Source organism: Dromaius novaehollandiae, chromosome 8, assembly GCF_036370855.1.
Source record: "Dromaius novaehollandiae isolate bDroNov1 chromosome 8, bDroNov1.hap1, whole genome shotgun sequence".
NCBI classification, from domain to species: Eukaryota; Metazoa; Chordata; class Aves; order Casuariiformes; family Dromaiidae; genus Dromaius; species Dromaius novaehollandiae.
Genome location: NC_088105.1, coordinates 14,933,829 through 15,005,917, shown reverse-complemented (window position 1 = coordinate 15,005,917; position 72,089 = coordinate 14,933,829).

Genomic DNA, 72,089 nt, shown 5'->3' with positions numbered 1-72,089 from the left:
AAAGGTTCATGGAATTATCTGAAATAAATCATGATCCCACCTTAGCTCTGACTGGTGTGATTCATTATAACATTCCAGTACTTTTTAAAACCAGGACAATACAAGGGAGTTCATGTTGTCTTCTAATAGCATTTAATTTCTGAGGTGCTTTAGGTCATTAGCCACTACAGGAATGTGACACATTTATGTATTGCCAATTAAGATTTTTGGAGTACAAGTTTCAGCACAATGAACACAAATATTTAACAAACTTAACAGCAATGTCACATAATTACCAAAGACTGCATTTTAAGGTTGAAAAGCCCCCCATTTTTTGATGTATATATTTTCAAAATCCCATGATGGAAATTTAAATCCCCAAAACTAAAGATGACACAAAAAAATGATGTTAGTGTGCACAGCTAACACATATCTAATGTAAAGATTCCTCATCAGCGAGGCAGAGATGTACAGCTCAGGTGACAGGGGAGCTGGGGCTTAGTAGAGGAAAGGCAACGCTGGAATTTCTCCTCCAGCCCCAGCAGGAGCCACCCACCTGCCAACTGGCCCCTCAAGACCCCAGGACGATTCAGCCACACCAACCTCCCTGTCCTTCCCAGCCCCATGTGGCTACACTGGCACAGTCCCTTCACCCAGTTCCTTCACTACCCTCCCACAGCTCTCAGAAATTTCTGCCTGCCGGCTCTTATGCTATATGGGATTGAGTGAAACTACTGGAGGATGAGCAGATTGCTGTATTCTACAGTGTCTTTAAACCCGAGAAATCACAGTAAAATATCTGTCATGCTTGGTTACTCAATTAGTGTTAGTAAGTCCAGTCTCCACCAAAAGTTTGCATAACTATTTATAAGAGTCAGCTGTTTGCAACCTAAAATTCTGGAAGAGTGAAAATGCTATAAATAGCTATACTTTTCAATAAAATAGAGCATAAAGCATTATTTCTCCTAAAGTGTGGAGCACTGACAATTTTCCCAGCTACTTTTGGCTTAGCACATCACAGAATTTGCAAGACTCAAGCTAGAAAGGTTTTGGACCACAGTATGATCACTTCACAGGAGGCTGGAAGTGCAAAGAGGACTGAAATTATCTTGCAAGACAGATCAAGGTTTTTTAGTCACACGTTGTGGGTGCAGACAGCATCCTACGCAGGGGAGGTTCACCTAGAGAACGCAGCTCCTCAGTGCACCTTGAGCTGGAGATAGCTCAACCACCTCAAACAGGTACAACTTAGAGCAGTCTGAACAATAACATAATGTCAGTATTCTAGGTTAAACAACATTTAAACATTGTTTAACGTAAAGCCAAAGTTGTTGTAACATTGCAAATGTTGTAAACGTAAAGCCAAAGTTCACAGTCTAAAATATTTAGTTTGTTAATTGTGCTTTTTGGCAACTGGAATATTAAAAGAGCACTATTCTATCATAAAACATACTTAAATGTTCACATGCTGTGTCTAAGTACCTGGCCCATATAGACTTTCTTTTTTTTTTAATGTAATATTTTGCAAAAAATGAGCTGGAAAACAGAAATTTACAGGCTACATTTTTGCCGCAATTCTATAAAATTAGATCCTGATCTGAGTCCACACTGAAGTTCCTTTTCTTGTGCAGGAAGAAATGCATGTCCAGTGCTGTTCTACTACCTAGCTGACTGAATTTAGTATCTTTGATTTTCTAACATTTCAAGGAGAAACAGCTTGGGTATTTTTTCTAGAGTATTTTTAATGCTGCAGCCGTTTCTCATTAAATTTTTGCAATATTGCTCAGTTGCCATGGAATCTAGAGTTCATATATACAACCTGTTTATTCCATTCACTGTCTTTAAAAAAAAAAAAAAAAAAATCCAAAGCTTCCCAACTTTGGAATTTATTTGGATTCAGCGTTTTGACTCCTGTCCATCTCTAGTAAATATTACTGTCTACCTCTAAGTAAAAGTATTGTTGTCATTGTCAATAAAAGCACTGGACTTTCAATGAGACAAACCAATCTAACAGAAGCAGGAACTGTGTAAATTAAGATTATGCCATAGTAATAGCATAATTATGTTTTGCATTTTGGATTCAAATCCCAGTAGAAATATCATCCGTACACCGTAGAGTCCTTTGCATTAACTACGGTGTCCAAAGTCCCTTACACTAATAATTCCTGAAATATAACTTCATATAACCATGATTAAAGTTTCCCTTAGTGACAGAAATAGAAAAATACACACAAAGGTTTGTACTAATTTGGCATTACAAACCCTGAACGTCTACAACACAGAGAGCTGTGCTCTTTCAAACAGGAAGTCCTAAGAGAAAGAGAAGAATAGTGAGGCACATTTATGGCCTACGAATAGCACGATACAAAAGAAACAGGGAGGGTGCAAGGAGCCTGGTCTTGTGGCACACCTGCAGGAAGCACAGCCATAGGCACGGCTACTTCCCCGGCTCTTTTCCTGACGCCCTCTGAGAAACTGCCTGTAAGAATAACTAGTCACCCAAGATGCACACATGGAAAACAGCATCTCCCCTGGCCCATCCAACCCCAGCTTGTTGTTAGGGTGCCTGGTGTTACTAAATAGCAGCTGGACATGCTTTCCCTTCAGTCGACACCTCTCTCTGGTATCTGTCCAGCTGCCCTACTCTAATATTGAAGACTAATCACAGTTTAAAGCTCCCACACAATCTTTCTGTTAAACCTAAATGAATGTTTGGCATCACTTGGAAGAGCAGATCACAAGAGGCAGTGTATGCAGACCCCTTGATTATTCCCACCTCAGACACTTCTCTCTTCCGCAAGCATTTTAAGGGGTAACAGCATTTCAAAGCACAGCTCCCCCGGAACGCCACCTGCATTCAAACGTTTCTACCTACCCTGCTGCTTGTTAGACCTGAAGAAAACTGCGCACTGCTAAAAATGATTGCAGCTGAGGTCAACTGCACATGGTCTGATCTTGCATTTCATCCCCAAGAATCTACCGCTAAACTCATTTCTCCCTCTAAGGCAGCAAGACAGACTGTAAAATTAAATGTCACGGTTGCTTTAAATTACCCTTCTGGGTGAAATCTCCATCCCCCAGTTGGGGATGCTCTACTAGTCTGAGATTGCTGTATTAAAACCCTTTGCTTTCTCATCTCTGCAAGCACATCCGTGTGGGAAAAGGAGCTACTTAAGGCAGCTTTCCTTATTCCTTACAATAGGCAAAACAGGCTGGTGAAAGTCTGATCTATTACCTTCAGGGATATCAGGTAGCCTTCACTCAGACTTCAGTCTTCTGGCATTAAAAGGAGAGATTATTAAAAGTGTAATGCAAACATAAAACTCTTAGAAAATCTTAATTTCCACTTTAACTTTCTCCTAATGAACTTCATCATGGCAAGAAGAATAAGTTCATCAAATACGTCCCTGAACCCCTAATTAAGTCAGTCACTCAAACTACAATGAAGAGTAGACCTTCTAGATACCATTAATTATTCTGTGTAATGACAAAATGTCAGTTATGTCCTAGTTTCAGTAACCCCAATCACAAATACACCTTACTGTCCATGTTCTTACTTTACGATATAGAGCAGGATTTAAAAAAAAAATTGTGTTGCCATCACAAATTTAATTCATTTAAATTAGAATTTAGAAGGACAGAAGCTCACCATCACCATACGCCACATTTGGAAACAGCTAAACAAGCCCCTAAACAAATCAGTTATTAGATGCACGAGTGCCCAATTAGCTCTGGAAAATTCTTTCTATATACAAAAACTGTGATTTGCATTTTCTACTGCAGAGTATGAATATATGCCACGTGCAGTTTTGGGAGTACGTTTCACTTGATAAGGTTGTTGGGAGGAAGACTAAAGGATGTTTTATCATTAGACTTCTTTCCCAAATTTTTGTGGGGGAAATCCCAGTGCAAGCAAGGATACAAGACAGTGCCTAGTACTGTTTCTTCATCTACTGCAGCATTATTACTTTATTACTTATCAATCTGCTGATAAGTAATAATTACTTTACTACTGTAACAGTAATCACTTACTTATCAATCACCTTGGAGGGTGGGGGGAGAGGGGAGAGGGAAAACAACACTTTTATATGCCCGGATAATGAAATCCTTCCTCCAAGTCACAGGATACAGAAAAGAGGCTTCAGCTTGGAAAACTAGGGCATCAGCAAAGCTGGCAACAGCGGATGAAACACCACGGACTAGACTGCAGCTACACGGACAAAGAACAAGAGACACAGAAAGGCTGCAGAACCAGGGACAACACTGCAAAATGAAAAGAAAAGCAGGAAAGATCATGAACAGGCTTTGGTAAAGGAGGGAAAATATCAGGAAGAAAAAAAAAAGAAATGATGCTTGAGTGGATGATATAAAAAACAGAAATGTAAGTGAGAGTTTTGTACAGATGAAAACACAGAAGAAAAGCATGAGGAAAAACACATTCTCTTACAGACTTTTTCTTGATTAATCTGGTTATAACAAAGGTCTTTTAAAGCAAAAATCATCTTTTGTTTCAAGCACGTACACCACCAGCATGTGGCCTTGAAGCTTTACTGTAGCCTGCAACACTACCCAACGTAAAGAGCAAGCAGTCACAAAAAGTTCTGCTTCCAAAACAGGCGACCAACTGTGAGACTCTACCACCGGATTCAGAAGGGCAACCATCTTGCTCTCAGATGGTCAAGCGCACTGTATCTCCTGTTTGTCTGACCACAGTAATTACAATGTATCTGGCATCACCAGAATAGATATATAATTAAGTAAATAAAACAACCCACACCCAACAAAAAAAAACCCACTTCCCCTGTCCTCCCAGAGAAATTGTAGCCGATATGCTGTACTAACAAGCAGAAGAACACTCCTGGTTTTGTCTGCAGCTGTTACAACTGAAATCACAACTTAAGTACTTAAACCCAGCAAAGCACCACTTCCATTAGTGAATCTAGAGGAGATGTGTCTCCACTGAAACTCCCTCCCCTCTATCTCCAAGAGTGAGAGAAAGTGCAACTCATTTGGTATCAGAATATATTCAAACTGAACTTCATGGATATGACTTTATAAAGACGTTCCAAAAAAACCCATCTCAACTCTCTTGTGTCTTGCCACTTGGGAGAGCACCTACATCCTCACCCTACTCATTTTCTGACTTTGTCTAGGGTAAGGTATGCCTTATTTCCTTTCCGTTTGAGGGGGCTGGAATAACTGGCCATAAGTGACTAATTCACCATTTCAGGGATTTTGTTTGCTTGTTTGTGGGTTTTTTTGAGGTTAGAGAGTTTCTGCAGCTGTGTCACACACTCCAAACTCAGTTGTTTGCTGTACTACAGTGAAAGACAATTAAAAATAGATGACTCTCTCAAATGTGGATTCATTTAAATTCTAGATAGAATATACTTTGACAAGATTGCAGAGTTTTTTTGGTACACTTTCCAAAGCTATTCTAGTAACAGTGATTATTCAATAAGAAGCAATAAACTTTAAGCAACTATTACAGAAAACAAATGTCAGATAAAGAACTTCGGTTTGAAACCTTTGTTCATCTAATCAAGAAACAATTTTCCAATTCTTGCTATGTATGCAACCAAATAATTTTGAATTTCAGTATCAGCCACTTAGAAAAACAGCTTGTGAAATGAGAATCTACTGTGAAAAGTTCCAAGGAGGGGAGGAGAGGAAACAGAGGAGAGAAAACGGAGAAAAAAAGAAATTTAGCTCTTACATATTCTTTAAAGTTATTTTTAAGAAGAGACTGATTACAGACACACAGGAACAGAAAGAACCAACCATCATCAAACATTATTTCACCAGTTCTAAAGCATTCTTGGTCCGTATTTCCAACAGTAGAACTGATCAGTTGATTAGAGACATTTTCTGAAAATAGCTCAGGTCCAAACAGTTTATGTCCATCATAAAATCAAAACTAACTCTAACTTCAGATAAGTAAGGTGAGGACAAGTTTTTCTCAACGATTCATACTATATAACTTATAAAGGATATATTGGACATTACCAGAAGCCACAGCTCTGACAGATGAGGAGATACTAGAAACAGTTTTCTTCCCTCAGCCCCTTCCCCCAAGCGCTACCCCTAGAACAAGAGTCAGAACACACCTTGCACATCCCAGAATACTGATGATTACGATTCATATCTTTTTTGTCCCCTTGCTTCTGTTGACCACAAGTTGAACATGTTTTGAAACTAATACATATTTCTGAAATAAGAATTGCCTTTTCTACAATTCTGCATTTTCTAAGAAAAAGCTTTTCACTGGAAAATTCTGAAATAGATTAACTATACTATCCTCCTTGCAAATCAATATAAGAACAAAACAACAAATCAAAGCAACAGATCAAAGCATTAATACATGTGTCCACTGGACAGCTGATCCGTGCATGACTATAAAGGCACCTCCCACCCAGACAGCAGATGCTGAGAACTGGAAGAACTTCCACCTGATGGATCTTTAATCACCTATTGATGCATCCATCCATTTCTTACCTGCAATTGTTTAAAAACGTAACATGAGTGTTATATTTTTCTGGATATACGCATTCTGTCTGTATTTGCACATGTACTAATTAATGTTGAAACATCTTACTTAAATATGAGTACATAATATAGAACATCTCAATTAAGATTTGTTTAAATATTTAAAGAGCAACAATGTTTAATTTGAGAATTGCATCTTCTGTACTAAGGCTTATATGAAACAGCAAGCAATTCTTATAAGTATACTCAAAGGAAAAATGATGGCTTTAACAAACCACAACTTATAGGTTTTTATCTAGTAGACAGCAAACACCTAAGAAATTTTTCTGCAAGAGCAACAAGAGCCAAGGCAGGAACCTTAGTACTTCCATGAGGTTGACTAGGCTGAATACCAAAGACCCTCAGAACTCACAGCTGAAGGAAATTATCAGAAAACAACAGTGCACACAACATCTTAACAATTTCAATTGGTAACCTAAAAAGCTAGCAGCACTGCAAAACCAAATACTTCCTTTTCTTGCTTCTGCACACCAATGCATTTCAAGTTGACATCATTCCAACAGCACATAATGTTAGCCGTATTATATCTGAAAAAAGAACCTGTTTTCATTAACTGCAAGTAGGACCAGTGGACCAGCTTGCTCTTGTGATGGGTGTCATTGGTGAAGACATGACATTATATCAGAATCCAAGACCCAGGGTGCACATTTGCTGCAGAACCTCTGTGTTGAACATCACATCTTCTATCATTGCTACAAGCATATCTTTATCTTTGCAATTGTGTTGCTGCAATTTCATGGCAGCTTAAAAACTAAGCGAGACTTTCAGGCTTGTTTAAAAAAAAAAAAAATCACATACTGGGAATGATTGACCTGCTCCTTATCTGGAGGCAGCATAATGTTTCTTCTGTGCAGGGAAATAATTCTGTAAGAATCATTCTCAGGAAGCTGACCTACTTATTATGAGTTTGAGGCTTATAATGGAGAGAACCATCCAGTGTAGTAAAACTTTTAAAAAAACAGATAATTCTCAGGATGATTCAAGAATACATGACTCAGATTCTGACACCAGTTCATCAACTGGAAAACCACCACATACTACTGGGAGTTAAAAGGTGCCAGAAAAAGTCATATAAGAATATTTATAATTCAGTTCATGAACTGTAAACATCAAGGGCTCAGACACACTTAACTTGAAACTTTGTAAATAATAGATTAAAAATAAATAAATAAACTGTCTCCCCTCTCTTTTCCCTCCCTATCCCCACCACCCTTCACATATAGCCCTGAAAAAAAAAGTCAGGCACTTCTTGCCGTTAAGGTTAAAAAAATAGTTACTTTAGAATATGAAATCTTGTGAAGAAGTACAATTTTGAAAGCTGTACAAAAGGAAGTGCTAATACTTAGGAATGTGTTCATTTAATCAGAATTTAGACCCTGGCCCAAAAACTCATCACAATCAATTGCAATTTTTCCTGTCTTCTGTAGGTGCAAGTCTAACAGACAATGCCAAATGCTGGTTTCTGGAGTTTCAGCACAACAGTAACTTCCACCAAGCCAAGATGACACACACAAAAGAAAAAACTCTAAATGCCTAAACTCATCCAGGAGTTTATTTCTTGGGCAATCATCTTCATTTTCATGCAAAAGAGATGTCAGCATCTGATCAATGAAGCTAATTCAAGCTCATTAACAGGTGCCATTCAGAGCAAATTCAACTTCACCTTTTTATAAGGTATTAGACCTTTGAAGGCTCCTTTATAAAAGTGCTCTTTTGCAGAGGACTTAGTACATTCAATTCTAGTATATTCAGTAGAAACTGAGTGGCTTAGCAACCTTCAGGAGCCAGTAATTTCTTAGATTTTAAAGCCAGAATAGGCCTTTGTGACCACTTAGTCAGACCTGCTACATGCATTTTCTGCTTAAGTCTTCAGAGAGATACTGAGAATATCAAATAATTATTGGAAGAATGAAAAGCAGGTGTTCCAGGAAGAAGACTGGTTTGGGAAATGAATAAGGGGGAGACCTTCCCCCCCCCCCCCAAAGCAATGTGCTGCATAGAAAACATTCAGAGCAATTATGCAGTCTTTTTTACACCAACTTCTAATATCAGAAGTAATATTATATTCAAAATAAATAAAGTACAATATCATTAAAATCAAGCTGATTTAAGCTACATCACCACTGCTGCTGGAATACCCTTAAAAATTTCTTTGAGAGTGCTACTCAGTATTTAATACTTTGACACAGGGAAAAACTTCAATTCTAAACTTCAAAGCTATTCAATATCAAAGCAGTTTATTAACAACAGCTAATTGGTAGTCAGTGAATTATATGTTCTGGACCAAAATCAGCAGCACAACTGATAAACCATAATACTAGACAATTATAAAATGTTAATAGACGCCTACACATTTCTAAACACTTCTGTAATTCCCCAAAGTTTTTATACCCCCCCCCTTCATACACATACACACTCTCTCTCACACACACACACACACACACACTCACTCACTCCCACAGGCCAGACGGATTGCAAGCACTGTCCATCTGGGGGTGCGGGTTCCCCTATTTACACCCATCTCCTGTTGGACCTGAAGGTGCCCCAGCTTTATATGTGTCCGTGCTGCTCCCTACAACCTGCGGATCCCCCACCAGTGAGAAAGCCACCACGGGGCCACACACGCTCGCCCAGGCGGGTCCCCGCTGCTGCGCCCTGCGCGGCGGCTCCCCTAGCTGGATGCAGGCTGCTCGCGGCGCCCGGCGGGGAGGATGCTCTGCCCGGCCGAGGCAGAGGCGCGATGCCAGTGGGGCGACTTCTGCCAGCGTGCAATCAGGTTTTAACTGCTGCTCCCTACCCTCTTACAAGTTTTCACGCTTCTTTCATGCTTTTCAAACTGACACCCTTGTTTCACAAGCTTCTCTGTAATTTCTTGGTTACTCTTTAACCTGGATGACAGCAGTCATCCTTTGCAGCATCAGCGTTTAGGCAAATGCAGTCCCGGCCAGCCAGTCGCACAAGCTATTGCTCTCCCATCGCTGCGTTTTCAGCTGCTGTTATCCAGGCCATGAGGCCAAGAGGAAAGGCCAGGTAGGCAGCCCCCCACACTCACACTCTATTGCCTTTCCAAGGTACAATAACTCCATTGGTCTTATCTTAGTTCAGATTAAATCATCATTACTTATCTAGTGAGCTTTTCAAATTTCACCTTGCTCTAGAGGAATACACTTTCTGAAAAGCTTCAATCATTTTCTCTGTGCTCCCCAAGAAAAACCTATGAGCTGCATATATGTAAAAAAAATGCCCATGGGCTGACATGAAAAATACTATGAAATCTGATGTCTCACAAAAGGCCATGAGGCTGAAAACAAAGGCCAAATTAAATTAAACGCAATCAGTACACATCCTTTCTCTAAGTGAATCTTTGTACACACATCGAGGGAAGCAACAACACACCGATTTTGCATTCTGCTGAATGCATCAAGGTAAGAGAGGTACATGGAATATCCTAAGAATATTATTATTACCGAAGCATCGCTAAAAGTATAAAACATTCAGATAATATTCAAAGACCATCTCATTCACTAGTGGCATTTTAAAATCAAAACTGCTATATTCGAAAACTGAAGAGTTGTAATGTATCAGGTTAAGTTACATTCTGTGATTATAGCATGAGCATAGAAAATAAACTATAGAGTATGTACTGTAATAACATGGACTTTGTGGGTATTGAAATATCAATGAATCAAGCTAAGCATAGTTGTTGGTTTTTTTTCAATGGCCTTTCCAAATGGATCTGGGAAAATTCCGAGATACAACAATGGATATAGTGTATCACATCATCTTAAAAGATTATATATAGCAATGCCATAACATGGAAAGCATCAGTAACAACTTAAATAATTTTCTGCATCTTCTATGCTGCTCATATTCTCAACGGAACAGCTGTTACCTGATGCAAACACACTCCGGTCAATGAAAGTGCAAAGAATTTATGAATTTTCTCAACATTTTACAAATTCAGTAGAATCCCTTCATCATCACGTTCCTGATCTGCTGAAATATCCTTTTTGACAATGAAATAAAATTAGAACTATGTAGTTTTTAGATAGGGGAGCATATTTTTAGTGCTAACATATCAGAGCTGTGTAATTACCATCACCAGTGAGTCACGGTCTTCCAGCAAGACACAATTTTATTCTTTGTACAAAAGAAAATTTGCAGAGGCACAATAACTGAATTTTATGCAATCTCTGACAATAAAATGTGTTTGGGTTATTGCTATATGAATAAACCATTTCCCAGAGAAAGCAATGTAGTTTCTAAAACATATTGAACAACCTCACCGGCTAACGCCCCAGAGGAAGGCTATCATTAAAAAAGCAATTTGATGAGTTTGATTCCAGGAATTCTACTAGAAGTGCATCACCTAAACGGGATTACTAAAGTCAGTTCTATAATGCAAAGATTAAAGAAAAAAAATAGTGCAATAAGGGAAAAAAAGGACATACTGAAATTTGAAATAATGTACCTTATATGGACAAGGTATTAGTGCTAGGTGATGCACATTTTTCTTATGAATCTGAAAAAGCAGTTAAGTGTTTCATTCCCATCATTCCTTTCAAAATCAAAATGTTCAAGTGGAGCAAAATAAAACGTCATACCTCTTTGGGGTCAATTAGTAACAATGATCCTTGACAGCCTACCCATTTCTGGAGATTTATGAAGTCTGATTTTTGTGAAATGAAGCACAGAAGCAGTGCTCCCTTTAATGCACGGACACTGTGGCATAAGTAGTTTCACTCCGTTAGATAACTATTTCAGATTAAGGGGGACCTATTTTTCCTGATCGGTTGGGTAGCTGGAAGGACCTTTCTTCATAGTCCCATATGTTATGTCTTACAGTAAATCATCTAGCTGTATCATTTCAAGATTCATGGATTTTTTCAGCTGTTCTAGAGAGGTTTAGCTCCTATTCACATGAGACTAGCTTTTGTATGAAACAAAGTACACAAAAGTTTCAGCATTAAACCTTACTACCTTCTAACTCAAGTACATATAAACTTATTAATATAATTTAAAAGAAAGACATTGGGGATGGTATAAAACCATGGGTTGGGGATGGTATAAAACCATGAGTTAAGGTCACAATTAGAGATGTGCATTTTCAGCAATTAACTGTTTAAAAAGAGAATAATAAATATCATCTTTTAAGGTTTGAGGAGGAGCTTATTTTTTAGTCAACATTTTTGGTTCTATAATTTAATGACAAAATTAAGATTCCTTCCATTCTGTAACAAACTCCGATGTGAAGACCGTGGAAATATATCTGGAAGTTTTCTGAATGCCTTTGAGGAGTTTTAAGCCTAAGAGTCCAGATGAAAAGCACAGGCTGAAAAAAATCTGCTTCTTTCTCAGAAGAACAACAGATTCAAGTCAATCCAAGTATCAGTTTAGTCCCGTACCCTTTCTCCAGCAGCAGCTAAAAGAACAGTACAAGCAGAAGATAAGCCTCATGTGCTAGTCTATTTTCGGATTTTCTGCAAATACACAATGCCCAAATTTTAAGTTTTTAAACCAACTTTTATACTATTATAAGGTCGAAAATGCATTGCCAATTTAATGCTACTTCCATTTCCTGGTGCTTGACAAGTAATACTTCAGAATCTGAACAGTGCAAAGGTGCAAATTCTTTTCATACCTTCTCATCTTAAAAGTTATACAACTAGGGAATCATTCCTGAAATTTTTATTTGCCAACAGTAAGTGTTTCAAATAAGAATTTTTGATTAATTATATAAATACCATCCTGCAGTCGTTCATTGATATATTTGCTTTAAAATTAAATCCAGGAATAGAACTGGTTTACTAAAATGAAATCCGTGCTGGAGACTATTTCTCTTCACTAATATTTGCTCTCAACTCTCTTATCTTTCCCTCTCCTGAACAGTCTCTGCCATGTATGAGGCACACAACAAGCACTTCCTTTACTCTTCCTGTTTATCAATTTTTTTTAACATGGTGTATTTTTCAGAAAAAGAAAGCTAAATATTAAGGCATGAAGCAAATACATAACATATACAGACAATTTATTGAGATTATAACTGTACTAAGAATGGGAGACACACAAACAGATTTCCTATAAACAAGAACGTCCCTACAGTAAGCTGTGCGCAGCTATGTTCAGACACTACACTGATGAGCACTACAGGACAGTCTGGAATAATTAAGGCAAGTAAACCATGTATCAATTCACTCCAACTGTTTTTGTGTGCCTCTCCCTGGACTCCATTCTATCACAAGGCGTAGAGTTTAAAAAGTTCCAGGAATACAAATAATTGAATTTTGTCTTTCTAGGTTACTGGATACAATATCTTTTACTTGTGAATGCAGTTTTCATTTATGGCCCTCATGTACTGCAGGGAATGTTACCGGAATTAAGTATAGGTATGAAGAACACTCATTTTCCCTATGTGTTGGGGCCAATTACTTCAAAAGGCCTGCCTCTTACTTGCATCTTTCCAGAAAGCCACATTGGAAGCCTCAGTAATTTTCCGTCATTAGCACTGATGACCAAATTTCTCCTCAATGTAAAACCCTAGGTGAGACTCATAAGCACAGAAGAAAAGCTGTTCTCTGCTTGCTGTCTCTGCAGACCAAGTTCATGCTGATTTTAACTGGCAAGCAAGATCAGAGAGCTCAGGGTTGACACAGCAGCTGTGTCCTGTTTTCATACCCAAATGAAGCAATCACAGAATCTCAGCAACACAAAGGAATGAAGTGAGCCAGATGCGAGTCTAATGAGTAAACAGCAGGGAGCAAGCTCAAAACCTTGAATATGCTTGTTAGTCAGAGTTCATATCTTTGGCAAATAACCTCCTTATATGTAATTCTAAATAACTCTCTTAACATGTGGAAATGTATGCCCAGACCTGCAGGTTTCACTTATTTTGAGTAAGACATCATTATGGGATTAACTGCTTTAAGACCGTTAAAACAAGTTACTTTGAATTGCATTTTTACTCTTCTTCCAATAACCAATGAAAGCATCTGTTATTGAGTATCCAGCATAAACAAGGTCATTATGTCATGGTATTAATTATGTCTTCTGATTTTAAGGGTGCGAGTAGTTTACTGTAGTTAACGCAACTCTACTGCTGTCTGTCTTAGAAATCAGGCCAAATAGTCTTTTCTTTACAATATACATTAATACAATCTCTAAATACAATGCTTCTTCATGGGTTATTCAAAAAGCTCTTTGTTAAAACATCGTTACATTTCCTCCACAAAAAGCCTAAATAAACAGTTTCTGTTACAAAGAACATTTTGGATAATCTGTTCTGATCCCTCAAAAATAATGTCATAATGGAATTTTTATTTTGGCTGCTAGAAATAAATGTAAACTATTAATGGAATTAAATACCTCTTTCTTTCAGTTTAACTGTCCTCAACAAGCATTTTATCCAAGATGAGTCCTCAGCTGGCCAAAAACATTAAGTTCAAAAGCATATGTCAGTCCAATAGTCCTGGTTCAACCAATCTTCTGAACATCGCCAATTTACAGTGGAATGATTTAGCAGCTAGTAATTTCCCAGTCTTTGCTCACATGACCAATTACTGGATGACATAAGCAGATGAGGTCTTAGCATAAAGTCACAAAAGATGTAAAATCCAGACTGCTGTTTATTTTGTCACTTTCTAGTGTTGGGTTCATTTTCTGCTACATTAAATTTCCCTGCTCTACTAAAAAGGAACAAGGGGAGGGAAAAAAATTAAAAAGTAAAAAATAAAAAAGGAACATTTTGTGAGCAAAAAGTAGTACATATTTTTCATGCAATGTCTTTTTGGCTGTAGCAATATTTCCCAGTACTCCTAATTATACTATCAAACAGAACATGTGCTTTAAAAAAAAATTGCATTCATTGTAGGCCTGCTTTTAATTTCTTACTGACACCTTTGAAATAATAGTCAAAGGGGTTCAGGAGGCAGACCATCTAACATGCTTTGATAGTCCTTGCTGGTGGAAAAGGCATCTATAAAGATGGCTTGAGATGTCCTGAAACAGTTTGTATGGTTTTTGCTGCAAGAGAAAGTCAGCACATCTTTTAGAAGACAGGTTCATAAGGAAGCTCAATTAAACTAAGAGGAGGGAAAGGTTGAGCAGGAGGTACCATGAGAACGCTCATTTAGCAAACATCAAAATGTTGAAAAAAATGAATCCACCTGGAGACATTATGAAAATTGCCTGAATGTCAGTGCTAGGAGTTTGGGTAATAAACAAAGAGAATCATAATTGTTTGATCATGAGCAAAAATTTTATCTTTTTAGTATCACTGAATCCCAGTGGGAAGATCTGCATAATTGAAATGTTGAAATAAATTATTAAACCTGTTTTAAGAATGAACAAGTGGGTAGAAAATTTAAGAAAGGGTAGTATTATTTTTAAATGACACTACTTGTTTACAAGTAATTCACATTTCTGAAGCGGCATGGGATCAATACATGTCATAGTTTTTCCTCAGTGTGCAAACATGTGTCAAATGAATCCTACTGAACTCGGTAGGAATCTTTCCCTGACTTTAGAGTCACAGCATAGTCTATGCTGACTTTAAAGTCACGGCATAGTTTACACCTTAGTTAATATTGCAAACATTTGGTGAAATTTCATGAAATTGCTGAGATAGCAAGTGACCCTACACCTTATCCTAAGCTGGGTCAGGTTCCTGACTAAACCTGTCAGTAAGGAAATTAAATATCATCAAGTCTAATGAGCATGAGAGCTGGTGAAATGAATGAGTGAGGAACAGAGCCGGACTGCCCTCTCCCTTCAGGGGACAGAGTTGTGTGAGTGTCTTGTGAAACTTCATCCTTCATGAAGACATGCATTTATGTCTGAGGGCTGAAAAATCACTGGAATAAATCATGCACTGTCAGCTCCTTAGCAGCAAGCCTGTTTATCTGAATAAATGCTATTAATATTCATCTGAACATAATGCAAACATGTTAAGAGTTGAATAGCCAGAATGACAGATCTACTTTCTTTACAGGTTTCCGTTCAGTTTTTAGTGAACACACTGGTATAAATGTTCATTTTTAGGGAATGTTATTAATGAGTATTATTAAGTGAATTGTGTTTGATTTTGCTGTTATTTTATATGATGAACTCGAGAAGGATTCAAACTGAACGAAATAAATCGGTGCTCATAATAGAAATTCATTTCAGTGTGGGAAGTGCAAAGACTGTCTACAGAGGAAAAAAAGACCCATAAAATGAAGCATTCTCAGGAGAAAGGTGTTGAGGTAGCCATCTCAAGAAACCTCAACAGTCACTTACTTAAATGCTTAAACAGCTTGAAAAATCTTGCTCCTTCTCTATTTATTTTCTAAATTAAGGCTAACATCACTAAAAAATTTATTGCAATAATAATGTAGACTTGCTTTTCTTTGTCCCACCCAAGTTATATTTTAACTTTAAACCAATAGCTGTAATTACTGTGAATGTTTCCAAATTAAATTGACTTTGCAAAAGTAAATGAAATGACATGCCATTCAGTATTTTTTGTGTGCATGAATTCTGCTAATGAATTCTGAGATTTATAAACAGTTCACCTGTACTGTGTATGACTAAGAATCCTGAAATCATGTACACTAGACAGTGTTTGTTCATCTTTGTGCCTGGAATTAAGTAACCGAATCAAGAACAAACACTAAAATAAGCTACTACCTACTCTGATTAGCATGTTTTTTAAGCAATGGAGAGATTTTTAAGCAACATTCACATATTACAAAGGAACATATTTTATAATTAAAAAAAACATTAAGGATTATTCATTCATGAAGTTTTTTATCCCACACGTATGGACACTTCTTTCTCTTTTCAAATGTGAAACTGAAACATTACTTACTGTCCTTACTCTTTGCATTCAGCACAGACTTAAATAGTCATGGGAATAATGTGTTCTTCCAACCATACTGTTATTTTTTACTCAGAAGTAACAAATAGGGACGTAATCGCAGATGGAATCTCTATCTCACACTTGCAGATTTTTCTGTCCCTTGTACTTCTTCTTTAAACAACATTAGTCTATTTGGCAAAGTGAACATTTAAGTGTTATTTTAAGACTGAATGAGAACGTGCATTCAAACAAAGCTACAAACACTTTTTTTTCCTGTTAGTTGAGCTTATCACCACCAACACAGGCACAGACTCTCCTTTCTCCTCTGCTCTCCAGTTTTTGTCCAAGTTTTCTTTTTATTGCACTAGTACTGATGAAGCTAAAAATTCAAGAAGAAAATCTGAATCACAAGCAGTTGGCAATGAAAACTCACTACTTAGAAAATTACTTTGGGGTTGCTTGATCCATTACTAATGATGTTATTGCTGAAAATATTTTATGAGAGCCCACTCTTCACTGCAGGTCCACAGCCCATCAATTCCCCTCAAAGACTTCTTTCCCCTCAAATCCTCCTCAGCCTTTATTCCTCTTCCAAAAAGCTTGTTACTTAGTAGAGGTCATTCTACACCACCAGCTCCAATTTTCTTTGTGATAATCAGGATCCTCTTATCATTCACTGGTTATAAAACTAATATTAAAGTGTGCCTAACGTGATTTCTGCTTTAGCAGTATGGGCAGTATTAAAAAACAACAGAATGGATAGGAGCCCGATAAGCATTATAACAACTTCACAGGTACTTAAAGTCAAACAGGTTCTGTATCTTGCAGAAAGGCATCTGAGAGTAACATTGTGCCACGTCTGTCGATGGTAATAATGAAGCAATCTTACAGAAGCACTTTGTGCCAGATCATAACCAGCTGCTAATAGGATACATAGCAAGGAGTAAAATCAGGCTTTCTTCGCTGCTCCCACACTAACATTTATGTCAAAATCTTCTAGTCTTCAATGGCTCAGTTCAGATAATAACTTCAGCTTCTGTTTGCTTCCAAATTAAAAGAACTCCTAATTCTCTTCAAGGGTAGGGATTCCATACTGCTAGAGGTGGGCCTGGCACGTGGAGCAGTCTGCTGAAAGGGAGAGCATGCAAGAAGTCTTGCCCATCTTAAAGCCATCTGAGTGTGAGATGCCCTGTGAGAACTTCAGACCTTCCTATCCAAAACCCTGTCACATCCTCATGCACATTCCCATCCCCCTTAGCCACCATTCTAACACCACGACTTTCGCTTGTCCTGTCCAGGAATTAAGATGTTGTTCACTTTTCATTCATTTCACACATAAGAAATAAAATCTCCCATTCTTCTATGTAATCAGTGATATTTAATTTACGCAATGGGAAATACTAAAAAGAATTAAAAATAAGACTTTAAAATTTTCAAAATACTCTGAGCTAATATCCTCAAATTGCAGATTATTTATTAGTAAGGAGAGAACCAAACTTACCTACCCTGGTGCAGTGACACATAGATTTTAAATAATAACACTTTATAAGAAGATAATTTAGACTCCAGTGACACTACTCAGTTTTTCAGTTTTCTTTGAATCTACCTAGAAACAAACTAAGCAAAGCCCACCTGTTTACTACAACTCAGGCCAGTCTATCCTAGTCCCTAGGAGTCTGATGAAAATACTGTCTTTACCTGTTTCAATATAGTACTGAAGCTCAAGTTTTTGCTGGCATCCAAAAGCTGAAAACTCAGCTCCCGAAGTATTTAACTCACTGCTCTAGATTTTGCCCAGCTTTCAGTCTCTCTCTTCATTCAGTTTATTTAAATAGAAATTACACCTCTTAGACATACTTCAGTGACCCTATTCTCTCCACTAGGATCTAATAAAAGTAAACAAAAAGGATGAGGTAATTTAACGTTTACAGCTCTAAATGAGCCTGCTTGTTTCTAAAGCAAACCCAGAAAGACCTAAAGCAACCAGACACTTGTGTAAGAATAGAAAAAGCATTCAGTGGAAAAAAAAACCACTAAAAACATAAGCCCATGAAACACACAAATCAAAACACAAAGTAAAGACTGTAACACTTTCAATAAAGCAGGGTAACGAGTACTTAATTACTTTTGTTTTTAATTTAGGCAACTTGACAGCATTGTCAACTTTTCAGGTCAGGCGTGGCTGAAATCTTGACATTACTGTTACATTGCCTAAATTAAACAAAGTTCAACATTGATTAGTTTTCCCAGTTTTATTTGAGCAGACTTGTGTTGCCTGCAATGGGTAAAAAGTTTGTCTACCCATCCATGTTTGTTTATTTCGCTGAATGTTTTAAAGCAGAATTTGAGAATCATACTTCCACAGCAGTTTGTTCAAATCATAACAACAGAAGTTATGCACTTGCACAGAAGCTAAAAATTACTGTTCTTACAGAGTCATCTCAGGATCTAACAAATTCCAAAGTTCACAAATATGTTGGAGATTTAGCCCAGAAAAAATGTCACTTTCTTCCTGGAAATGCGTCAGAATTACCCTTTTTTATTTATTTATTTTTTTAACAGTATCAAACTTCACTTCATTCTACAGACATTTGCTGTGTCCTCCTTGCTAAGGATGGGCTACATAGAAAAGTGTACTTCAAACTGCTATTGGGCTTTTCTGCCCTAAGCTTTTTTCCCCCAAGTAGTTCCATTCCTACTTAAAGGAATCATGCTAGTTTAAATCTGGTCTGAACTGAACAGCAGAAGTTCACTCACAGGGTAAGTAAAGTAAGCAAAATCTGTCCCTTAAGCTCTAAATGACAGGATTGTTGTGAAGGATTGCTCTTAACTTCTATTCAGGTGAGCATCCCCAATGAGATAGGTAAGTCCCATATTAGAACACATTACAAAGCTCAAATTTGGTAATCCACTTCCTCAGAAATGCTGATGCGTCTTTTACAGCAAGCAGGCACAGACAGCAACAAGAGAAGACTGTGACCCTTGGACTGGAAAGATTTCTGTACTGTACTTTCAGGTCCCGAGGGACTATTGGCAATAAGAATTAGAATAAAGAAAATATTAAAGCTACCTAATAATTCTAAATTATTAAATGCTGCCAATTAGAAGTGTAATGAATATTGTATGACACCAACGTATGAAGCATTTCTTCAAATCTTAAGGACTAATCAAGGTTAGCGGTGACAATAAGAAAGTGCTCATTACTTTTTTCCCTCCTGCGAAGGATAATAATTAGTACTTCCCAAGGAGTTCTAATTGGAACAGTGAAACTCTTTTTTTTTTTTTTTGGTAAAAAGAACTCAGAAATTATCCAGAATTCACAAATAGCAAGTGACCAGAATAAAGACAATTTTCATTTACTTGACAAATGAGGCTTTTAACTGAGGTTTGGGTTTTTTTTTTTTTTTTTTTTTTTTTTTTTTTTTTTTTTTTTTGACTCTAACAAATGACCTTCCTGCTTGGTTCATCTGGAATGCATCACATTAGGGTAGACAGATTGCAATGAAATGCAGGAAAAGAAACTGAACTCAGAAATTCATAGTGGTATTTCCTTCCTGTGTAAATTGCCGTAAGTAATAATATTCAGGCAACAGTCAAGAGTTACTATCAGAGTATATCAGAAGATTGAAGAAAGACTAGTAAGCAGAGCTATGTTTTTTCTTATTTCTCAGAGACTTTTCTAGCTTTTCAAAAAGGCAATATTCTCTCTCAGCTCCTAAATACAGCAGAAAATCTGCTAGCGCAGAACTTTTAAGAAGCCCAAATGAAATCTTCAGCGTCACCCCACTTTACCTGCCCCAGTTGTCAGATGAACGAAGATGACGAGTCAGTGCTCCATCTCTTCCTTCTCATCAAAGGAGCAGTTTGTCTATCACTTAATCCTGACAACCTCTTGCCAGCCTAGATCAACATTCAAGACAGATTTAGTGGAGGTTTAAAGTATAGTTCCACTTCTTTTCTGGAGCTTAATTCTAATCTAGCTTTATTAAACACTAAGTACTGCCCTGTCATTGCTCAATTAGTATCGGCAAGCGCCATGCAAACTTGGGATTCTTTTTGCAGAAGGTACTAAAAATTAAAACATTTTCTATCACCTTTCATCATTTCTTTAAAAGAACAGAAATTTTAGATGCAAAGAATGAATATATGCTTGCATCCATTTTAAAAGCTATTATTTACTGACTTACGGCAACTGGAAACAACATCATGGCATTACTATACATGATTATGTAGTACCATGTGGCTCTTCTATAGAAACGAGCTTTAGAAATACACTAAGCAGCAATACTTAGTAGCAATATATTCCATGCTGTTAACAAAAGAATATGATTAGTGATGTGGCAGAAGGAGGAAGAATGTGATGCAGTCTAGTCCAGGCCAGAAAAATGATTTTTCTGGTCCAGTCCGGTGCTTGCGTGCATGTAGATAAACAGACTGATTTTTGTATTTATATGCATGTGCTTGGGTGGGGCACCGAAGATACTTCAATCACACTATTTTCCTGCATGCATATGTATTGTATGTAAGTATGTAGATGCGTGGGTGGGGCACTTAAGATACATCAGTAACACTGTATTTTCGTGTGTGTGTGTGTGTGTGTGTGTGTGTGTGTGTGTGTAAGTGTGTGCTTGGGTGGGGCACTGAAGATACTTCAATCACACTATGTTTTCCTGTTGGAAAACCTACAGAGTAGCATCTCATGTATTAGCTGGAAGGTAAAAAGAGAATATAGAAGCTAAAGAAAACAAAGAACCAATCAAGGAAGAGAATGTATTTCTCGGCTGGCACTTTGCAAAACTGGATACCCTTCTATGCAAGAATAGATGTTTCAGAGCTGCTGTAGGGAAATACACTGCGAGGCATGTTTCTGAATGATTTATTAGAGGCCGAAGTCAAGGTGTAGAAAGTGATTTAAAGCCATCTCTTCCAGTTCATTCTGTTCAAGGACTCCTACAGACCACGCGTTCAGAAGAGCCTGCATGCTCACAGGAGGGCCAACCGCATCGGGACGCCTTGGTCCGCAATGCGGGAGGACTGAGCAATGAGGTCAGGCATAGGGAACCCAGCACAGTTTTAAAGCTCTTGGCTGAGGGATGGTAAAAAGTAATAATAGCATCACACACAAAAAAAGTGATGAGATGCTGCATAGTCCAGTCCTCCAAAAAGAGACCTCTAGAGAGAACATGTCATACAGGCATTTCACTAGGGTGTTCATGCGCTGCCTTCTCCTAGAGCTATGTGCAGCCTCAGTCTCCTAGCCTGTTATCATCTAAAAATATGCTCTGCCTTCAGGTTGTGTTCATAAAGCAGATCACTCCAATTGCCTGCTATAACATACTATCTAAATGAAATAAATCAGAATTGCAAGGAGAAGAAAAAGAAAAACAAGCAAAAAAACAGAAAAGTGAACAGCTTACTGTCATCATGGGCAAAAATGCCATCTATAGTCTATGCATATAACTGACCTACTCAGTAGCTTAAGTATCTTCCCTCTTAAGAAATGCACAGGCATGAGAAAATTCACTGTTTGGTAACAGCGTGTTTTTTAGAAGTATTATAGAGACTTGCTCTCTTCAAGTGGTAGTTCCAGAACATATGTCAAAGCTATAATTCCCCCAGGCTTTTCTATGGCGGTTGATGATTTCCTGTTAGATCAAATCAGTATTGCTTTCTGATAAGCGTAGCAACAGAGGCAGCCACGAACCATTTACATAACAGGAAAAAAAAAAAAAAAAAAAAAAAGAGGACTCATGAGGCAAGGATGACAGAATAAAGAATGATGACAGCATACGCGAGGTGTAAAACTTAATGGACACTCAGTTCTATGTGCATCACAGAATCCTGAGGGACAGGGAGCGGAAAAAGCAGCATACGGGAACCTATGGCCATTACTGTCCGCTTGACTGAGGCAGAGGCAAATTTCAAGAGCTGAATATGCTGGAACTGGGAGGTGGGATAGATCTTAACATCTTGAAAGAACTACTACATTCAATTGTATATCCAATGGCAAAGATTTTCAATAAATTTAGTATATTAGCAGTCATTCTATGTATTTAACATACAGAAATTCAAATCCTGGGGCAGCAATGACATGCCACTCTCCAAAAACAATGTGCATGCAGGCACACTTGTTGACTACATCATATGCAAGCAATCCGGTTACACTACTTAGAATGGCAATAATTCTAAACACAGTTGTATGAAATAACATATTTCCATTGGATTTAATAAACTTAGATCCATGTGAGGGCACAATCTGCCTCAGCCAATCTCATCATCTAGCTCAGGACAAAATCCTGCAATGATGAAAGACAGCTGAAATGTATTAATAGGGAGAATACATTGTTTAAAAAGTAAATATAAAGATAAAAAAATCCATATATGCTTCTGGAAAAACACTGCTATTAAAGCTGGAATTTTTAAAAGTAGTCATTTTATACAAAGTAATTCCTGGAATACTGCTCTGCCAGAGTGATTTACAGAAGCAACACTTTAGCTATCAGAAAAACATTCTATTTAAAAAACAAACAAAACTCTCTCCTCTCTTTCTGAAAAAGAATTGCTCATCCTTGCAAATCCCTCCAAGTAATTCCTCTTTAATATTTAGCCTGCAATATGTACCTTGTCCTATTACAGAGGGAACATGAAGGTTTCTTCCTTTACAACAGACATGTAGCAGAAAATTCTGAGTAGGTGGCTGTAAAAATTTTATGCCTCTGTAGATGCAGCGAGTCTGAAAGAAATCTCATTTTATAAGCCTCATGGTTTCATATTCTAAAATAAAAATTGCTTAAAAATGAATGGTTTAGATTTAGCAGCAACAGAGAAAGAAAGAACCCTTTGCAACAATAATGACATATACAGCAAGATTAGTTTGTGGAAGTTAATGGTGAACCAGACTTATGTGGCAAAATTGCTATCTTTTCTTGAACTGCTTTTATAGTTCACTGATGCTTTCATAAATATTACAAGACGTTCTCATTACATACTTTAAAGGAAGAAGCATAGACTTTTAACATAACTTTTCCACCCTTCTCAGGACAGATCTATTTTGTTTACAAATAATTTATTTTTACTGAAGCACCACCAATTGGTAATTGGTAGAATGCTTTCCTACTATCCCTTTTCCCATTAAATAACATATAGGCCTGAAAAAGTAATTAGTAACAATATACTGAAACACCAATGGCATGTAATCCTGATTTTCTTATGGATGAAATATTTTGTTTATTAAGGTGCAGTGAGAACATATTTGTCACATTTCTGCTGTGTGATGCGATCACTAGAGTCCAATTACAAAATAACATTAAAAGAACTGACTTGTTTGGTGAAGGTGCCATCCCACAGAAATGTAAATCCATGCCACCTCCCTGGTAGGATTCTTACCAAGTGCAATTAGAGCAGAATCAGACTCATGTACAGACTCCCAAACTCAACCACGGTGTTAACTTCTGCAACATACTGTATTACATCCTCTCGTAATTCTCTCGCTAAAGTTCTACATTTCTAAAGCACACACACTTTATTGTACCTATCTGTTGAATCATGGTAACTTCATACTGAGTGATTTATTTTCTATTAACAAATTATCGACAACTATGCTTCCAGTTTTACAATGCATAAAATGTATTACTAGAATATTTTCCACTACTCTGTGTGAATATTTTCCAGCTTTGTTGGTTACAGCATCACTCCAGCCCACTCTACTACTTAATGCTTGCTCTCAATAAGAGTTCCTATGTCTTAACATAAATAAATCAACTGAATACAAGTGCTTACCATGAGAGGTCAACAGAGACGTAACTGCTTAGATGTAGACATAACCATATGAGGCTATATGACCTCTAGTATGATATCCTCAATAGTGTATGATCTCAGTCATCCCATATGACCTTAAAATCTTTGAAACCTTATCAGGTTTATATTAAGTTAGAATTGTTCAGAAGAAACAAAGTATTTAAATATGCATTCAGCCACCTCAAAGTGATTAGGTGCTAGTTCATGAGCAGAATGTAGCTGATATGTTTTAAAAAAAAAAAAGTTACAAAATTCTATTCCTCAACCTCAGCAATTAAAAAAAAAATGTAATCATTATAACCAATCAGTACTGTAAAGGGCACATACAACTTGTGCCTCATTCAGCAAATTTTCTTTCCCCTTCTGATCAGTATAGATGGTTCCTATCACATAGGGCTGCCATAGAAAATATTACACAGATTTTTCACACCCAACCTGCCTGCCATGTACTGTCATCCCTTTTCTCATTCAATTTCATAAATATACTACACTTGAGATTTAAAATCAAAGCCAGTTTGAATTATGTGAGCACCAATGAGCATGTGAAAACCAAACATTTATAACCTATACTCAAGTTCAGATAACTCAGAAATGGCTAATTTCTTTGAGGAATCAAAAAAAGGAGTCTAGAATGCAAATGCCTTCCAAATAATAAATACCATCATAGTGGTATAGTGAAAGTTGATAATACCTTTTATTCTTGATTTACAAGCTTTTTACTGTGATTGTGAGTTTATTCTCAGGCCCTGCTCTTCCTTGCCTATAAAGATACATGGTTTCAGCAAATAAAATCCCCAGGAAGCACATTTGCACTTTACATTAAACCTCTTCTTCTCCTTAGTCTAAACTTGTGTGTTTTGCACTAAAGATGACATGAACATTAACATGAAAGTCACTTTGGTATAAGTTTCAAAGATAACCATTTGTTCCAAATGAGATGAACATAATATTGAGGGAAGAGAATATGGAGAGAAGTGTAGAATTTTAAAGTTGTGAAAGACTTGAATTCATAATCCTGAGTGTTAGTTCCTAGATTATAGGGGTGTTCAAGATAAAGGAAAATTTATATTATAGAATATTCTATATTAGTGCAAAATACACTGATAGAAGAGTAGTCTTACTCCAGTTTTCTACAGTATTTACAATAAAGTGGGCTGATTCTTGTAAATAAAGTTTAGTAAAAAGACTTCCATTGTTGCACAGACAGGTCTTTGCTTTATTTCTTGCACTATTTGGGGACTAACAAAATTAAATTGTTGAAAAAAATGCTGTTCTGCTGACAGAAATCTAATTCTAAGTTACTGATTTCATCAAACATTATTACCTTGATAACCTATATATCTCACACTATACATGGACACATGAAAGGTAAATCTACACTTCATGTAAAAAATAAAATGCATTAAAAAATAAACTGAAAACACCTGTCTATCCTAAATAGCTCTGCTCCAAGAGCAGCAATCTTATCCCAGAATGAATTGCCACCAGGTTTATCACTTGTTGTAATGCTCACCTTACAAGGCATCGTATCTTATACTGTCACATATACTATTCACCTGCTTTATATATTTGCTTTTGTGCTATTTGATCCAGGTTTATGCTTTAAGGTTCCCCCCCCCCCCCCCGCTCTTTTCCCACAATTTAAAGATTTATTTTAGTCAAAGGAAGTGTTGCATAGCTTCTCTTTGATCTAATGATTTCCAGCCCAAAGCTGCACAGGGAGGAAGCATGCAACATCATTTATAGTTAGGCAATAAAGTCATAAAAGAACAGAAACTGGACAACCACCAGATTCAAGTAAATAAATAATATTTTTTTAAGAACAATTGAGCTGGTTGTCCTTGATATTAGATAATAATGAGAATTTGTATGCGTGAAGGGGAAAGATTATGTACTGTTACATATGGCAAAATGAATGAACTACATTACTAAAACACTGACTCTTTATTAGCCAATTAAAAAACAATAGAAGTGGTTACTCTTGTCTTTCACCTTTGTGAAAATATATCAAATACAAAGCTGAGAGAAGAGGGGAAAAAATATAAAAGAGAAAACAGAGGTTAGTGGGAATGTATTTTCCAGGTAAGTTTTGATTTATTCTTCAAAGCAGGGACAGTGGGGGTGAAATTCAATTTTCTGTACTCCTACAGTTGTACTGACAAGAAAGACTATATACGCTTGTTTGCTGTTGGGGGGGGGGATTCTTGGATGCATGCTGGAGTGGGCAAAGGCGGAGGACCACATGAGCTGACACATAAGGCAATAGTTACCATAATACATTGAGAATGTACCGTTTACATTTGAAAGCCAAATAATATTTGTTAAAATTTTAGCAGTAAGTCAAATTACTAATACGAAACTAGGGAATCTTCTAGAAACTGTGACACCTTCGATTCATGACTTCACTGTAATTGCTATTGTGTCAATCAGTTAAGCATGGAGAAAGGTTGCAGCGAAGTAAATGTCACTTTTGCCATTACCAGTAAAAGGCCACATGCTTTGTATTTATCTGACAGTACAAGGCCTCGGGACTTCTCCGGCCTGCCTTAGCCTAAGCTGTGATGGGCTAGCAGACAGGTGACTGTTTAGCTTTAGCACTTACTTGCAACAGACTGAACTACGGCAGGACACAAGTGCGGGGTGATATGGGAGGTACCAGACCGTGAATGGGTGGTCACTACAGGAGTGCAACCTTGTGAATCAGGTGAAGCCAACTTCAGAGATAACAAAGGACAGAAAAAAATGAGTAACTGGGAACAAATAAAAAAGGCTATGGAAACAAATTATGCCCAAACAAAACAAAAATGACCAAGACTTTGGATAAAGAAGGGATTTCTACCATGAACATCAAGCTCTTTCCAGTGAGGGTCTCAAGCTGCTGATGACTCGCAGTCCCCCCTCCCCCCCCCCACACACCCCACCGCCTGCCTGAGGAAGACTGTGGTCATCAAACATAGGACCACATCTAACTTTTTCCTCCCACCATCCTACCTACTGAATGCTTTGTTGAATACCTCATTATTCACAAGCGTATCATGGGTCACTCCCTCCACGATAGTTCCCCAGTATGGGGAGGAAATATGAATTGCCATAATAATAGGTAGTACATATGGGTTTCAGGAGACAGGTTACTATATGGCTTCTGCCTTCCTGAACAAGTTGCCAAGAAAGAAACAGCCATAATGGCCTTTTCTCATTTGTGGACTTCCTCAGCTTTGTAAGCAACGCAGCACAATCACCAGCCAACATATATGTGCAAATTAATGCACCAAAAAGTTCTTAGTTTTGGACTACCAAATAAAATTGTACCATTTGCCATCCAACCTAAAATGAAGGAAAACAAATTTAGAAAGCAAAAGGGGCATTAACAACAATCAAAATAAGCCCTATGTGATTCCCTCAGAAAGGGCTGAATGCTACCATCATCCTATATGATTTTAGCACAGTTATAGAACCACATCAGTCTTATTGCGGAAAGAATGAGTTAATCGAGGGAAAAAACATGAGCAAATAGGCACAGGAAAAAGTAGATTAGGTCTATCAAAAAATTATACGATATTGCATTCCTTTTACTTCCTTCTCACATCTCATTTCTCAACAGGAAACAAAACCAAAGCAGTATACGACCTATTGGCCAGAGAAGAAGAAAGGGAAAGGAAACTGGAACTCTCAATTATTTAGTGGAAAGGTTCTAAATAGCAAATTGCCAAGCTGCAGTCTTGCTTTCATTGCAGCTACCTTTCTTTTCAACAAAAGCCCATGGGCAACACTATAAATGGAGTGCATCCTACAATAACTAATGAATAAAACACTAACCCAGAGTAAGATACAGTATAATGATGATTTGAAAAATCAGTGTGCCCTTGCCACTCATTTTTTCCAAAACAAAGTTCTTTTAATCGTTGTAGTTGCTGTTATTTATAAAATTAGAAATTTTTATGTCTGTCTAGTTGTCTTGTTTGTGGCCTTCTCCACCCCTCTACATCATAGTGCTATTTCTGTTCAGCCAACTAAGTAACCTATTTTATCAGTCTTCTGTCTAAAATACAAAGGGATTTTGGTAAAGTTGTTACCACTTCCAAATCCCATAGCCATCGGGCTTCCTCAATGATAACGGTAAATGGCTGCCTATCTGTTATAGTATTAAAAAAACTGATATTCTACTTAGCATATCATGTATCTTGACTGCAACACATATGAGGTTAACAATGGAGTTAAACTGAAAGACTGTAAAATCAAAAAACTGCAAAACACTATTCAGAATGGAGGAGAAAAAGCAAAAGACAATATAAAAAACCTTGCTGCTGCACTTGTGATAACCTCTGACTCCTGTCAGTTCCACCTTATTTGGATGTAAACTATTAAAGTCTGAAACTTGCCAAAAACATTTCTGGACATTACACTACATAGTTGATTTAAATAACTATAATCTCTTCCAAAATTTGGCCATGACATGTTATATAGCATTCTTTAGGTTTTAAAATCATGTTCACATTCCCTACTTACCCTGGCAAATAAACAATGTCTACTTTATACACTTGCTATTTTCCATTCCCTGCATGTGAAGGTTCCAGCTACCGATGGGAGATACCACATTATAAACAAAAATTCGAGTTTTGACTTTTCTGAAGAGAAGCAGGAAATTCTGAAGAAAACTGTTACAAAATATCAGCCTGATTTCTAATTCAGGCAGGTATGTAAAACTTCTGTCCAAAAAAAAAAAGAAGAAATAAAATGATGACAGAGGTCTGATCACCTTACATGAGCATAAACAGGCAGAAAAAGTCCTTCCTGAACTTGTATATTATAATTCTGTGAAAGCACCCCACACTAAAAGACTCAGATCTTTGAGTCTAAACTACATGCATCTGCCATCAGCTTTCCTTGAAATAATCTGACTCAAAGCAGCTTACATGATTCATTATATGTTAAAATGGAACATGTTAATCCATTGCATATGAAAAACTAGGAACCAGTTGATCAAACAACTGAATAAAAACCAGTCTTGAAAGCAAAATCTACCACCTGCCTACTACCTTCTTGCAGTTTACTTGTCCTCTACTTCCATTCCCTAACCTACATCTAGAAATGTTCAGTGACTTCCTTAGCAGAGATCATACCAACTGGGGCTTGCCAGTTCTCCAGCTTTCACCTTGGTCCTTTCTTGGTCCTTAGAAATGTCTGTGTGTGCCTGTCTTCTATACTTGCAGGCAGATCTCCTACACCTCTCAGACATCTCCCAAACCGCCTTTATTCTGTAGTCTGCCTACCATTCTCCTTCCCTGCTTCTAACATGCATGGACAACCTGTACTGTTCAGTAGTCCCAAATAAGGCACAGTCTTTCCACAGATGGAGGAGCTTTCTCTTCTTCCCTCCCTCTCAAAGAACAATGTTCAGGACATACACCTCTCTGCCACTCAGCCTGCTCAACACAACATGAAGCACAGTTCTTATTCAAGAAACCAGAAACAGATTTCTTCTATACATTACCAGGGTCCCTGTACGATTCATTTTTTTTCTTCCGTGTTTGTAGGAAATATACCTCATTATGGACTAATAAAGCATCCTCTGGATCACAGGGACCAGTCAAATTAACTGTTAATTTTGGCTTCAAGTATGGACAGTACAAACTTTACATGAGGGACAGAGAAGTATCCTACAAGCTACTAAATGTCATTAGACCAAAGGCATTTACACTAAACACAGATCAAGGTCCTTTCTTCAGGCTAACCACTATGACAGAACCACAGACAAATAGCTGGGTTCAACATCCACAAATATGGTCAAATACTCCCTAGATTATTTTAAATAGACTAACAAGAAGGATAGCAATTTAACATTCAGAGATACATTATTGGGATACATATTTACACAGATTTTGGCATACGAACTTTAATTAGCAAGGTGTGTGGATCAACATATCTGCAGAGGAACAGAGCTGGTTCTGAGGATCTGATATGCACATTATATGCATTTCAGTGCCCTCCCCTTTTTGCGTTAGACTAGCTCTAGAACATACAGTGCCACTTCTGAATTTTGCCACTTCTGAAAGTTAATAAATCTTCTGAGGATCCCATTTATAAAACATAGAGCCTAATAAATGCTTCTAATTAATGTTTTTATAGGGTTTTTATTATTGTTGGTGTTTTTGAGAAAGGTGTAACATTTGGGATTTTAAGAACACACACTTGCATTTTTCATTATGTATTATTTATACGCACAGCACAGGCTGTCTCCCTGCATTATATAATGGTGGCCTACTTTTTCAACAGTACCTCTCAGTCCTCCTAGATGTTTCATTAGTGACAAAACCTGTTTTATATAGTGTCATGTAACATTAAGAAATCTTTATTAGTATAGAAAATACTACTTTTACTAGGATTTCCGAAACCCAATCGAAGAGCAGTGAAAGTACTCCTAAGAACAGATTCTAAATACAATAACCAATGATAAGAAACATTCATATTAATCAAGGTATAATGGTTACAGAAACAGGACTGTCTTTAAAGGATATTCAAAGCGCAGAACTTCACTTTGAAATTAAAGACATGATGCATCTGTAGTTCCTAATTGTCAGGTCCCTTCACTATGAAATATATTAGAAAATATTTAAATGAAATAGTCAACATTTACTAACAGATAAAACATGTTGCAACACTGATTCTATCCAGAAGGGAAATTTTGGTTCACGAGGAAGACATCTCCTTTCCTTGGGTATGATGTTTGTTTTCTAAAATACTTTGCAAGCCATTATGTGCAATGTGAAGCTTGCTTACCGAGAAATGAGGCAATAAGGATAATTAACCTTGAGTTAAGTAGCTTGCTAATCCTAACCTTGCTTTAAATAAAGTGTTCCTAGCTGAAAGTAAATTTCGAGTGAGTTTTATTTTGCTTTGTAATGCAGAAGAGTAGCACGATTACTATCTCGGTTATTTACCAAGTACAGAATCAACCCCTCACTAACTGAATGCAGATACTCACCTATGTTTTCCACTTGCTTTTTTACAATGTATAAATAAATAAATTAATAAATAAATAACACGCCTCATAAAGTATACATAAATATCAAGTCTTTGATACATTGGGCTCTAATTTCCCTTGGCACAATGCAGCATAAAATACTTAGGTACCAATATTAAAGGGCAGTACAGCTGATACTTGGCTTATTATTATGAATTTTTGTAAACTAGCAAGCAGCACTTTGCGCCACAGAGCATGAATAGCCTGCCACATTTACATGCAAAATGATACAAAGTCACCGAAAATGCAAAGATTCCACCATCAAACAACAAATAATAAAAACAGAGAGGCAAACTTTTAAAAGCCATGTTTTAAACTAAGCTTGTGCTGTCATTTATGAAACATCAGTACAGTCCAAAGAGCTACATCACAGAAGCAACTTCACAGCAATTTCAGTCAAGCTCTTTCACAAGTGTTTATACTGTGCTTTCCCCATCCTCTATTGCCCCCTTAAAAAGCACAGAGCAGAAAGGAGTATTTCAGGAAGCTGGAAATTACAGTATGACAAGAATCCCTTATCTCAGCTCAGTCCACAGTAGAGTGTGTTAAAATGATGGATGACAATTCACTTTCTCTGTTTCCTCTGTTAGCATTCACAACATTTCCTATCAGAACTGAAACATATGTGGCTGTGTTTACTTTGACTGAAGCAGGACTAAATTGGAAACAATCCCATGGTAATAGCAGACTGTTTTAAAAACATGCACAGGCTCATATTTTTTTTTAAGCTACATCAGTTTTTGTGAGATTATAGAGGAATTAACTATTTGATCCTCTGGCAACTGGTTGAGGTCCCACCACTGATGAGTCAACAACAACCTTTATTGCAAAACCACTGTGTGACTGGGTGCTCCCTATCATGTATTGGTATAGCTGCTGTTTCTGGCTTAAGTATAATTTGTGCTTTTCCCTGTTGAGCAACCTCCTTCCAACCCCACCTCTCTCCCCAGTCAGATCCACCATTTAATAAGATCATTTTGAGCTCTAAGCTTATCTTCCAATGTACTGGTAGTTTCTCCCAGCTTGGCTTCATCTAAAAACCTTCTTTACCATCATGCAAAGCAATGGGGGGGGGGGGGGGGGGAAGAAAAAAAAAAGAAAAAACAAAGAGTAGTAGTGGACTGAAGCATCAGCAGATTTCCACTCAATTTCCGTCAAAAAGCCACACTTTCTCCTTACAGTTTTCTGACCAGTTTTGCAACATATTTCATTTAGACCATGCTGCCTAGTTTTCTAGAGAACACCATGTGGAATACAATACATCAAATATATGGCACCTATTCTTGTACCCTGTCCACAGTTATGTGACATTGTCACAGTCAAACCTCCTCATGGTCTGTTCTCAACAATTCATTCTAACCTATAATGATAAACCCATATTGGCTGTTTACTTTTTCTATCTCACTGGTATTATGCTTCCTGAGCAGTAGCAAATACTTCAATTATTGTTCTAATAATTCTTCAGAAATTGAAGTTCAGCTAGGAAGCTAAGCCAGTTGAATTGAACGTATCTTTTGTCATCATATCAATCATAGGTCTCGCATCAACGCTGCTCAAGCACTTAAGAAAGCCACTTCTAAGATCATGTCAACCAACAAAAAGTATGCCATAACCACATTCACCAAGCCCAACTCTTAGGAAAAACAGTTCACTCATCTAAGTATTTTCTAACTTACCACTTCCATTTCAAGGCTGAGACATCAGTGTTAACCGCAGAAGACTTCTTTGGAGAGTGACATAAAAAGACACTAAACACCTTTTGTACACACTAGAAAAAATTATCCTTTCTGCTGCATAAGAGATAACACTTTCTTAGGACTTACTGCTTATGAGCTTGTTGCTAATACATCTTCAAGAAGAAAAAAAAAAGACTTATCCTGCTAGCCACATCTCTCTGCCTTAACTTTGATTTTTTCTGTATGTATTTATGCTAGACTTCTCTACCCATCCTTAATAAGATAACCTAGTGTCTACTCCCTGTAAAGTTCTTTCCCAATATTTGATAACCCTGATAAGCTCATAGTAAGATCCCATGTCATGTCTGAGTTTCTTTAACAGCTAGCTGCTGACAAAAGAAGTTCACAGGTGGTGGTGGGGGGTGAATAACTTTAGCTCTCCTAGTCTGCTGCATATCACTACCAAAGCACCAGAACTGGTGCAAAGAAAGGCACTTGGAACAGTAACAAAACCTCTCTTTTCTTTCCTTTTTTTCCCCCTCTGCAGCTAGGTTTAGAATGCTACAGCCCCAAGAGAAACCTTCAGCTTTAGGAACTACTTTAAGTGACTTGCTATCTTTTCTCTCTCACACATTTACACCTTTAATATAATTAATTGGAGAAACTGGCCTTTTCTGTAATACTATGAGCAGCCTCTCAGGAGGCTGTATTGACCAATTTTTGGAGTTTAATGGAGACTGTTGCACTGAAATATACTGTTTCTATTTTGCTTTTATCTCTCCTTCCTATCCTAGCAATAGATTCCTGGGCATTTAAAATCTCTAACTGCCCTTAAGTCCTGCAGTTCTTCCAAAGGGTCACAACCCCCACCTCCTACCCCCTGATCTTTGATTCATTTCTCTCGTTGTCCTTTTCCAGATAGGAAAGGAGTGAACGGTATTTAATCATTTCTAAACCTGCTTTGAATACACAGTGCTTTCGATTCAATAATAAATATGAATCATACAAAAACATGTATTTTTTTATTAAACTGTTCCTCTTTTATAAAGGGGGTGGAAGAGGTGGAAGTCAACCTGAATCCGATTTTCAGCCAGCACACTGGTCTCTGAACCTATTACAGTCTGATTTTGCAACAGAAATTGCAACAGGAAGCTTGAGAGGACGTGCAATGTAAGTTACACAAAAAGAAGATATTTCCAAAGGAATTCTTAGGAAAAACAAAATACGAAGTAATTTTAGTACAGATACTATTTTTGTATGCCTCAGAACGAGTGAGTAAGTAAGCATCTAATGAATCTATCACTGTTTCCTACAGCTCTCCTAGTAACTCCTAAAACAAAGCATCTCTTTGTTTTATAGACAAAGGAAGACAAGGAAATGTTATAAAACAAGGAAATATTTTAATGTCTCTTTGTTATAAAACAAGGAAATGTTTTATATTTTCATATTTTCCTGGTTATTTTTTTTAAGGAAATCACATAAGATAGCATTGCTTCTAGTGCAACTCAGTGAAATCAAGGTATTTGAAGAGTTTAATATTTCCTTACACTTTGTTACAGCCATTATCCTAACTGGACTAAATCTCAGCTATAATAGAATATACTTTATCTCTCATATTAAGTAATTTACTGCAAGCCTGAAGTAAGTCTCTCACAACTTTAAATGTATACATGTATTGTGCTTAAACTGATTATGTGAATCCGCACTACTTCTTATGCAAAGTTTGCCTCTCATAATGCTAGACACCTGCAGATGTACATGTTGAAACTGCATTAAACTACAGTGTTAGCATATCTTAATTTTCGAGTGCTTGACCATGCCACATTATCAGTTTTCTTCTAAGGACAGTATATTACACAGAACACGTATCTCGTTGCGGCCAGGTCTGTGTTGTGTTACAGTTTTCCTGGCTATGAGAACATTAATGCCTATTCATGCTTCCAGCAAATAGAATTATTTATTTATGAATATACCCCCAATGTGGTGAGGCTCCTCAGAAAGAAACAGCCTGTCCTCTAAGGAGTTTATAACTAAAGAGAAAAGAAACAAGAAAACACAATTAAGGAATGGTAATGGCAAACAGGGATTTTTCATACAACTTTGCTGCATATTGTACCTACATCAAGGCAAAATGATAATTAAATATAGAAAAATGACAAAGAATCACATCTTGACTCTTGAATAGTATAAAAGAGGCAGAAAAACAACTGTGGGGATCCTAACTAGTGGTTTGAAGGAGTCAAAAGGGACTTACAAAATATAATGTATGCCTGAAGAAATAGGGTAGGAATCTGTTACTATACGAAAATGGCTACAGATATTTATACAGCAGAGACATAAGATCATCTAGATTAAAAGTCATCATATATACTAAAAAAATTAATTTTACATTAAAATATTTTAGTTGTAGCACTTTACATCCTGACCTACAAAAATGTTAAATCTTCCTTATTACAGAAATTCTATTAACACAGAAAGTTGGGAAAACAACTCTCTTTCTCTTATTCCTGCAAGAATTTTTAAACATCTTTATTTGGGAGATGTTCAGTGTAAGTTTGTATTTAAACTGTGAAAGCTGTGTTTCATGACTCTGGCCTTCCACAATACTCATAGCCCTTCATGGCTTAGGCTGCAGTACCTCTGCAGATTCTTAGAGTTTATTAGTTCAGCAGAAAACGAATCAGTGTGTACAAGAGTACACCACAAGTACATCAGGCATAAGAGTACGCATATACACGTGTACTCATGAGCCGGCAGGAACACCACTGCTGAAGTTACAGCAACAGAGTTAATTACAGGAGTCTGTGTACAAAGGAGAATGACAGAAGTTACAAACAATGGATCCATTCAGGTTTACTACTGTCAGCATAGTTTTCAAATAGTCCCAAAATGGGACTTCTCAGTTTGAGAAGAACAATCTGTCTGACATGAAAGTTTGGCATTGAATGAAAATTTGCTAATGCCAAGAAAGGAAAGTGTGGGAATTGAAAGTCATTCATCATTGTAACACTTCACCGCAGACTAAACAGAGATAAAAGATTCTGTTCAGGCCATAGTTTCTGGTTTTCTGATTTATGGTATACCAGCCTTTTTGTCAACTTGTCGTATTGGGACACACAAAATGCTTATATATAAAATGATCATTTCCACAGAATCGCCTACAATATTTCCCAGATTATTTTTACTGTAGAATAAAGATATTCTGTATTTATACCCTAAGAATGTCAATACCCAGACTCCTATGCTGCACATAAAATATTTTTCATTTATAAACATGTATTTTTACTTTAACTCATTGCACTGAAAACTCATTGCATTAGCTAGCATTGAAGAAAAAAAGTATGTAACAGAAACTGTGTATCACATGGCCTACCTAGTTAATAAAGCAACATTGACTTTTCATCCATTTTTGATCGGTACAAAATGTGTCAGCTACTACTGTGCAAACAGTTATGGTACCTTTCTGTTGCTAAATCCAGAAGCATTTGTCATTGCTGGGTAGTCATCACGAATGAAAAACAGAATTATATTAAACACAAGTCCTCTTCCGGCACCAGTGTAAGTTTGCAACACAACATGCAAAAAAAAAAAAAAAAAAAGAAAAAAGAAAAGAAAAAACACTCTCAGGAAGTCCAGGTGATTTGACATGAGTTAATGTCCACTTACTGATTACGCTTTATATCGGGTACTAACGGGAAAGTACTTAAGGTATAAGAATCACTTTGTGAGCCTGAATCAAACTATGAAACAAACAATTGATGTTAGCATTCCTTTCAAAAACCTCCATCAATAAACGCAAAGCTTTTAGATATTTTAAAGGTCCTTAAAACCTTTTCAGTTTTGGTAAGAAGCAAATTCACTGTACAGTTTTAGTGCAGTCATTCTACAACCTAAAATATCTATCTGCAAACCTTAGTATTGCAGAGCATACTAACACTGTGCCATGTTTTAGCTAAATAGCAAAAATGAGAGTTTTAAGAGTCTTATTTCCTTAGAACAGGGCACAGAGTTTGTCTTGAGAAAAAAACTGGTTTTAAATTCATATTTGCCTGTTTAACGCTGTGTGTAACTATCTACAGCAAAATACTTTTGCAATCAAGACCTGTATGACTCGCCTTCTTCCATAAACTGAGGCACTATTTGAACTAAAAAAGCACAAGCTTTTTCTTTTTACTTCTCTGAATTAAATATTTTAGAATATAATTGTGTCTAATTGTTTTGCTGCCATTCGCAAAGTGCTTGTCTATTCTGTGATGTCAACAGAAGCCAAATTAGTTTCTGATTCAGTCGAAGATTTTAACTTCATTTATTTTAACTTCAGCAATTCAAATTCTCCAGTTCCAAAAGTAGCAGAACAATTGAAAAATATGTTGTAAAATAAAAAAGCACAACTTTCAAAAGTATGTTATTGCTATCTCACATTTTCTTTAAGTTCCAGAATCTATTTTGAAATAGCAAAAGGGAAACAGATAATTACAAGTTACTATAAGAAAAGCAATTTCCTCCTCTATGGATCCAAGCCTTAGGTGGGAAGAAGTCAAAATTTTCAAAGGTAGAAAAGCCCAGTATGTTTGATTTTTCTTATGTAATATAACATCAAAGTTAAAGATTCTTTAGAAGTAGTAAAATTTTTCAAAGTTGCTTATATTGCTTTAGAGAACAAGACTTAAAGGCCTAATTCACTTAAAAATTTAATCAGTTAACTGTTGCACTTGAATTTTACTGCCACCACATAAGGGGGGGGGGGGGGGTCAATAACCTTCCAATTCTATTGATTTCTTCCAGAACAAACGAACGCAATCTTTTAGGCTCTGATTCACCAAAGCGCTTAATTAGTGCATATTTAAATCCTGCAAATCTATGGGAATTCAACAAGCGCTTTGCTTCAGTTCCTCTCTTTCTAGTCCTCTTTGCTTTTACCGCAAAGTTCCTTACTAATGTTTTGTTCACAGAGGAAGGTGTTACTCACATGCCATAACATTGATGATAATACCCTAAGTAACTAGCACATCTTTGTCCTTAGCCTGTCTTCACCTGTTTCCACTGGTTGCCAATCATCACACATCAATTTTAAATTGGAAAAAAAAAATTACTTCTCTATTTAGCAAATATTTAAACAACCTGTGTGCTATATATGATCACTTATATAAAATGAAATCACACAAAATTAGTAATTTGTTTCCTGCCAAACTTATTTTGAGTCCTCAATTTAAAATGATGTTGATTATCTAAAATTTTTTATTAGTCCTCACATTACCATATTCAGGAAAGAATTACACTTCAGATTTTATTTCTGAATGCAGATTAAATCATACGGCTCTAAAAATTGAAGGCCGGGTTTGTGCCCCAAATCAATGGCTAACATAGAAAAGTAAAGTTCTCATCAGTGAATTTCTCAGATTATACTGATAATGCATGATCGACATTCAGAGAGCGGCCCTGTCACCTGATAAATTCTCAGTTTATTAATGGATCTCAACTGATGCCAAGCCAGCTTGAATTCTGGATGTATTCTGTACTGCAAAGAGTAATCAGCTTATGTTATGTTGTACACTCTTCAAGCTTAGAAGACCTTCTGTTACAAAGAAACTAGTCCATACTCTGATCTATAAATACAAAACAAATCCTATTACACCTAGAAATGCAACAGTAAACAGATCTATAACTGATATATTTTCTAATATATAGCTGCTACTAAAACTTTACAGTTTTAATAGCTGACACTTCCATAGCACTTTTCATTCCACAGAATCCCAGTGGCTCTACAAGCTATACATAGGGATCAATTCATCCTGCACTGAGTAAAAACAATCTCCATAATACTGTAAAGTACCATGTGAAACTTGAAACCAGCTAAAAGGGTATGAATACTTTATCCAGATAGACAGGAGCCAAGCATAATCCCCCTCAAACTCGCATTGGTCAGGACAGGACAAAATTCATACATCTGTTAGAAGATCAAAAGAACCTTTAAATACTTCAGGAAATCTGGACCAAAGTTTGTATCTTATCTCACAAATGACAGCTTTTAGGACTATATCCTCGAGCAAGGTGGGAAAGGTGATTTTGAAATCAGGGGAAAGTTCCAGTTTTCAAGCTGAAAACTTTCAATTACCTTTACCATCATTATCATAAAAGTAAATCTGCCCTGGCACCACGAAGGCCAATAGATTAGGTTCACACACGCAGAGGAGAAGAGAAAAAAAAAAAAAAAAAAAAAAAAGAATAGCAGAAACACAAACCCATTTTTGGCTTGGTTTTGAGCAGAAGTTTTATCACAGATTAGAAAACTCTTCCTAACGGAAATTTCAGCAATTATGTTCTGATGCATTCTACAAAGTGTTTCAGTGAATTCATATTATTCAATATGTCTTTAATAAAAATTTCTAAAGCCACTCTAAAGATGTCCCGAGTTAAAAACTGCCGAGCACTAACTGTACCATTTTCTAGGCAAGCAATGTAGGCAACTGAATCACCCTCATCAGCTTCTTTGGCATCCAGTCATTTCTGGGGAAACCTTCTGCCAGTCACTAACCAAAGCCAACTTGGTTTAGCTGCTGAAAATGCTGTTGCTTCTCTCCTTCTTCTTCCCAAATACAGTTCAATAACTTTTCTCACAAATGTGGAAATTCTATCCCAGAATTACACAGGCATTTTAAAAAGTCATTCAGATCAGCAGACTGAAGAGAGACAATTTGACCATGTATGTACAGAAATAAAGGCAACTGCATTTTTCATGACTTTTCCTGACAGCCAGGACAAAATTCTCTCCCCCAAGGCTATTGTCTCCAATATGCAGGAACAACTTTTTGCTCTAGTGAAAGTAAAAATAGTTGTTTTACCTAGCAATGGATACAAACTGAATAGTCAGTCTCCAAAAACTAACCTATATCCACATCTAAAACTAAACTGCACTACTTGGCTTCATTTCAAATGCCAACACGCAATGATTACAAGGCTAGTGCATTTTTTCACTTGTGAGCTGTTCTCCAGCTTTACATTACAGTTCTTTCAACTTTTACATGAGAGTTTGGTATATGCAAACATCAGGGTTCAGACTACAGCATTTAGATTCTCCTGCCTTTAAGCAGGTGAGGCATAGCAATGGCTACTGATACAACAGAGAAGACTATTTCACATCTCATTGCACCGCAAAGGCAGCAAACTGCACTAAGGTGCACCCTGAGGGTGCTTTGCTTTGTCACAGTCTACAGATACAGCTTTGGGAATTGCTCTGACATCAACGCTTCTCATCTTAATAGACTGTAAAATAAGACAAGTCCTATAGCCTAGCTAGTAAGTGAACTAATTACCACCATATTAAAAATTTATTCACCGTTTATGGTCATTTGTGTTGCAGACATTATCTAAATACAGCTGGATAATTCAATAGCTTCAAAGATGCTTTTGCCATGAAACCATGACATTATTTTGAAACAACTAAAAGCCCTAATTGTGCTAGCCCTAACTACGCATTTTGTAATTTGGGAGGCTCTGCTCCTTTCTGCAGAGGTGCCAACTTCAGCAAAGAGGAAACTACGATTCAGTCACTTTCAGTGTCAGTCTAAATATCACCTACTCATATTCATACACCAAATTAACTACTATAATTTTTTTCTGAATAGGTACAATAAGAACCACCATGAGTAAAATAAAAACTAGTAGAATTAATTTCTTGGTTTGGCAACGAGGAGCCGCCTGAGAAGTTCCAGGTAACAGAATACATTAATTACAAACAGGGAAGACAAAAGCAACGTTTACATAACTAGAAAGAAGGAACAGCACAGCAGTAGTTGATCACAGAGCTTTCCCCCTAAGCCTAAAAAGGGCTGCATTAGTATCTCTTACAAGTGAGTAAAAGCTTTAAGGAATGCTGAGTCCTTCTTCTAGGGTGGTCTGAAACTGTACAGTGAGCTAGTCGAAAACTGTGTCATGCATCACTGCACTTGCAGTTCAGGTAACTCATCTTTCATGGTTTAAACACACCACTTTTCAGAAAAGATAAAAACACCCATTTCCATTCTTCAACAGTCTTTGGAACATGCAATTGTACTCTAAGAAAAAGACTGGGAGAACAGAACACATATGACAAACGCTGGTAACACTGCCTAGGAACCTAAGCAGCAGGCTGGACGTATTCTTCATCAACATTTACCTTTAGCTGTTCCCAGACAGGAATAGGTACTGGAGTCTTTCCTTAATAGAAATCAGGTGGAATTCCCAAGCAGAATTTCAGAAGTTGTAAGTCAATTAAAGATAACACAGAGCTGTAAGAAAGAAACTTAAACACCATCCAGGGTGTCAGTGAGAACACTGGAAGACACTGAAGCTTCAGACACTGCTAATAATCATAATGATAGCCCCAGGCCTTTGTTTGCAAATTTTCCTTCTTTTCTTGAAGTCTTCAGCATAAAGCATCAATTAGCATAAATTCATTCTTTCCCTCTAATACTCTAGTGCTTTTTTTGGTATCTAGTTGGACTTACATAGTTAAACTGAAGTAATTTGTACTCTTCATAAAAATAACTTTTTATATGAGATTTACTTTTATAAAGTAAGGGCATGTAAAAACGTACATATCTGTCCTCTGAAATCAGTTTTCAGTGTAACTAGCTTTACAACAGTAACTCAATGGCCCCTCTGAGTTAGGTGAAATCTCTAAAAAGTCCAGTGATTGCAAGTTGGTTTTAAGTAGTGGTCAGGTAATCAGTCCCATGTAAAAGCAATTTATTTGTGAAAAGTGTGTGTGTGGGGGGTTGTTTTGTTTTGAAGTAAGAATGGATCTGTGAACTTAGGCTACTGCTCTCAAACTCAGAAAAACCTCCAAGACCTCTTTTTCTGTTATGGGAAGTAGTACATATACCACACAACTATTGGAAACTCAATAGGTTTTGGTACAAGTGGTAATATACCTCAGCAACATTCCCCCAAAGTTCTGTGCTACTATTCACATTAGCACGCCCTCTTGCTGTGTCAAAAAGAATCCATCCACCCACTTCTCCCAAGACTTAAACTAAATTTTACAGAGACACAGTTTTAAATTTCTTCTAACATGTAGCACAGCATCACTCTAAAACAGCAACTTGGGAAATTCACAACTATGTGACAAGGCAAATGCCTACACTGTTAAACCATTATGGCTAGAGCCTTCCCAGTATCTGGGTTGAGGAGCAGGCCACAGGAGTAACCAAAGCTTCTCCTGTTACCTATTTTAAAAAAATGTGGTTGGAGATTTCCTCCACATATGCAAGGAGAATCAGTAAATACCTTCTAACCTGGTAAGTTTAACATTATTAGAATGCCTTCAAGGAAATCATTGGGGGTCTTGCTCAAAATTGTAGTCTAAAAAGATAGAGTGGACTTGAAATCCTAACTATAACTAAAGGAACTGCACAGAGATGTTAATCAAGTGATCTATCATTTTTTCCAATCAATAAAAGCATTAGTAATACCCAAGAATTTTTAAACCATGAGGAGACTCTCAGTAGTATCAGTATCTCAGTATTATATTCCTTTTCTCAACTACCACCAAGAATTAGGTTAAAAGGAAAAAAAAAATCAAAAAACATAACTCAGCAGAAAGTTTCCATTAGTATTCAATTTTATTCAAACTATCATAATTGCTGGATAAGAATGTCTTGATTAAAAGCTCCAGCTGAACAATGCATTTTTCCAGAGCGGCTATAGAGAGAGAGCACATGCAAGAGCGAGTACGCGAGGGCGCGTGCTGCAGTATACAGCTAACATGAGTAGCATTCAAACCTCTGTATGCTAAGCATTTTTATGGCAGTCCTCACCATTGTACTTGACAACCCTTTGTACTCCAGATAATTGCACTTAGGAAGTGTGAATGGTTTGGTATCAGTATCAACTAACTATAGTGATTAACTAATCTCAGAAGTGTTAGATATTTATTTTCTATAATGCAGGAATTAGAAGTGCTGAATACCTTGGAGGTTCTCTGATCAGATCTTTAAGAAAAATAAATGCACTTTGGAAATTGTTCAGGTTTTCTGGCCCTAAGCCTTTTTTAGTCTCTATATCACTTTCCAAGAACATTTTTTTTTCAAAAAATGTCTTTCAAAAGTTCCTTAAAGAAAAGACAGACATCTAAGAATAAATAAGCACTGATCTAAACTTGAACTCCAAAGTTCATAGTTTTTATTTTGCTTTATAATAGGACAGGAACTTTGCCATGACCTTTTCATTATTAGAGATTCTGAACTTCAGAAATGAGCAGTCTATTAGCCAAAGCTGGCAGTGAAAGAGGTTCAAGTGATTATTCCAGTGGAAGGCTCTAGCTTACTGCATGTGCCTGAACACTTTTTTTGTTGTTGTTGTTTTGGTCCACTACCGGATTCCATCATCTACCTGATGAAAAGACAACTGGAGGGAGAAGTTTCACAAACCAGGGGTTTGGCAGCTTTGCGAACATAAGAAATTGTCTCATCTGCAGTTATTGGCTCTTGCCACTCTGCAGCTCTGCACCTCCCCATTTTTTTGCCAGTAAAACTGTTTGCAAGTCTGAGTTGTGAAGCAAATTCAAGGGCTGTGTAAAATAATAAAAAGAAAAGAAACTACTTATTAGCCACACAGGTGTCCTGACTTAGCCCCTGCCACATTTCCACAAAAAACTTGCGTTTGCCTAACTGTAGAACAGCGCACCGTACAACAGAGGCAGGAACAAGCAGGGGAGAACAGGCACTCCAGGAGCCAGAACTCCTGCGTGATGAAACTCCATCCCTTCTCTCAGCTCCCCTTGCAAGAGCTGACGGTCTAGTGATGAACTGTTTTAGAAGGAAGGAAAAGAATTTATGGTAAAATTTTCATTTCTTGCATTAAATGAAGGAACAGAAACAAGAGTCAGCATTTGGAGGCTTTGCAAACCTGCAAAGAATGTCTGCAACTGCTGCTCCTTAACCAGGATTAAAATTCATCTCTGTAATTTTCCATGCACAAAATCAGTTGCCACAGACCAGCTTTCTTGCCCTGCAGACAACAGTGCACTTTATTTCCTAAACAGGGACAGACGTTTAGCATGTCTTTCTGCTACTTTAACTGCATTTGGGGCCAAACACCAGTTGCTATAACACAAAGTTCCTGGGCTGATCCAGGACTGAAAACAACAAGCACTACAGTAGAAGGCATGCTCAATGCAAGGATGAATGAAGGACATTCAGTTGCTTAATTTTAAGCTGCTCAGCAGACAGGTACAGAAAATTTTTTTTGTCCCCTGTGGGGAAGAAACAATGTTTTGTTATAGCAAAGTGCCATTTGTGGATCTTTCCCTGAGGTCTTGTTAGATTTTTCTGATTGCAGGAGTGACCAGTCTTTTTTTAAAAAAAAACATGCAATCAAAAGAAAATTGCTTATTCACATTTGGAGTAAGGCAAGAGTCTGCAGAAAAATGTGACAGCATGTTAGTACAGTCAAGAAGTTATATATTTTGAACAGAATTTTCCCACCTTTTTTTCGCATCATATGTAAAGATATTCCTGATATAGCATAAAAGCTATATCAGTTAGGGGATTTTATTATTCAAAAGGAGAATTTTTCATTTTTAAAAGTGGACAGAATTCTAAGCATCACATAATGAATCTGTGGTATTGAAACACTCTGAGACAGTCTAGTGCCTCTTAATGAGTTCCTACGGTTATCTGTGACTTAATATATGCAAGTTTGATAGCAACCGAATTGCGCAAACTGAGCAGTGAAGAGGTATTTAGTCAAAAAAAAGAAAAAGAAAAAAAATCAGTGCTATGCTAGGCTGAATTTTCATTGTACACAACAGGGAAAGTTTTTAAAGCCATTGTAGGCTCATGTAAAGCATGAAGGCAGGTAAGAGAAATGAAAGGCAAGAACTGATTGAGCATCTTCACAAGGACAGTCAAAGAAGGCTACCTGGGCTTACTAAGAGGTGACAACAGTTCACTTCAACAGGTGAGCATGAAACATGGAATCACAGAACATAATTACAGAGAGAGAAGAGACAAGGTAATTCAGCTTATTTTCTTACTGCAAAAGTTAATGGGGGGAGGGGAGAAAAATACTACTGGCTCCTCCAAAAGCATCTGAGCAGAACACAAGCAGTCAGCCAACAACTGTCTCCAAAAACAGACCTGGAGACCAATGAGAGAATGGGAAAGACTAAGGTATTAACAAAGAGCCCTCCTAAAAGACACTACATGCTAGTTATGGTTGAGGGTCCAACTTCTCTTATGTCTCACCTTGGCTCCCAAAAGACTTGCAAATTTTTATCTGTTTTTATGAGTAATAACAAACTGCAAGCCAAGTTAAATGTGACTGTGTTTTCCCATTGTATCTTTTCACAGCTCTTCATATATCCTCTTGATAGTAGTCTACAGCTAGCTATTTCACGACATGGAAATTGTATCCAGTACTGGTAGAATGAACGTGTGCAAGTACAAAGGCAGGGTGAAATTTATGGACGCAGATTGATGATGCAGCCCCCAAGCAAACAGAAGCCGCTAATAAAAAGCATGCTAATGGTTGCACAGTGTCTTCTGCAATGCAACTGTGCACATGTCTGACTAGAAGCAAAGGTACACAGCTCAGCTAGCAGGAGAAAATGAGTGCTGCTCCCTCATCCACTGATGGGATGTATAGATGGCATCTATAAATGCACTACTTATACTAAAATCAGCTAATTTTACAACACAATTTTTATAAGGGACACCAGTAATTTATGTGTCTTTATCTTTCTAGACTTTTTTTTTTCTTGGATATCATTGTAATATGTACTACTAATCATAAAATTAGGATTTACCCTTGAAGAGCACCAATGCAGCACGAGCAGCTCATTAACCATCTAGGAACTGAGCTGTGAAACTTTCTAAAATCTCAGACTTGAAACCATCAGTGCTCTGTTAATTGCAAATGTGCATTTCACCCAAACACACAGGTCAAAGATGCCAGACCCTGGGGGAAAAAAAAAAACAACACGTATGGAATTTTTTAAGTCATGTATTCCCCTTTTTTCAACACAGACATATATATACACCTACATGTCTGCCACCAGATACTAACTCTAGCTTGCTACAGAACAATCCTTTAGAGCACACAAACGAGGGTACGACACGGAAGGAAAGGAGATTCCCTCTGCCAGCATTTGAAAGCGTTCAACCTCTCATCTCAAAATTCTATGGTTTCATGCACCAAATGCAAGTTATGTTTGCCTCACTCTTAATACTTCTTGCTCTTGGCCATAGCTCAATCTGCTAGGAAATCATTTACTTGCTATATATTAATCAAACCAGATTTTCTAATGATGTCTTCTGGCCTTAAGAATAAAAGGGCAAGTCCGTGAAAAAGATTTGTCAACTTCTATTAACAATATTTTGGTTGAATGTTGAAACAGGAAATTTTAACATTTTTTGCAGCAAGACTGGACAAGGATTATAATCACCTTCCTTTATTTTCCCAAGTCCCTGAATTTATGCAGGGACGGAATACAAAAAGGAGAGCTACAGGAGGAAAAGGGAGTAAGGGAAAAAAAAACAGTAGAGAAAAAAAATCAATGAAGTCAAATAGCTAGCTAAAATTTTTCCACATCATTCCTGAAGTAGTTTATAAAGGGAAGCTTTTTAACAGTCAGAATGTATCTGCAGATATTCACAAACAGCTTATTTTATTAGTTACTTAGTTACTTAGTGCCTATTGATTGTTAAGACAGTATTTCTTTAGTCCTTATCAGGAGAGCATGTCATTTTAAATAAAATAGCTTGTTATTGTATAATGCAAAAAGCACTGAAAAACTTAAGAGGCACAACCCTTTGCTGAATTTTTGTGCTGCTCCCCCCCACCCCCAATATTTGAATTTAACAAGCATTTAGAAACAAAAAGTTAGCACACCTTGTAGATTTTGTCAGAAGCTCATATAAAAGCATCCCCCCCCCCCCACCCCGCCTCAAGAACAGTAGCAGGACACAGATTCCTTCCTCAAAATAGTTCTTTGTTTTTTCCTTCTAAACATAGAGAACCTAGCATTTCCATCAAAATATTACTTCACCATTTAGAACTGAACTAATATAAACTTATGTAGTTCTACTCATATGCTCCACTAATTTACTGCAATTTGTGTCAGGTCTAAAAATCAAATTCTTTGTGCATGTAGGCACACACATTTACAAAAATCAAAGCACCACTCAGCACACAGGCAATGACAATGATTAAATACATACAGATTCTACAAGATCTATATATAGCAGAACTCTGCTTGTTGTGGAAGAAGCTTCCTCAATCACCTTGGTTAATGAAATTCAGGGTGTGACAGTCCCATTTACCTTGACAGCACCAATCTCATACATGAGTGTGTGCATCATTAACAGTGATCAGCTATTAGCACTACAGATATCTATTCATTTTTGAACTGTAAGTGCTATACATTACTTTGCAGTTTCACATTAAATATAATAGACAACAACTAAAAATAAAGGTAAGCAGGTCTGAGTTCAACATCAAGTGTTCTTATCACTGACGCTGCAGAACAGGACTGACAAGTGAAAGAACATCTCTATATCAGCAGATTACTAAAAAATTAAATTCTACTCTTGCACCACTGAAAGGAGTTTTTCAGGATTCAGTGGTAGCAAGTCTAAACTTCAACTAGGTCTTTTTTTAATAAAATTTTTACATAGACATACTGATACCTATAATCAGACACACTGCAGAGAGAGAAATGTGAACATATTTTATACCACAGAGGCACACATCTGTAGCTATCTTTCTCACCTATCTCAATGTCTAGACAAATAAGTGAACAGCAAATCTGATTTGGCTAATGTTGAGCATCCCAAGAATCTAAACTGTTGCCTTATCATCTCTTCAGGTTTTTAGGCTTGAAGCATTATAGGTTCTTCATCTTTCTTGGGATATAATCCTAGCTTTTACTGGAGAGAAAGAAACCAGCCAGTATTCAGGGGACTGAGACTTAGATGAACCTAGACAAAGTTCTGTGCTATTTTTATAGCAGCTGTGTATACCTGCTCTGCCAGAGCGCTTTGCAAAGCAGAGAGCGTGGCACACCTGCTTACCAGGTCATGAGCTATGTGCACCATGCAAGACAGCAGGCAGACAAGGGGCAGAAAAAATGTACCAAAAAGCAGTGAAATAAAACCAGTCAGCCTGGCAACACCTGTCTCAGCATTCCAGTTACTTAAAGAAATGAAAGAATTAGTCTGATGAAGGGAAGGAGCTTGACAACAAGCAGTTACAGGAGCTTCATACCCTCAGCGGGTGTGGGAAGGGAACTAACAAAAGAGTGAAACAGATTCTCAAGAAATTACATTTGAATAATTACTGGGTTTCCAAAGCATAAAGCATAACTACAAACATATATGCAAACCATTAGTACATTTTGGCTATATATTAGTACATTTCTGGCTCTGTAAATTTAGCTGAGAGAAGCCGACATTACAAAAATGCTTTAAAAGAGAAAATTCTGTATACATTCCTTTATAGACTTTGTTGTGTAGTAGTTTGGCGAGAGGGTTTTTTCATGTGTTACATGTATGTGGGTGGCTCTTGAAGCCTAGGAAGTTTTGAGTTTATTGGCCACAGCAGCTGATTTTTTTAATTTTTTTTTCTAAATTATCATAATCAGCTTGGTTATTTTCCTGACTCAAGAGCAGCATGTTTTTCCTAAACTAAAAGCTGCCATTAGCAGGAACATATCATCTTAGGAATATAAATGGCTGCAACATACAAACTAAAATGCAACATTTCTTGGGCAGTTGAACTTCAAATACATCTCTGTTTCTAGAAGGATATTTTCATTTGAAAACTTTAATCACACTGCAAACCCTTTTTATTTAGACTGTGTTTATTTTTCAAGAGTTGTTTCTCCTAAATAGGAAAACATTTTTGTTCGCTACTTTGGTAAAAAGAGCCTTTTAGCTTTATAATCAATTCTAGAATTTGAACATTTTTTCATTTAAATTAAGGGCTTACTTTCTAAGTCTTCTGTGTTAATATCTAAGGTGGTAAAGCCATTTTGAACAAAGTTGTGTATGTATTTGAAAAATACTTCAGCAATGCAGAGATGCCTTTTCACTCTCTGCCTTGCCCTGAACCCAGGGTTGTGCTGGTATATTTAAAAAAAAGAAAAAGAAAAAGAAAAGAAAAAGAAAAAAAAATAGCACCAACACTAGGCAGGAAGAAATTCCTGGAATACTTTTCCTCTTAAGACTCTTTGTCTGAATTCAGCTCATCAACATCAAAATGACATTTCACCACCACTCCAGAGTTATCTTCTGTCTAATAAGCACGTTATTTTGAAAACTTAGAGTCAAGGTTAAATTAGGAGGAGATTCCATGAAAATTGTCATTGTCATTGAAGGAAGAATACAACAGAGCAGAGATACTGAGGGTTTCCAAATGGCACAATGCTTTTTATTGGCTAAAAATCCCTTCTGAAACAAAATACTTCCACCAATACTTGCCATTCCTTTTTTTCAGTACTCTCCATGTCATTATTTTTGGTTAGGAAAGTTTTGCCAAACTCTCTGTCAGCAGTAGGTACTAACCTTGCAAAATATAAATTATGTCTTTATTGAGGATGCAGATAAAGAAAACCAAGGATGTAAACAATCCAATTCTACTTTGTCAGCGTACTTTGAATATTTACCAAAGAAATACCCATCGAGGGAGAGCAGAACTTGAAACTAACCTTTCCAGCACCCTAGTGGGTAGGAATGCTTTTCATCTTTGTTCTACATGTCTTTTCTTTAATGAAAATACACTTCTTTTCATGTGTCATTACCAAATCTGTTTTTTTTTTTTTTTAATAAACTATACTGTCAGGGTTCAATTGCTCCATAAATCTTCTGCATCTAAGCTTGTTTCTGTAAGAAAAGTTGCTACTCAAAGTCATAGTAGATGACAGTGGTGCACTTTGAAAATGTAACTTGTGGATAGCTAGATAGAAACCTCATTAAAATTTCTCATTAGGTGTCATCAGTATGTTACATGGGTTTTGCCAGATATTCACAATGAATTGTTCATTCAATTTTATGAAACAACTAAATCAAGGACCTGTGTTGAAATACCTCATTCAGAAAGACAGACTTCTCAATTTTTAGAGAAAGATGCTTATCCTCAACCCCCAGCAATTTTATTTGTAATAATCTTATTTTATTTTTTGCTCAACTGGAAATAACTCACATCTCAAAGATTCTGGTCATATGATCTTACAATCTGTCTATGTGTGTGTGTATACATATGTATACAATGCAATTTCACCAGCACATACACTTAAGAATGTAATATCCAATATTAAAGGATAAGCACCCTAATTTTCCACTGAAACACTTTTTTCCATGCTGTCGGGTTGTTTCCCTCCACTAACCCTCAAACCACAACCTTTAGTCCTCTCTCTCTATCTAAAAATAAGATTTTACAGAAATATCCACAGCAAAAAGAGAAGATAAATATTGACAGAGACTAATTGTGTAGCCCTCATTCCCAGAGATAAGTAAATACTATTCAATGCAAGACAGAAAATAGCCTGAACTATGTTGTTATATATTAGTATTTGGCATTAGAACTAAATCTGAGATTTCTTTTAGTAGTCCAAGAGCCCTGTTCACAGACATACTGTCAGTTAGCAGCATTAAAAAAATAGTGATGTATGAATCAGTGAAAAGCAATGAGTAAAATTCTCAATGCTTACAGACAAGGAAAACCTGAATACACTGGATCTTCAAAAACAATCTAATGAGAATAAAATTTGCTGAAGACAAGTTTGTGTTCAAAGTGAAGCCGTAAGAAAAATTTTTTTTATTGTAATATGAAAGAAGGATCTTAGAAATATCTAAAATGTCCAGCTGACATTCACATACTTCCAACTTTTGTCACTGCTAATAGCAAAGGAAAAAAGACGATCACACAAGCACGATCATGTCAAAGTAAAGATATAATTAAGTAGAATATAATCACTTCCCTTCCTTTTCATTATTACTTTAGTAGTCACTCTAGAAATGAGTTATTTATGAGAACAACAACCTGAATAAAAGATATTCAGCTTGGGAAACAAAGCCTTGATATTGTAGGACAGCCCTTAATTGTAATATTTTGGGCACATATTATGTATAAGCTACAAGCATGAATTCCTGTCCTATCTGAACAGGCCATCAGCCTTTTCTACATTGTAAACATGCAACAGTATGACACAAGCATAACTTTAACAGAGATAAAAATAAAATATGGTTGTATACAGAGGATATAAATCTGTTCTACATAACAACTGAGTGTACAGTAATGCTTTCTAGGCATCACTTGTCAAGAGAGACAGTATAAAGGGCCTTATTTTAAGGGCAGCCTCATCTAGCTAATTGTACTACTAGAAATCACCTCTTTCTTGTTCAGAGGAGAGAAAGAAAAACAAAAAACGCTAGCAAGAGCGAGCGAGAACACACGTGCACAAGTGAGGAAGAGCAGACAACAGACTAGCTCTGTGAGAAAGAAGATGCCTAATGGTTTTAAAAATAGATTCTCTACTTGCTGTTCCTGTTCTGCCCCAGTTCTTGGACACCCAGAACTTTACACTGCGAGGAAAAGTTTGCACCTGTGTAGTAACTTCCCATCTGTTCACACAGTCCTGAAAGCCCTCAAGAGCATGAACAGTTCCAGTAACCTAATGGAAGTATCAATATGCTTAAAATTAAGCCCATGCTTCAAGTATTCTGATGAACTGAAGCTTACTCCAAAGCCCAAATGCAACAGGAATCTTCGATTCAATTTCAGCAAGTTTGGGATTCAAAATGCTTGGGATTCAAAGTGTTCTCATCAACTAGCTTTGAATGTTTCTTGACAAAAACAGATGTACACTATCTTTTTTCATGTTTATTGATTTAGCTTTTGTTTACCAAAAATTTCAGGTTGGGTAATCACGTTCAACATTTATGGCAGGAATTCCCACTGGAAATGCAAAGTTAAGTCTTTGACAGGGTTTTGTTTTCTTTCTATAAGTAAAAATGAACAAAACAAAAAGCCCACTGAAATACAGTATCCTCATTATCTGTGAGCTGGCAAACACTCAAGTTCAGTATTACCCAATTTAATATCGGACCCTTCCGTACATGATGAATTCAAGCCATGCTCCCTCAACTCCACCTTCTACATAATGAAGAAAATTGACTGCCAACTGTTTGAAGAAAGAGACTACAATCTGTTGTGTTAACTCTTGACAATATATTAACTGATTTTTCCACCTCTTCCTAAAGACGAACAATGCTTCCCCTGAAACATAATGAGATTGGTTTAACATTTCTTTCTCGACTGTGAAATACCCATCTTGAACCAAAACATTTGAGATGCATCTTTCTGCAATTAATACAATGAATCAGTGATACCAGCCTGTCTCGGGAGTAGAATCTTATTTGAATAAAAGGAAGGTCTTCATCAGTACAGGAATGTCCCTTATAATACGATTAGCCATTGACTCTCGTCTTTAATATGCTATTATACTCAATGCCATTAAAATAAAACTTAAAATTATAATGTCCTATGCCTTTCAATGTATTTTGACAGTCTTTTCTGCTGATTAAAGATTCAACATTACAGTACCTATAAGCAACATCAAAAGAATCCAGCCTTGTGTTACATTTTATTCATACAAAATTTTACATCACAAATCAGATCCATTTTCTAATCAGTGTACCTCCATTATGTTATCATTCAGAATAACCATGCTTATCAAAAGGAAATTGGCCGTTTGGTTACTATAGCATTTAACATTATCCTTTCAAAAGATTCCCAAAGGATGATGGACCCAGCTATAAATAGGAGTAATTAGAAATGAGTTTCTAACCATCTGGACTCAAAGATCTCACAGCACCTTTAACCAAAGTTAAAATTTTGGTCTCAGGGCACAAGCATAGAGTCAAATGCAACGTGAACAATTACGTTCTTCCCACCAAAGTCCCCCTTTCATTTAACTGATCAAATTAATCTTAATTTTCTTTTCATTTTACCATATTGCTGGAACAAAAGTGATGCTTTATTTGACCTTAGTAATGCTTATATTTCTATGTTTGATGTGTAAGTATCTGCACCACAGAGCCTTCTAGCAGGCGTGAGAAGCTTGCTTCATTAACTGTATTCAGCTTCCTACTTCTGCCTGAATAAATGAACAAGTCTAAGAGTGACATTCAGTGACAGATATGTGGCTCTAAGCTGGATCAGGTTTCATGTTTGAGGGGTCCCATACCACTTTTTTCATTGCTTTTGTCTGCATTGTGATTGCCTTTATTTCTGCCACTAATGTTGTTGTCCGAAAAGCGGATTCGTTGCCCAGTGTGCAATAAGCCAATAATTACACACTCAGGAGAGACATTTGCTTATTTATTTCAGAGTTGCGCAAGCCTGGGTGCTCAGTGGTTTCCCACAAATCAAGCACACCCCTCCAACTTTTCAAGTAGCATTTATACAAACAAATTGCCAGGTTTGCAATTTTCCCTTTTACACTGATTGGTTAGTGATTTCTTCATTCCCCGGGGTCCCACCCCTGTCTCTCAGGGTCCTGACGAGGGGGAGACAGCAATTCCAGCAATTAACACTGCCCCAGCAGGGACAGTAGGTGTTATCTCCCAAGGTCCTGACGAGGGGGGGATAGTCCAGACCCCTTAATTAACATTGTTTCAGCAGTGAGAGGAGGCTTTGTTTCCCAAGGTCCTGGCGCCCAACGTGGGGCACAGGAATGCGGACTGCTTGTAACTCCCTTATCTTTCCAGCCTGCACCAGCTCTGGGGCCCTTTCTTACCAAACTAGGAGTGCGGCCTAAGGCTTCAGCAAATTTAGCTACTCATGCTAAGCAAGTTTTATCTAAGTGGCTACCTCTAGACAGCTTCAGTTCAATAATTTACAGTTCAAGTCCCAAGGTCTTCAGTTAAGGATCTTTTAGGGCTTTAGCAGTTCTAGGATGCCCTTGATTAAAGAATGCTTCTTTTTAGAAAACAGAGACAGAAGTTATCCTAATCTACCTAGTTCAAACATTCTTTCTGAGCTTCCCAGGGTTGTCTTGTAACAATGTCATATAACACTTGATTTAGCTTTTCTTTTTAATTAAATCAAATGACAAAAACATTTAATAGTCCAATCTTCTATGCTCTCTCCTAAGAATAAAGCCACTGCATTTATCCACCCAACATTGTTACTAACATTATGCATTAGAAGAGGGATAGATACAAAAAAAGTTGCAGGCTGGACTTGTTAAGTTTCTGGAGCATGGCTTTTAAACAGCATAGTTGATACTGTCTCTTAAAAGCAAGATCCTACGACGACACACTACAAAGGAAAGAAGGTGTACGCCACTCCTGTTGGGAGACAGCAGGTTTAAGACAAATCTCATTTTCAAAGTTTCTTCTAGATTCATTTAGTCCCTGTGAGTGCTCTATATCCATCTTAATTCATCTTTTGTCAAATAATACTGTAGCATTCCTGTTATGCCAAGCAGCAAACCATAATTCCTTCAATACTCCTACTCCTACAAATACACACTTCAATAAGATCTGCTTAAGAAAAAAAATAATTGTAAAAAACAGCTGTCTCCACCTAAACATTGCAACACTCTCCCCATGCGCAACATAGCTGAGATTCTTTCGATGTAAATTCTCTAGCACAAGTCAAATTCCTCCATGTGATCAATTAAGATATTTACCAACTGACAAGATCCTCTTTTGTGCGTTTACAATTGATTTCTCTTTCAAGTTGTTTGTTGAATGGAGGGACTTCTTTTTAAATGGCAGACTAAAAATGTAATTTCTGACTTTGTCATTATTTTTTCTACAGTTCAGTTCATCTAATGCCTTTTCTAAAAGGCCTCTTCCTTTTAAATATAATGGCAAAATTCTAAATAACATCACTGGGACAGGGATCAGATTTGATATATTGCTTGAAACAGAAGAGGATGCATTTAATGAGACCCTACTTGGAAGGGGAAAAAAATGCAGTATGCATACGAATGTCCAACACCTAAAAATTATGAGTTTCACATATGGGAAATGTGAAAGCTTATTCTTGTATAAATGTTTCAAGCTCCTCCTACTATTAAACTTATTTCCACATGTTGACAAATACCTTAAAATAAATCAATTCTCTAGAAATCAGATAGTAGATAGTGTACAGCTTTAGGGGGTTTGCTGTAACGCACAAAGAATAAGTTAACCGCATCCCGTAAGAAATTTGCCAATGCCATTAGTATACAAAGGATCACAAGCAGATCTGTGTGAAACATTCCAAATCTGAGATGTAAGCCATCTGTTTTCCACACTATTATGCTGCCCAGTGGCTTCCTAATGAACATCTAATATTTCAGACTCAACTGAATGCAATTGCTTTTTTAATGCGATCTTGGGGGGGGGGGAGGGGAGCTGTGTTAATTTCTATCATCTTTAATAAGTCTTTTATGATTATACAGAAGCATTAAGAGTGCTCAGAGTAAAATACCAAAAAGTCAAAATGCTAACTCTTGTGAAATATTAAGCATTACAGCTTTGTTTGTAAGTTTAAAAAATCTGACATTTTAGATAGGACACACTAACAAAGCACCTTATATTTTAGTCTTTAATTATATTTTTCTGAAAGTTACAGATCAATATCTCAGGAATGACTTAACTACTAAGAAAAATACAATTGGTTTTAAGCCCCATCTACCAAAAGTATCATTTATTAAAACAGTTAAAGGGCTTTGTAAAGAATCAAATACAAATTGTTCAGGTAGCTCTACATGGACATGGATTTCACTAATGTCATCACTATATTTATTAAATGACACCTAGATTACTGTCAGCAAGTGTATAATAAATATAACTTTAACGGAGTTACTGATTCAGATGAGTTAGAATCTCATCCTTAAATTCTATTTTCTCTTTCCCAAGGAGGGACTGAAACCTCCAACTATCACAAGCATTCAGCCACAAAATGTATCCTCTATTACCATCAGTAATAAAATTTTTTAGTTGTCTAGATCAGTAATAAAATTAAGTCTCCAATTTCCAGATCAGCAGACCGGCATTGCCCAGACTGGCAAGAGAGGACAATTCAAGATTATTAACCAGAGTCTTCTGCAACCTGCATTTTCCCACACTTACAGTAACGTGCAAGTTTATGATTGACAGATATGGGCAGGACTGTCTAGTGCAGGACAAATTATCAGCACACAAATGCATCGTTCCTGAAATTCTACCTTCTAATTGCCAGCCTCCTGAAAGATTTCTCTCAATATACTGAATTTTCATTCCTAGCTGAAAAGAACTACAGCACACAATGAGCTTCAGCCAAGGGGGACTTCCAAGGCCAAAAATCAATAGAATGGGAAAAATTGTTTTCAAGTTACGTTCACTATTGGATGTCATAAGCAGATAATTTACTGTAATAACCCTTGAATCTTTTAACACCTAGTTTTTAATCTATATAAACTTGAGTCCTACTTCTATTATTCTTGTTTGAAGCAATAAAGAACTAGAGCATCCCTTCAATTTATCACAGCCACCAGTTAGCCTAGTTAAGTAATATATTTATATTGTCATACTGGTGATAAAAATAATAGACATGAAGGTCAACTTGCATTCAGCTCTGTTGCACTAACATAAATCTGAACTTAAACCATTCACTTCAGTGGTACTTCCTTGTATTTACAGCAGTATAAGGCACTAGATTTGGATTCACTATGGCTTTAATTCGCTTGATCATTTTAAGAAGCAGCTAAGCACTAAAAATTCATTACAAACCTGTCCTGTCTCTACAAGATCACAAAAACTGCACTGTAAGCCCCATTTCAATGGCATCTTTCCACACCTGCAATTAGGTTTCTAAAATCTGTGAATCAGTGACAGACAGAAGTCAGTTAATCCGACCCCTCCAAATGTATTGTGAACTAAGACAAAACTGCTACTGTGAATTTGAACATCTTCAACACTCTGAAATGAGAGCAAGCTAATCCATAAAGAGACATATTTAGCAACAAGCTGCTCCCAGTCACCACGGCACAGAGACAATAATGGCTTGGAAGCAAATGGGTGAAAAAGGCAAATCAATATTAATCTTCTCTCTCATACTTTAACTATCACATAGAAGCAGCTCCCATTTCCAGCAATATGCAAGGCTTTCAGTTTTTACCTCCAGGGGTTCTAGTGAGTACTTAGAAGAATTTTAACAGTCAATCAGGAATATAAAAGTTTAAAAATCTTTCCTCTTTCAAGTTTTCAGCTAAACTTGTGAGCATTCACGTGTTTAGAATACCTATCTAATATCAATTTGAGTACTCTCTCCAATTTGCATTTTCTGTATTCTTGACGTGAAATCTAGAGTTAACTGTTTTTCCTCTGTTTTGCCCTGGGCCAATTATCAATTTTTCCATTGAAAGTGTTGACATTCTTTATTGTTAAAGTCAAACATCAGCTGAAGTAATTATATCATCTTCTGGAATTGACTTTAACAGTAATTATAATATCTTCTGGAACCTACGCATGCAGTCATGACTTGTTATCCCAAAATGTTGATGGATTGTTTTCCAATGATAAGACATAGCTAGTGAATTAAACCCACTTTCATGGAAGAGCAGTAAAAAAAAGTGCAAGCATCTTGAATAAACCATTCTGCTCCACACACCACATTATGTATTGTTATATAATAATTCAGTGTCAAAGATACTGCCAGATAGTCAAGTTACAAGAGACATCAACATATAATTTCAATGTCATTACTCCTGTAAGTACTAATTAAAATGAATAAAATGTACAATCTTGCATAATTTCCTCATTTTGTCTATTCTACAGTAGATCTCACATGACTATTAGTAAACATACAAATAATTGTGACTTGGGTTTAAATTAATCAGCTTATTTGACTTTTCTCACTTAGAAGTGTCACTTATTACTGGCTCTGATTCAACCCCATCACTCGTGATGAGTTTTGTTTGTTCACAAGAACAAACTCAATGAACTCAGGGATTCTGCTGCTTAGTAGCGTAATCCTACAACACATGATTCAGAAAACTGTAAGACAGATGAGGACTACCCAGTGAAAACTGTAATACATCAGATGCAACATACCAATGTTCTACTGAGCACTAAGTAGCTATCAACATATAGCCAGGTATACATACAGGGCAGCAAGTAGCACTATAAAAGCAAGCCAGAACAGCCCTCAGGAAGCACTGATTAGCCCAGGTCAGAAGCTGTACTACTACAGCTATGCTGCTTCTGGTCTCTGAGCCAGCTACTGCAGACTCCCTCTTCTGTGTTATGCTCAGTGGTTATCCAACTGTTAAAGAAAAAAAAAACAACACACAGCAAAAAATGGCCAGCCTATTACAAAACATCAAAGTACAGTGTAAACCACTGAGCTGTTGGAAAGTGTGAAATTTTGTTTTAAAACAACATCATTATAGTAAGGTGAAAAATAAAAAAAGGATTTTTTCATACTGATTTTTCTTTATAAAAAGAAAAATTATCTTTCAAATTATTGCAGGATTTTCATTCAGAGGAGAAGCTGTTGGTAAGCCAAAGGAGCACAGTTCAAAAGGTATTTGGTTGAAGCCAGTGTTTGGAAGAGTGCTGCAGAAAAAGGAAAGATATGCCCTTCTTTAAGGGAGTCCTAGTTAAAATTACTGGTACAATTTCCACCTTATTGTCTTGAAGTTCTAGAGTTTCTTAATCAGTTTCTTAACCAACTATCTCTATGTATTTATATTCATATCAACCCTTTGTTTTGTTCCACGTGCAACAAATGCAGCATTAGGCAGGAGATTTTAATATCTCAAAAAAATGGTGCAGTTTCCCACAGCATCTTAACTATGGTGCCATGTAAAACATTATTTTATTGTTTGCATAATGTGATGCATTTATAATTACGGTACAGTAACTTAGAGCCCTCAGAAAGCCCCTTTTGGCATTTAAACAGATAAAGTTTAATTGCATAATCACGTAGCATATGTCAATTAAACAGAAAATGTGTAAATATATACAAATATACAGACAGACACACACATATATATAGGGTGTATATATATAGTGTGTATATACACATTATATGTAATATAGACACGCATCATGCATGCACACACACACATAGAGAATCCAAGCTTAGATACAGGAAACAGCAATTGGAACCAAGAAATACTAATAAAATTCATTTCAACACAAAAACTGTATAGTTAAAGGCTACACACACATACATATATCCAAAGCTACACAAAAAAAGGAACTCCCTTACTCTATAGCATAGCAAGCCTTATTTTTATTATTTGGCTTAAGGCTAGCGCTACAACTCCCTACATGGAACTCTCCAAGATCCTAATAAAGTACACACCAGATTAAGAGGAACCCTGCTAGATGCCAGAATCTTTCAGTAAGTGATCAACACTCTTCTCAAAAACTTTGTCTGTATCACTGCAAACTTGCATTGTCAGACACTCCCAAAGGTCTCTTTTACAGATACTAAATCCATCTAGTTTACTGTATTGAGAGAGTTTCAAAACAGAGGAACCAGCTGCCCAAACAGCCCATCCCAGAGTCTGAATATCTTGGTTCTCTTTGTAAGAAAAAAGAGAGCAATGCCTGCTCCCCAAAACATACTGTTAAGAGACACTGTAAGAGGGTTATGTCATAGTCTTTTATAATAACAATCCCACCATAAGAAGTTCTTTCTTTAATCTGTTTCTAAATCTATCACCTCCTCAGTTAAATGCTTGATTATGATGGGGAGAAAGCAAGTAGCGATGAGTACCCAAAATCGCTAAGTAACAACTGACATCCCAGAACTCTGCCCTGAACACCCCAGCTAAAAAAACAGTTTCTCACTTCAGACTGTAGGCCATTGCTAAGCTAAAAGAGTTTTCCTATTCTTTGGAATGACTTGCCCCTCGAGGACACTGCAGAATCCTCTAACCTGGTCTATCATGCCCTGTTTTCATGTCCTACTCCACATTTCAAACTGTAGCTACTTTCATTCACTGCAGAAAACTCATTTAACTTGAGAGCAAATCTACACTGCAGCTACAGCTCAGTAACCTATTGTAATTTCTTATCTCCTTAATAATTCAACTGTAACTCATAAAAGGATGGTTGTTGGCCTTGTCCTAATAAAGGCAGAAGTTTTAGCAACCTGTTTCAAGGAGACTGCTACGCAAATTCCATTATTTTATTTCTCAACATTTTATAATTAAAGATTATGAATTTAAAAAAAAATACTACACTATATTCCTTCTCTGAACAGAAGTGAAGACAACTTGGCATTTGCAGCATTGTTACCTACTCTTAAAATTGAGGTTTTATACTAAAAAAGACAACAAGAAACAATTTCATAAATTCATTTGGAAGATGCTTAGCTTGGATCACAAGATGATCATAATCATTAAGTGCCAGTAAGTAAAAGCACAGAGAAATGTTGAAGGTATGGATAGGAAAAAGTGTCTTCCCTCTCAGGTTACTCCATCTCTATAAGAAGATTCAGTGCTTTCCTGCATGAGCTAAGATTAATAACAATTTTAGATAAGCTAGATCTGTTCAGATGTTAGATTAAGCTGACACTCCTTGTTGGGCACCACATGAGTTGTCATGGCAAGCTTTAACTCCTTGTTTACTACAACCTCTAAATAAAACTGTTAACAATAAGAAAAATTTTTCCTGTGTTAATGTAACATTCAATTTTATGGGATCAGTGCTTGCTAACAAAAGAGAGAATTATGAAAAAAGTACCATTTGCTAATATATAACATTGAAGACAGCATACTATGACAAACTTTTAAAAATATCTTTTTTAAAAAAAATCTTTCTACTTCTACCAAAATGGCTAATACTGAAGTAACTGATACTAAATTTCTCAATGTTAGGCTTTTGAAATATACTTAGATAAACTGGTGCACCATGCTTATTTCCCTGTTAACCACGTAGCCAGATTACTGTGGTTAAAACTTGATTTTTTGGGGAAGGGAAGTTTTTTTTGTTTGACTGGTTGTTAGGCTTCTGGAACTGGAATGTTTTCATACATTCTTCACCATGTCCACCATCGGAACAACTTTCTTTGAGCAGCCATCTTTTAAAAAAGGAATAGAGGAAAGGGTCGGGTACATTGTTAAGGGCATCTGCTTTAAATTGTGTATGCCTGCTTTGGCAAATGCTCCTCCCCAGTTCTAAAGTTAATGCGAATATATGTCTTCTTCTGAAACTAAGGAGGAAAATACCAATGAAAAATCCATTAACTTTTACAGGCAAGTACTCCCTGCTCTGCCAGGAACAGGAAGCTAACACAATATAAATGCTGCAATTCACTTTAATCTTACCGGTCTTGATGAACAGTACTTCTAACATGGAGGGTTGTGACCCAATTAACGGCATATCATTAAAGAGAGTCACAAACATGGTGTGGCTGCTCACTGCAAGTGCTAAGAGCTTGCAGGGGAAGAAAAAGCTTAAAAACAGCCTTGATTTGTTCAGGCCTCATGAACACTTCAGGAAAAATATCATTAGAAGTAGGTGTACTAAGCTACAGGTTGAGTGGCTATAACAAGAAATAAAGCATTTATTCTATTCATTATTCTTTCTTTCTAGAATGCGACTGCACATGTAGCTAACCTAAAAGGTTTTACAATAATTGAATAGCCAAATATTCTGTGATAGGCAGAAGTCAATTTAATCCCGCTCTAATAGACATGCATCTGAATTATTAAAAGCTATTCTTACAAATGACACTCAGTGACATCTTAGCTGCCCATCACAGCAGAGAAGCTAACCTAGGAAAGGCTCCTCTAAAATTATCAGGGCATTTTGTCTAAGCTTACATGCATATGTTTGTTTTAACACAATTTAAATGACTATCAGTGAATTGAACCAAAAGGTTTAAAAATCATACATATATATGTATATATATACATATATATATGGACAAATCTCAGTTGCAGTCTATCAGTATGTGTTCCACAACAGAAATATTAAGAATACACTTTCCGTCTACTATAGATAACCTCTTGCACATTTAGGAGTTTTCAGCTCTGTTTCAGATCAAGAAAGGAAGTCCATATGGAAAATGCAGTATATTTCTCAATAGTACATATGCCTTCCACAGAAAGGAAAGTATACATGGCAGTAATACCAATCAGGTGTTCACTTCCCCGAAGCATTCAGAGCAGAAATGACCATTTTTGCTCAGTAATTAAGCAACATAGAACAGAACCAATGAACCACAAAAAACTGATGCTACAGTGAATAAACTTGTTACAAATACGCATGAACAATCAGTCCAGCTCATGAATAGTATAATTCATATAGTACCGTTAGTCACTATTTATTCTCACCTGCCCAACAGGGGGAAAAAAAAGGAAAGAAAAAAAAAAAAAAAGAGTGTGACAAGCTCTGCATTCTGATTTTGACTAATGCTCCAAGTGGGCATAAATGCAACTTTTCCATTAATGTCATTTTGCACCCCAATAACCACAGAAAAAAAGACAAAAAACAATACCAAAACATAATAAACATGATACTAAAGTCTACATTATATTTCCTGAGATAGGAAAGAAAAATAACTTCTGCCTCTGTTTTTGCTTTTTAGTGCAAAAATACAGAAAAAGTATTTATCAGAACTTCTCCTTGTATTTAACAGTATTATCTATTTCAAGTTTTGAAGTTTAAGAACTATGTATATATAATTGAGCTGTGTCCTTTAACTAAATATTATACTGCGCCCAAATAAACAAAATGGAGTAGATATACACAACAAATTATCAGAGGAAAAAAAGGGGGGGGGGGCAGGGAAAGCCTAAAAAATTTGAGGTAAATGACAGATGCATATAGAAAGTTATCCTATTTTCTCACCTGTTTTGTTGTGGTTTAAGCATAATTCTTTGGCTGACTGTAAGAGTAGATTAAACATTCTTTTCTGTCTGCCAGCATAAATACTTACTGTAATTTTTTATGGTTACAGAAATACAAAGCATAACACAAAGCAGGAAAAACTAGCAAAAAATGCTTCAGTTTAACAACAGAATTTTTGTTATTTAACATGAGATATTAGTAATTCCTCAAACTAGAATAATCACTGATGTAATTTATAGATTTAGCTATTATATAATCCAGATCTGATCAGCCTTTATTTCCAGACAGGCATACATCCTTTCTCTGCTGGTAAAATACCAATAATAAAAGTAAATAAGTACAAGTTACTGTTCAAATTATTTTGGGGTCACATACATAAAATGCATAATAACATTTTCTTGAGACATTTACTTTCTGCTTTACTCACATTAAGTAAATGAGTAAAATGTTAACAGATTAGCCAAATTCTCTTAAAATCATTTTGATTATTCTTTTGCAAGTGACTTTTCAAAATCATCATAGATTTATAACACCAAAAAACACAGAACAATTTTGACTGATCAGAAACATGCTTTAAATTTGCTTGCGAATGCAGCTTTATTTAAAAGCAGTTCTGTCATGATCCCTGCCACTTACACACACCATTTTAAAAAATGTTGCAACTAACTCTGCTGTATTTGAAATTGAGTGGAGTGAGTGGGGCTCCCAACAGGACTAAAAACAAAACAAAACAAAAACCCCTGATGTCTGGGGCAATGTAAAGGCCATTCATATACCACAAAAAATTTGACAGTAGATGATCCTCTTCCTGGCTCAATTCATCTCACATATATGCGCATCACATGCTTAATGCACAATAACTCTTCCTTCATCAACTGCACATCTTCCTGAATTTTCATCTTTCTTTGTATTGCTATCTCATGTCTCTATTTCACCTTTCTGAAAGTATCTAGGGAATCTGTTATGAATGACCAGCAAATTTCTTATAAATGGTATGGAGTAAGTGGATATTCATATTGTCTATCTTACAGACAGATTTGTCTATTTACTTTGAATTCAATCAGTTGCGATTAAGCCAATTCACATGTTTAAGAGCTATGATAATATTCATGTTACCTACATTTAAACAAATGAAAATATTATGTATGTCAAGCACAACTTAATACTAGCATATGTGTTGAAAAGGAAGTGGTAACACGCACTTCGCACCTGTTCACACAGAGCCCCAAACCCTGTTATAACCATGATGTAGTCTGCTAGTGCAATTTCCTTCATTTACCCTTTTACACACCTCAAAAACTGACTTTTTTCATCTGCCCTCCTCAGCAAGAGCTCTCATCTGCATTTCAATGGCAATAAGAAACATGATTCACTTTTGTTTTTAATAATTACTCAAAGTGTAATGATTTATAATTTTAGCAACAGTTCACTCAAGCCCTCAAGTTACTATGTTATAGGATGTCTCCTTGTCTCTGCAGTGAATAAATGCAGGGCAAAGAGTCACAAGTCAGTCATTCTCAATTCCTGACCATAAAGGAAGATTTGTATTAATGTACATGAGCCTTTCTTCGTCTAATTTACTTACTATAAAACCTTCTGTACCATTTGCTGAACTTACTGGCCAAAAGGTATCACAAGCAAGACAGTTCCAAGAAAGGTCTCCCTGTAAACTCCTCTTGGTAGTTCCTATTGTTTGTTGCTCAGGCACTTTTCCCTGTTTTGGCTCATAACTTTTGCCTTTATTAAAATTATGATTGCTATTTGTTCTACTTAACATGCTTAGATACGAACAGAGATCTTTAAGGAAGTCTTGATTTATGTATTTAAAAGGTTAAGAAGGTGGCTGCAAATAAGTCACGCTTATCAGGACATGTACTGGCTGAGATTAAGTGAGACATGAAAACCACAGAATGAAGTCTTCTCAGTGTAAACTGAGGTCAAAAGGCTGTACAGGTGTGAACCTAACAGCTTACAGGAAAATTAGCACTGAGGTTTCCAAAATATTTTAAGTGATGTTAGGATCTTCAATATAAATAGTTAGAGTCCGTACTGATAACAGAAATACAATTTAAAAAATATTTATATGTTCCTACACACAAGTGAATATTATATAAATATGGATATAACTTCCTGACACTCAGTGCAACACACTATGTACAGATTGTGACAACTAAGCTTAAGAGCTGCTATTTGAGATTAATTCATCACTGAAAGCACGCAAGAGAACCAGGCACCAAAGCCTTTCAGCTTGCTAAACAGCTATGTTCATTGGCAAGGAATTACACCTAAACTCCATTATTGTTATGCAGAAGACATTGAGACAGGCTTACATGCACCAAGTTTTTTTTATTAGTGAGGCTTGTAACTGGTTAACATCAACTCTAATGATGGAAGCTACTTTAGGAGGAAAACAAAATCTAAAGGGAGAAAGAGAGAGAAGGGTAGAGGGAAAACTCTTCCCAGTGGCCAACTGAGAAGGACAGCAACTGAGTCCACACAAGCGACCTCTCCTGGGGGTTCTCTCCAGTGCAGGACATGATGATGAAGATAACAAGGATGAAGACTTTTCAGCATCCTGTTCCCCTAGTACTACACACTTTTCTTCAGGACCTGCTCAAACTGTCCATGAGCTGTTGCTATTTATCAGACTATTAGCACCGACAGGAGTATGCTAGTCAGGTGTAAGTGCTGCTCACTGATTGTTAAGCTTCTGTACATAAGTATTATTGGATAATATTTATTAAGTATTAAAACAATTACGATATACATGCATCATGTTCTGGATTTCTCTAATAGAAACCAAAATGCACAAAACAAAAGTTACATAAGAGGGGCCATTTCCATGAGAACCCGCCGTAACACTACTGAGTTTGCAGGAGCAGGACCATGCGAGCCACAGCACAAGCAGAAGGAAAAAACATTGCTGTGGAGGCTCTGGAAAAACAATGCAGTGTCTTAGCTGCCTTAGTGCCTCACCCTTAATAATGCTAATGGCCTGCTATTTGCAACTCAGTAAATTGTCACCAAAGCCACTGAACCAATACTGCACACAGGTTAATTAGGCTTCTCTCAAAAGAGACTCAGCAGACCAGTTTCATATGGCTAAAGAAACTGAGATGTACATCTTTCCACCATGCACGCAACACCAACTCCACTTCCAGTATCCAAAAAAGTCATTTGGAAAATTTCTTAATCTATACCAAGCCTGCTTTGCTAAACATGCTCAAAGTCTATTACTGGGAACTGAAGATTTTATATTCAGCTCTTACTAGATAAAATAGAAACTCCAAGGTTGCACTAAAAAATTAACCTAAAATTCTAGCTTGATCAGGGCAGGTATACACTGAAATCTCATTTCTTACTTTATCTGATTTTTTGAAATTGGGAGGGAAGAGGAGAGTACATCATTTAAATCAACCAATGGAAATTTGAGATATTTAAGTTGCACTCTCTACAAAATGCTCTATTCTTCCAGACTGAAGGGCACACCAAAAATGCAAGAAATCCACATACAAGAGAAAAGCTTACACTAACAACTTAAGTCACTATAGCAGTAACATGTTACAAACTAAGGCCCATGTAGTTTCAGAGACTCGAAAGAATATCACGCTTTCTTCCTTCACCTCTGAACATTAAGGAGCTGTCATTTAATAAAAAATAACTGAAGTCTTTTGAAGACTAAAAACATGATTAAAGTTTTGGGAGTGGTAAGGCACAGAAAGCAAAGCAAGAAGCAGCATGAACAAGCCACTTGCATCAACAGAAACTTATGATATCCAGTTTTTCAGAATTACTGACCTCAAACAATAAGCATCATTGCTACTATCTTTAAAGCATCTATGAGAGACATGATCGATTGATGAGTCCTTATCATTTCTCTCATCTCAGGCAGAACCCAGGTGAAAGTAATAAACACAGTCTAGGAATCAATGACATAACCATTTTAATCCTAGCTAAAATTACAACCTTATGATCCTGACTCAGAAGTAACATCTCCACAATCCATTTAAATAATAATAATTTTTAAAAAGTGTTTTAGTGGAACAGTACCGTTTTAATTCATCTTTTAAAACAAGCATAAATGCAACCTCAATTCACTAAGCTGATTGGACAAAAAAGGTCAAATAAGAGAGATTTAATGCTAAAAAAGGTATTAAATTATTGCTAGATTTTTACTATGGAAGTCTTTCTGATGTGCAGAACAGAAAGCTACAGACAGCTACAGATGCTGGAGCATACAGATAACATGCTTGCAATATGAAGGAAATAGCTTTGAAGAGGAGTCATCAGCAACTTGTTACTAACACAAATAGAAAAATAATCCAGAAAAGAAACCACATGGACAAAAATGGTGTGCTGTTTCCCAAGAGTGAATCCATGAGAGTATCAAAAGAGGGGCAGCGATTACACTCGCTGGAACCAGAGTCGTAGTGTCATACGCTAGCACACATGAGGCTGCATGAAGCTTGATTCCTGTTTCACAGCACGAGGGGATGCATTCCCGCAGAAGACCAAGCCCCGTGCAGGAGATACCCTTCCTCCTCGCTGATAGCAGGACATTTTAGCATGAGTGACTGGTAACGAGTAATGCTGAGCAGCATCAGTAACGCTGTGCTGACAGGACTATATTGCTCCTTGTTCAATATCCAGTGAATACAGGCACCCATTCAGCACGCTCCACAGCGATATACACACACTGCTTTATCTGGGGACACAGACTCCTTCACAATTACTACACTGTCAGAGAATTTTACATGTAAAAGATGTTCATGCTATACCATCCTTTTTTTGGATTTTCACTTGCTTTCCTTTTTCTTGAAAAAGATTGTCAGAGTTAAATTTGCTGGAAGACCAATCTTTATGACACTTGTGTGTGAAATTAGGAGTCCTTTTGATAAATGTATTATACCTGACAATTTGTAGCATTAATGTTTTTACAGTACTGTATTACACTTTCTCAAATTTAGATCAAGAAACAAATGGGCTGTGCTCTACTAAAATTTTTCATCTCTTTATATGTTACATTGTAAATGCAATTCTCTTCTTGATGCTTCACTGCAAGTAATGTGGAAGAAAAGCCTGGTCACAGTGAGCACAGTGCCTCCGTAGTTATAAACATAATACAACAGAAAAATTGTGTAGCTGCTTTGCCATATACTTTAATCATTTTAGTAACTTCAAGCAAAACACTGTGGATCTGAATGCTAAGGTAATTATGAGATTAGGGTGTATATCAGAATTGTGCATCTTAATGTCTACAAACCGTAGCTTGAACATGCATAATTCTATTAAACATGAACTTCAAAGAATAAGTTGCTTTGTCTGGATATAATGAAGACAGTAAATATTAAGAATAACAAACCTGAAAACATTAAGGCAAAGTGGCTTTCTAATGTTGGGAGGTTTCTTTTGTCCTACTTTTGAGGTTTCAAAACACAGAGATTTAAGGGCTGCAAGCCCCATGCAAGAGCCTCAGTCTGCAAACAAAGCCCCAGTACCTCCGAGGCAAAAGGAATCTACCAAACAAAGGCCCTCCAAAACAGTATTTGGGCAGATAAACTTGAAACACTGATTTAAACTAGGTAGCAAAGTTTGTATCCAGTTGATGTGAATTACAGAGCACGTATCCTTCACTGTTGAGTCCCTAGAGCATGGGATAAAATTACATGATGATATATTTTGTTTACTATTCAGTTAATAATCCGTGCTATGCACAAGTATCCAGGTATGATGTATCTCGTAAAAAAGTCAGAGGTGAGGTACTAAATAGTGAACTACTAATCACAGCTTCTTTTTACCTTTTGCTAGACTAGATTCCCGAGGCTCAATCGAAACCTTACTAGTGATTTCTGCCTATGACTTCGGTTGAACTTTAATCAGGTCCCTGAAACATCTGAGAGTCTCAAACTGACTCAAATCACATGCCCAGGAATCATTAAAGCCACAGTAAAGTAGCTGGTATGGTATTTCAGTTTTTCTTATTCTGTGTGCGCACACGACAGCACAGGCTGGCCTTCCTACGGTATTAAAAGGATTAGCGTAAGTAAATCTACAATAGCCTGCGAGTGACAGCGCTGGCAGTGCCCTTAATCGCCGTGCCTGCCCGGCGCTTCCCCTCGGGAAGGCGTTAGAGGCGCTGCGCTCCGGCACGTGTGGCGCGCAGGCCCCCCGCGGCGGCGAGGAAGCTTCCAGAAGCCGGGCGAAGCCGCCGGCGCAGCTGCCACACCTCCCCTCACCTGCGGCAGGGCGGGGCGGGGGCGCGGCGGTCCCTGCGGGCCGAGCCGGCAGCAGGGGCCGGGCAGTGGCAGCGCGTGCCTCTGCAGGGAGCCGGGCACCGCGCAGGGGGCACCGGCCAGCCGAGACCGGGGCTGAACTGGGGCCGGCAGGGCGCGGCCGGCAGGGCCGTTAGGGCCCGTCAGCGCCCTCGCGACGAGCTGGGCGGGGGGGGGGAGGAAGGAGGAATTAATTCAGTATTCAGTAATTCAGTAACACCTTTAAATCAAGCTACAGCTCAGCTGCATGAACAGTGCCATTGTGCCAGGGCCTGAAGACGCCAACACCCTTTAATATCCCTGCCCGGCCCCACCTAAAAAAATATATATATTTTTAATTTATTTTAAGGAAACCAACGCATTTTAAATGTGCCTCTTCCTATGTGGATCAGGAAATGAAAGTTTTGTGAAATACAGCAAACTTAAGTAAAAAGTAAACTTTATGTTTACTAAAAGTAAAGTAAAAAGTAACTTTATGGAGAAAAGACGAGTGCACGCGTGCGCACAGAAAGCCTCATCCAACGTCACAGCTTTTGAACTGGGCCATGCGAAAAGTTCTGCTTGGTTCTCGGATCTAGAAGCAAGCAGCACAAATGATTTGAGATACTGGCACAGTAGGAAGCATTGTAATTACCTCAATCAGCCTAGACAGATACCAGAAACTGTAACTATTATCTGGCAAGATCATAAAATAGTTGCTTTTTTTTTTTTCTTTTTTTGCTGCAACATTTTGAAAAAAGTATAGCTGAAATGCTCTCAGTGATCAGGAGTTTTACCTTCCTTTCCTTAGTCTTCATTATCTTTTAAAGAATACAGCAAGGATGACTCAGGGCATGAAAGTATCATGGATAATTATGAATTGATATCTTAATATTAAATCTACAAATAAATCTCCATTTTAGAAGTGTTTCTGATTTAATAGGATAGGTACTTACTCATGAAAGATTGACTGTAGTTAGTGGCTAGTATTCCTAATTACTCATTGAGATCTTACTTAATCTCCTGGAGTTTTCTGTTTGGCTTCAATGGGACATGGATTTCACCACCAGCATTACAGGGCATTGTTGTGGCTAGGCACCGCGCAGGAACCGACAGGGAACCCCAGAACCTGCATCGCGGCCTCAAAGCTGTTGTTTCATTTGGGCATTGCGCATAAGCAAGACAATGAAAAATCTATGCGATAAAGAAAAAAGGGGAGGAAGATTACAAAATAATTAGAATAACCCTATTTTTGTTTCAGACTAATTTATCATAACCATTGATCAATAGCATAATTTATGCTGGAAGCTTTCCAGCCAGATCAGTCAAACTATATTCAACATACTACACCTGTATTCATTTATTTTAATCATTCCCCAAAGTTTTTAAGGCATGTCTTGTAATGTAAAATGAATTGGTTTGCAAAAAGATAATTTTCACACTTTCTGCAAACCATACAATGTCACAAAATATCTCTAATTCAGCTATTCCTGTTGATATTTTCCATGTCAAGTTTTATATGCTTATGCTTCCTGTTACTGCTTTCTGAACAAATTTTATAGATATTTTAACATTATAAGCAAAGACAAGAAAAAGACTGCAAGCCAATTTAAAGATAATAAAAATAATAGTTCACCTCCATTATTTAGAGATACAGATGAAATAAGAACTGACATAAAATATTATTGTACCCTTTAAATCAAATGATACACAGGTTTTAAAGAGGTTAATTAATAATACCACTAATTGTGTCCAACAGGGAATGTATCTCAAATGTTACAAGAACTTTCAGCAGTGGAGTTTGGGAGGTTTCTTTTTAAGTAGCCTTAATCCGAAAAGGAAAGAGAGAAATATCACAATTCTCCCTCAAATTAATGTTGGCTTTCTATTGCCAAAGGAACTTATATCCAAAGTTTACTGGGCTAGTATTACACTCAGACACTTGATATATTCGATTTCCCATAAAAAGTCAAGAGCTTCATAGGTAGGCCTAACTGTTGAAACACCCTATATTTGCCCAACACTAAGTACTGTTAAATATAAACTTCATATCCTAAGGGCCTATTTGACCTGCACGTCAAAACCTTTCAAAATCTGCCAGTGTTCCCCTTCTCCCCTTGTGCTGTCCATTTCTCTGTGAATAATGTGCTTCCCATTTCAGCATGTTTTAAATAGCTTGTTAAAAACCTTACATAAAAAGAATCGAGGTTCCATTCTTGACATAAATAAGATGATTCGGATGGAAATCGGCTGAATAATAACATGTGTCATTAATAAATATGCATCATATTCACGGAGGGGGTTTATTCAATTTTTATAGCTTATCAAATTGTTCAGCATAATACTAATGTTCTACTCTGCAACATTTACTTGCACAAAGATAATGCAGAACTGTTGCACATGTATTTCAACATAACAATAAACGTGCTTAAGTGCTAAGCGCTTTGTTCAGGTTTTTATGTTTTTCAGTAACAAAGTATACATCGAGACAAAATTTTGCAAAGCCACTACTTTTTAACCACATACTTAAACTAATTCAGTTAATAAAAACTTTCTTATAATAGATTTAAAGTTACTATTTGTCTCAATTGTATTACTGAGCCAGAATATAAACTCTGATTCAAAGTCACCCTCCTCTGAAACCCCAGCATTTTCAATTCAGTGGGAGTTTTGTTTTCAGGAGAAATACATATAATTCTGCCTTTATTGAGCATAAACTGAATGGTTGGGTTTTGTTCCCTTTGAACTAAGTGTCTTTTGCAGAAGCTACAACTGGTCATCAAATAATGGCTTTTCCCTACTGCAAATTTCAGCAAAAAAGATGCTTTCAGTTGCTTTATTTCCAAAATACAGTAAGGTAAAACTTTAAAAAATTCCTGAGAATCAAAAAGTATGAGTAATAAGGTTTTCTTCCTTGAATGATGAGAGGAAAGAAAGTGTGTGTATTATAGGGGTATAGGTACTGAAAGCCAACATTTTTTGAGGAAGATCGATGTTTTTAGTGAAAGTGTTCATTTATCGGAAAGACAAAATACAGCAGAATTTTTTAACCCAAGTTTAAAAAAAAAGTCTTTTAGGCAACTTTGATTATTGCAACACTGAATATGCTTATATTCCATATAAATAAAGTGAAACCTCAGTTAAATACCTATGGAA